This window comes from Phalangium opilio, unplaced genomic scaffold (genome assembly GCF_054372755.1).
Source record: "Phalangium opilio isolate 3A_F unplaced genomic scaffold, DU_Popi_V2 ptg000021l_1, whole genome shotgun sequence".
NCBI lineage: Eukaryota > Metazoa > Arthropoda > Arachnida > Opiliones > Phalangiidae > Phalangium > Phalangium opilio.
In genome coordinates, this window is record NW_028324153.1 from 3,713,827 (window position 1) to 3,779,633 (window position 65,807).

The window sequence follows — 65,807 nt, forward strand, 5'->3', positions numbered from 1 at the left end:
TGAAACCATTATTTTTATACTTTTTGCTTTAATTCAGGCAAATGTAACGATATTCAATCAAAAAACTGTTAAAATTAAATTTTTCAATAAGAAATCGTTGTCACGGATTTTGTATCTTGAAGAAGAAAAACATGCGATTTTTTCGGTACACTTTTGAATGCATTTTTTTCTGGAGAAATGTTTGACCGAATTCAGCTTAATTCCCTATAAGACACTCATTGAAAGTGATTTCATCTCGATTGAACAATAATTAAAAATTTACCTCGATTTTTAATAACATTTTCAAAATCGACGTTTCACGGCCAAAGAAGCATATTTTGAGTAGTTCTTCACTATTTTCAAATATAACCACTGAAACCATTATATTTATACTTTTTGCTTTAATTCAAGCAAATGTAACGATATTCAATCAAAAAACTGTTAAAATTAAACTTTTCAATAAGAAATCGTTGTCACGGATTTTGTATCTTGAAGAAGAAAAACATGCGATTTTTTCGGTACTTTTTTGAATGCATTTTTTTCTGGAGAAATTTTTGACCGAATTCAGCTTAATTCCCAATAAAACACTCATTAAAAGTGATTTCATCTCGATTGAACAATAAATAAAAATGTACCTCGATTTTTAATAACATTTTCAAAATCGACGTTTCACGGCCAAAGAAGCATATTTTGAGTATTTCTTCACTATTTTCAAATATAACCACTGAAACCATTATTTTTTAACATTTTGCTTTAATTCAAGCAAATGTAACGATATTCATTCAAAAAACTGTTAAAATTCATTTTTTCAATAAGAAATCGTTGTCACGGATTTGGTATCTTGAAGAAGAAAAACAAGCGATTTTTTTGGTACACTTTTGAATGCATTTTTTTCAGGAGAAAGGTTTGACCGAATTCAGCTTAATTCCCTATAAAAAAACTCATTGAAACTGATTTCATCTCGATTGAACAATAATTAAAAATTTACCTCGATTTTTAATAACATTTTCAAAATCGACGTTTCACGGCCAAAGAAGCATACTTTGAGTATTTCTTCACTATTTTCAAATATGATCACTGTAACCATTATTTTTATACTTTTTGCTTTAATTCAAGCAATGTAACGATATTCATTCAAAAAACTGTTAAAATTCAATTTTCAATAAGAAATCGTATTCACGGATTTTGTGTCTTGAAGAAGAAAAACATGCGATTTTTTCGGTACTTTTTTGAATGCATTTTTTTCTGGAGAAATTTTTGACCGAATTCAGCTTAATTCCCTATGAAACACTCATTAAAAGTGATTTCATCTCGATTGAACAATAAATAAAAATGTACCTCGATTTTTAATAACATTTTCAAAATCGACGTAACTCGGCCTAAGAAAAACATTTTGAGCATTTGTTCACTATTTTCAAATATAACCACTGAAACCATTATTTTTGTAATTTTTGCGTTAATTCAAGCAAATGTAACGATATTCATTCAACAAACTGTTAAAATTCAATTTTAAATAAGAAATCGTTGTCACGGATTTTGTATCTTGAAGAGAAAAAACATGCGATTTTTTCGGTACACTTTTAAATGCATTTTTTTCTGGAGAAATGTTTGACCGAATTCAGCTTAATTCCCTATAAAACACTCATTAAAAGTGATTTCATCTCGATTGAACAATAATTAAAAATGTATCTCGATTTTTAATAACATTTTAAAAATCGACGTTTCACCGCCAACGAAGCATATTTTGAGTATTTCTTCACTATTTACAAATATATTCACTGAAACCATTATTTTTATACTTTTTACTTTAATTCAAGCAAATGTAACGATATTCAATCAAAAAACTGTTAAAATTAAATTTTTCAATAAGAAATCGTTGTCACGGATTTTGTATCTAGAAGAAGAAAAACATGCGATTTTTTCGGTACTTTTTTGAATGCATTTTTTTCTGGAGAAATTTTTGACCGAATTCAGCTTAATTCCCTATAAAACACTCATTGAAAGTGATTTCATCTCGATTGAACAATAATTAAAAATTTACCTCGATTTTTAATAACATTTTCAAAATCGACGTTTCACGGCCAAAGAAGCATACTTTGAGTATTTCTTCACTATTTTCAAATATATTCATTGAAACCATTATTTTTATACTTTTTGCTTTAATTCAAGCAAATGTATCGATATTCAATCAAAAAACTGTTAAAATTAAATTTTCCTTAAGAAATCGTTGTCACGGATTTTGTATCTTGAAGATGAAAAACATGCGATTTTTTCGGTACTTTTTTGAATGCATTTTTTTCTGGAGAAATTTTTGACCGAATTCAGCTTAATTCCCTATAAAACACTCATTGAAAGTGATTTCATCTCGATTGAACAATAATTAAAAATTTACCTCGATTTTTAATAACATTATCAAAATCGACGTTTCACGGCCAAAGAAGCATACTTTGAGTATTTCTTCACTATTTTCAAATATATTCATTGAAACCATTATTTTTATACTTTTTGCTTTAATTCAAGCAAATGTAACGATATTCAATCAAAAAACTGTTAAAATTAAATTTTTCCTTAAGAAATCGTTGTCACGGATTTTGTATCTTGGAGAAGAAAAACATGCGATTTTTTCGGTACTTTTTTTAATGCATTTTTTCTGGAGAAATTTTTGACCGAATTCAGCTTAATTCCCTATAAAACACTCATTGAAAGTGATTTCATCTCGATTGAACAATAATTAAAAATTTACCTCGATTTTTAATAACATTTTCAAAATCGACGTTTCACGGCCAAAGAAGCATACTTTGAGTATTTCTTCACTATTTACAAATATATTCACTGAAACCATTAATTTTATACTTTTTACTTTAATTCAAGTAATGTAACGATATTCATTCAAAAAACTGTTAAAATTCAATTTTCAATAAGAAATCGTTGTCACGGATTTTGTGTCTTGAAGAAGAAAAACATGCGATTTTTTCGGTACTTTTTTGAATGCATTTTTTTCTGGAGAAATTTTTGACCGAATTCAGCTTAATTCCCTATAAGACACTCATTGAAAGTGATTTCATCTCGATTGAACAATAATTAAAAATTTACCTCGATTTTTAATAACATTTTCAAAATCGACGTTTCACGGCCAAAGAAGCATATTTTTAGTAGTTCTTCACTATTTTCAAATATAACCACTGAAACCATTATATTTATACTTTTTGCTTTAATTCAAGCAAATGTAACGATATTCAATCAAAAAACTGTTAAAATTAAACTTTTCAATAAGAAATCGTTGTCACGGATTTTGTATCTTGAAGAAGAAAAACATGCGATTTTTTCGGTACTTTTTTGAATGCATTTTTTTCTGGAGAAATTTTTGACCGAATTCAGCTTAATTCCCTATGAAACACTCATTGAAAGTGATTTCATCTCGATTGAACAATAAATAAAAATGTACCTCGATTTTTAATAACATTTTCAAAATCGACGTAACTCGGCCTAAGAAAAACATTTTGATCATTTGTTCACTATTTTCAAATATAACCACTGAAACCATTATTTTTGTAATTTTTGCGTTAATTCAAGCAAATGTAACGATATTCATTCAACAAACTGTTAAAATTCAATTTTAAATAAGAAATCGTTGTCACGGATTTTGTATCTTGGAGAAGAAAAACATGCGATTTTTTCGGTACTTTTTTTAATGCATTTTTTCTGGAGAAATTTTTGACCGAATTCAGCTTAATTCCCTATAAAACACTCATTGAAAGTGATTTCATCTCGATTGAACAATAATTAAAAATTTACCTCGATTTTTAATAACATTTTCAAAATCGACGTTTCACGGCCAAAGAAGCATACTTTGAGTATTTCTTCACTATTTTCAAATATGTTCACTGAAACCATTATTTTTATACTTTTTGCTTTAATTCAAGCAAATGTAACGATATTCAATCAAAAAACTGTTAAAATTAAATTTTTCAATAAGAAATCGTTGTCACGGATTTTGTATCTTGAAGAAGAAAAACATGCGATTTTTTCGGTACTTTTTTGAATGCATTTTTTTCTGGAGAAATTTTTGACCGAATTCAGCTTAATTCCCAATAAAACACTCATTAAAAGTGATTTCATCTCGATTGAACAATAAATAAAAATGTACCTCGATTTTTAATAACATTTTCAAAATCGACGTTTCACGGCCAAAGAAGCATATTTTGAGTAGTTCTTCTCTATTTTCAAATATATTCATTGAAACCATAATTTTTGTACTTTTTGCTTTAATTCAAGCAATGTAACGATATTCATTCAAAAAACTGTTAAAATTCAATTTTCAATAAGAAATCGTATTCACGGATTTTGTGTCTTGAAGAAGAAAAACATGCGATTTTTTCGGTACTTTTTTGAATGCATTTTTTTCTGGAGAAATTTTTGACCGAATTCAGCTTAATTCCCTATGAAACACTCATTAAAAGTGATTTCATCTCGATTGAACAATAAATAAAAATGTACCTCGATTTTTAATAACATTTTCAAAATCGACGTAACTCGGCCTAAGAAAAACATTTTGAGCATTTGTTCACTATTTTCAAATATAACCACTGAAACCATTATTTTTGTAATTTTTGCGTTAATTCAAGCAAATGTAACGATATTCATTCAACAAACTGTTAAAATTCAATTTTAAATAAGAAATCGTTGTCACGGATTTTGTATCTTGAAGAGAAAAAACATGCGATTTTTTCGGTACACTTTTAAATGCATTTTTTTCTGGAGAAATGTTTGACCGAATTCAGCTTAATTCCCTATAAAACACTCATTAAAAGTGATTTCATCTCGATTGAACAATAATTAAAAATGTATCTCGATTTTTAATAACATTTTAAAAATCGACGTTTCACCGCCAACGAAGCATATTTTGAGTATTTCTTCACTATTTACAAATATATTCACTGAAACCATTATTTTTATACTTTTTACTTTAATTCAAGCAAATGTAACGATATTCAATCAAAAAACTGTTAAAATTAAATTTTTCAATAAGAAATCGTTGTCACGGATTTTGTATCTAGAAGAAGAAAAACATGCGATTTTTTCGGTACTTTTTTGAATGCATTTTTTTCTGGAGAAATTTTTGACCGAATTCAGCTTAATTCCCTATAAAACACTCATTGAAAGTGATTTCATCTCGATTGAACAATAATTAAAAATTTACCTCGATTTTTAATAACATTTTCAAAATCGATGTTTCACGGCCAAAGAAGCATACTTTGAGTATTTCTTCACTATTTTCAAATATATTCATTGAAACCATTATTTTTATACTTTTTGCTTTAATTCAAGCAAATGTAACGATATTCAATCAAAAAACTGTTAAAATTAAATTTTCCTTAAGAAATCGTTGTCACGGATTTTGTATCTTGAAGAAGAAAAACATACGATTTTTTCGGTACTTTTTTGAATGCATTTTTTTCTGGAGAAATTTTTGACCGAATTCAGCTTAATTCCCAATAAAACACTCATTAAAAGTGATTTCATCTCGATTGAACAATAAATAAAAATGTACCTCGATTTTTAATAACATTTTCAAAATCGACGTTTCACGGCCAAAGAAGCATATATAGAGTATTTCTTCACTATTTTCAAATATAACCACTGAAACCATTATTTTTATACATTTTGCTTTAATTCAAGCAAATGTAACGATATTCATTCAAAAAACTGTTAAAATTCATTTTTTCAATAAGAAATCGTTGTCACGGATTTGGTATCTTGAAGAAGAAAAACAAGCGATTTTTTTGGTACACTTTTGAATGCATTTTTTTCAGGAGAAAGGTTTGACCGAATTCAGCTTAATTCCCTATAAAAAACTCATTGAAACTGATTTCATCTCGATTGAACAATAATTAAAAATTTACCTCGATTTTTAATAACATTTTCAAAATCGACGTTTCACGGCCAAAGAAGCATACTTTGAGTATTTCTTCACTATTTTCAAATATGATCACTGTAACCATTATTTTTATACTTTTTGCTTTAATTCAAGCAATGTAACGATATTCATTCAAAAAACTGTTAAAATTCAATTTTCAATAAGAAATCGTATTCACGGATTTTGTGTCTTGAAGAAGAAAAACATGCGATTTTTTCGGTACTTTTTTGAATGCATTTTTTTCTGGAGAAATTTTTGACCGAATTCAGCTTAATTCCCTATGAAACACTCATTAAAAGTGATTTCATCTCGATTGAACAATAAATAAAAATGTACCTCGATTTTTAATAACATTTTCAAAATCGACGTAACTCGGCCTAAGAAAAACATTTTGAGCATTTGTTCACTATTTTCAAATATAACCACTGAAACCATTATTTTTGTAATTTTTGCGTTAATTCAAGCAAATGTAACGATATTCATTCAACAAACTGTTAAAATTCAATTTTAAATAAGAAATCGTTGTCACGGATTTTGTATCTTGAAGAGAAAAAACATGCGATTTTTTCGGTACACTTTTAAATGCATTTTTTTCTGGAGAAATGTTTGACCGAATTCAGCTTAATTCCCTATAAAACACTCATTAAAAGTGATTTCATCTCGATTGAACAATAATTAAAAATGTATCTCGATTTTTAATAACATTTTAAAAATCGACGTTTCACCGCCAACGAAGCATATTTTGAGTATTTCTTCACTATTTACAAATATATTCACTGAAACCATTATTTTTATACTTTTTACTTTAATTCAAGCAAATGTAACGATATTCAATCAAAAAACTGTTAAAATTAAATTTTTCAATAAGAAATCGTTGTCACGGATTTTGTATCTAGAAGAAGAAAAACATGCGATTTTTTCGGTACTTTTTTGAATGCATTTTTTTCTGGAGAAATTTTTGACCGAATTCAGCTTAATTCCCTATAAAACACTCATTGAAAGTGATTTCATCTCGATTGAACAATAATTAAAAATTTACCTCGATTTTTAATAACATTTTCAAAATCGACGTTTCACGGCCAAAGAAGCATACTTTGAGTATTTCTTCACTATTTTCAAATATATTCATTGAAACCATTATTTTTATACTTTTTGCTTTAATTCAAGCAAATGTATCGATATTCAATCAAAAAACTGTTAAAATTAAATTTTCCTTAAGAAATCGTTGTCACGGATTTTGTATCTTGAAGATGAAAAACATGCGATTTTTTCGGTACTTTTTTGAATGCATTTTTTTCTGGAGAAATTTTTGACCGAATTCAGCTTAATTCCCTATAAAACACTCATTGAAAGTGATTTCATCTCGATTGAACAATAATTAAAAATTCACCTCGATTTTTAATAACATTATCAAAATCGACGTTTCACGGCCAAAGAAGCATACTTTGAGTATTTCTTCACTATTTTCAAATATATTCATTGAAACCATTATTTTTATACTTTTTGCTTTAATTCAAGCAAATGTAACGATATTCAATCAAAAAACTGTTAAAATTAAATTTTTCCTTAAGAAATCGTTGTCACGGATTTTGTATCTTGGAGAAGAAAAACATGCGATTTTTTCGGTACTTTTTTTAATGCATTTTTTCTGGAGAAATTTTTGACCGAATTCAGCTTAATTCCCTATAAAACACTCATTGAAAGTGATTTCATCTCGATTGAACAATAATTAAAAATTTACCTCGATTTTTAATAACATTTTCAAAATCGACGTTTCACGGCCAAAGAAGCATACTTTGAGTATTTCTTCACTATTTACAAATATATTCACTGAAACCATTAATTTTATACTTTTTACTTTAATTCAAGTAATGTAACGATATTCATTCAAAAAACTGTTAAAATTCAATTTTCAATAAGAAATCGTTGTCACGGATTTTGTGTCTTGAAGAAGAAAAACATGCGATTTTTTCGGTACTTTTTTGAATGCATTTTTTTCTGGAGAAATTTTTGACCGAATTCAGCTTAATTCCCTATGAAACACTCATTGAAAGTGATTTCATCTCGATTGAACAATAAATAAAAATGTACCTCGATTTTTAATAACATTTTCAAAATCGACGTAACTCGGCCTAAGAAAAACATTTTGATCATTTGTTCACTATTTTCAAATATAACCACTGAAACCATTATTTTTGTAATTTTTGCGTTAATTCAAGCAAATGTAACGATATTCATTCAACAAACTGTTAAAATTCAATTTTAAATAAGAAATCGTTGTCACGGATTTTGTATCTTGGAGAAGAAAAACATGCGATTTTTTCGGTACTTTTTTTAATGCATTTTTTCTGGAGAAATTTTTGACCGAATTCAGCTTAATTCCCTATAAAACACTCATTGAAAGTGATTTCATCTCGATTGAACAATAATTAAAAATTTACCTCGATTTTTAATAACATTTTCAAAATCGACGTTTCACGGCCAAAGAAGCATACTTTGAGTATTTCTTCACTATTTTCAAATATGTTCACTGAAACCATTATTTTTATACTTTTTGCTTTAATTCAAGCAAATGTAACGATATTCAATCAAAAAACTGTTAAAATTAAATTTTTCAATAAGAAATCGTTGTCACGGATTTTGTATCTTGAAGAAGAAAAACATGCGATTTTTTCGGTACTTTTTTGAATGCATTTTTTTCTGGAGAAATTTTTGACCGAATTCAGCTTAATTCCCAATAAAACACTCATTAAAAGTGATTTCATCTCGATTGAACAATAAATAAAAATGTACCTCGATTTTTAATAACATTTTCAAAATCGACGTTTCACGGCCAAAGAAGCATATTTTGAGTAGTTCTTCTCTATTTTCAAATATATTCATTGAAACCATAATTTTTGTACTTTTTGCTTTAATTCAAGCAATGTAACGATATTCATTCAAAAAACTGTTAAAATTCAATTTTCAATAAGAAATCGTATTCACGGATTTTGTGTCTTGAAGAAGAAAAACATGCGATTTTTTCGGTACTTTTTTGAATGCATTTTTTTCTGGAGAAATTTTTGACCGAATTCAGCTTAATTCCCTATGAAACACTCATTAAAAGTGATTTCATCTCGATTGAACAATAAATAAAAATGTACCTCGATTTTTAATAACATTTTCAAAATCGACGTAACTCGGCCTAAGAAAAACATTTTGAGCATTTGTTCACTATTTTCAAATATAACCACTGAAACCATTATTTTTGTAATTTTTGCGTTAATTCAAGCAAATGTAACGATATTCATTCAACAAACTGTTAAAATTCAATTTTAAATAAGAAATCGTTGTCACGGATTTTGTATCTTGAAGAGAAAAAACATGCGATTTTTTCGGTACACTTTTAAATGCATTTTTTTCTGGAGAAATGTTTGACCGAATTCAGCTTAATTCCCTATAAAACACTCATTAAAAGTGATTTCATCTCGATTGAACAATAATTAAAAATGTATCTCGATTTTTAATAACATTTTAAAAATCGACGTTTCACCGCCAACGAAGCATATTTTGAGTATTTCTTCACTATTTACAAATATATTCACTGAAACCATTATTTTTATACTTTTTACTTTAATTCAAGCAAATGTAACGATATTCAATCAAAAAACTGTTAAAATTAAATTTTTCAATAAGAAATCGTTGTCACGGATTTTGTATCTAGAAGAAGAAAAACATGCGATTTTTTCGGTACTTTTTTGAATGCATTTTTTTCTGGAGAAATTTTTGACCGAATTCAGCTTAATTCCCTATAAAACACTCATTGAAAGTGATTTCATCTCGATTGAACAATAATTAAAAATTTACCTCGATTTTTAATAACATTTTCAAAATCGATGTTTCACGGCCAAAGAAGCATACTTTGAGTATTTCTTCACTATTTTCAAATATATTCATTGAAACCATTATTTTTATACTTTTTGCTTTAATTCAAGCAAATGTAACGATATTCAATCAAAAAACTGTTAAAATTAAATTTTCCTTAAGAAATCGTTGTCACGGATTTTGTATCTTGAAGAAGAAAAACATACGATTTTTTCGGTACTTTTTTGAATGCATTTTTTTCTGGAGAAATTTTTGACCGAATTCAGCTTAATTCCCAATAAAACACTCATTAAAAGTGATTTCATCTCGATTGAACAATAATTAAAAATTTACCTCGATTTTTAATAACATTTTCAAAATCGACGTTTCACGGCCAAAGAAGCATACTTTGAGTATTTCTTCACTATTTACAAATATATTCACTGAAACCATTAATTTTATACTTTTTACTTTAATTCAAGTAATGTAACGATATTCATTCAAAAAACTGTTAAAATTCAATTTTCAATAAGAAATCGTTGTCACGGATTTTGTGTCTTGAAGAAGAAAAACATGCGATTTTTTCGGTACTTTTTTGAATGCATTTTTTTCTGGAGAAATTTTTGACCGAATTCAGCTTAATTCCCTATAAAACACTCATTGAAAGTGATTTCATCTCGATTGAACAATAATTAAAAATTTACCTCGATTTTTAATAACATTTTCAAAATCGACGTTTCACGGCCAAAGAAGCATACTTTGAGTATTTCTTCACTATTTTCAAATATGTTCACTGAAACCATTATTTTTATACTTTTTGCTTTAATTCAAGCAAATGTAACGATATTCAATCAAAAAACTGTTAAAATTAAATTTTTCAATAAGAAATCGTTGTCACGGATTTTGTATCTTGAAGAAGAAAAACATGCGATTTTTTCGGTACTTTTTTGAATGCATTTTTTTCTGGAGAAATTTTTGACCGAATTCAGCTTAATTCCCAATAAAACACTCATTAAAAGTGATTTCATCTCGATTGAACAATAAATAAAAATGTACCTCGATTTTTAATAACATTTTCAAAATCGACGTTTCACGGCCAAAGAAGCATATTTTGAGTAGTTCTTCTCTATTTTCAAATATATTCATTGAAACCATAATTTTTGTACTTTTTGCTTTAATTCAAGCAATGTAACGATATTCATTCAAAAAACTGTTAAAATTCAATTTTCAATAAGAAATCGTATTCACGGATTTTGTGTCTTGAAGAAGAAAAACATGCGATTTTTTCGGTACTTTTTTGAATGCATTTTTTTCTGGAGAAATTTTTGACCGAATTCAGCTTAATTCCCTATGAAACACTCATTAAAAGTGATTTCATCTCGATTGAACAATAAATAAAAATGTACCTCGATTTTTAATAACATTTTCAAAATCGACGTAACTCGGCCTAAGAAAAACATTTTGAGCATTTGTTCACTATTTTCAAATATAACCACTGAAACCATTATTTTTGTAATTTTTGCGTTAATTCAAGCAAATGTAACGATATTCATTCAACAAACTGTTAAAATTCAATTTTAAATAAGAAATCGTTGTCACGGATTTTGTATCTTGAAGAGAAAAAACATGCGATTTTTTCGGTACACTTTTAAATGCATTTTTTTCTGGAGAAATGTTTGACCGAATTCAGCTTAATTCCCTATAAAACACTCATTAAAAGTGATTTCATCTCGATTGAACAATAATTAAAAATGTATCTCGATTTTTAATAACATTTTAAAAATCGACGTTTCACCGCCAACGAAGCATATTTTGAGTATTTCTTCACTATTTACAAATATATTCACTGAAACCATTATTTTTATACTTTTTACTTTAATTCAAGCAAATGTAACGATATTCAATCAAAAAACTGTTAAAATTAAATTTTTCAATAAGAAATCGTTGTCACGGATTTTGTATCTAGAAGAAGAAAAACATGCGATTTTTTCGGTACTTTTTTGAATGCATTTTTTTCTGGAGAAATTTTTGACCGAATTCAGCTTAATTCCCTATAAAACACTCATTGAAAGTGATTTCATCTCGATTGAACAATAATTAAAAATTTACCTCGATTTTTAATAACATTTTCAAAATCGATGTTTCACGGCCAAAGAAGCATACTTTGAGTATTTCTTCACTATTTTCAAATATATTCATTGAAACCATTATTTTTATACTTTTTGCTTTAATTCAAGCAAATGTAACGATATTCAATCAAAAAACTGTTAAAATTAAATTTTCCTTAAGAAATCGTTGTCACGGATTTTGTATCTTGAAGAAGAAAAACATACGATTTTTTCGGTACTTTTTTGAATGCATTTTTTTCTGGAGAAATTTTTGACCGAATTCAGCTTAATTCCCAATAAAACACTCATTAAAAGTGATTTCATCTCGATTGAACAATAAATAAAAATGTACCTCGATTTTTAATAACATTTTCAAAATCGACGTTTCACGGCCAAAGAAGCATATTTTGAGTATTTCTTCACTATTTTCAAATATAACCACTGAAACCATTATTTTTATACATTTTGCTTTAATTCAAGCAAATGTAACGATATTCATTCAAAAAACTGTTAAAATTCATTTTTTCAATAAGAAATCGTTGTCACGGATTTGGTATCTTGAAGAAGAAAAACAAGCGATTTTTTTGGTACACTTTTGAATGCATTTTTTTCAGGAGAAAGGTTTGACCGAATTCAGCTTAATTCCCTATAAAAAACTCATTGAAACTGATTTCATCTCGATTGAACAATAATTAAAAATTTACCTCGATTTTTAATAACATTTTCAAAATCGACGTTTCACGGCCAAAGAAGCATACTTTGAGTATTTCTTCACTATTTTCAAATATATTCATTGAAACCATTATTTTTATACTTTTTGCTTTAATTCAAGCAAATGTATCGATATTCAATCAAAAAACTGTTAAAATTAAATTTTCCTTAAGAAATCGTTGTCACGGATTTTGTATCTTGAAGATGAAAAACATGCGATTTTTTCGGTACTTTTTTGAATGCATTTTTTTCTGGAGAAATTTTTGACCGAATTCAGCTTAATTCCCTATAAAACACTCATTGAAAGTGATTTCATCTCGATTGAACAATAATTAAAAATTTACCTCGATTTTTAATAACATTATCAAAATCGACGTTTCACGGCCAAAGAAGCATACTTTGAGTATTTCTTCACTATTTTCAAATATATTCATTGAAACCATTATTTTTATACTTTTTGCTTTAATTCAAGCAAATGTAACGATATTCAATCAAAAAACTGTTAAAATTAAATTTTTCCTTAAGAAATCGTTGTCACGGATTTTGTATCTTGGAGAAGAAAAACATGCGATTTTTTCGGTACTTTTTTTAATGCATTTTTTCTGGAGAAATTTTTGACCGAATTCAGCTTAATTCCCTATAAAACACTCATTGAAAGTGATTTCATCTCGATTGAACAATAATTAAAAATTTACCTCGATTTTTAATAACATTTTCAAAATCGACGTTTCACGGCCAAAGAAGCATACTTTGAGTATTTCTTCACTATTTACAAATATATTCACTGAAACCATTAATTTTATACTTTTTACTTTAATTCAAGTAATGTAACGATATTCATTCAAAAAACTGTTAAAATTCAATTTTCAATAAGAAATCGTTGTCACGGATTTTGTGTCTTGAAGAAGAAAAACATGCGATTTTTTCGGTACTTTTTTGAATGCATTTTTTTCTGGAGAAATTTTTGACCGAATTCAGCTTAATTCCCTATAAGACACTCATTGAAAGTGATTTCATCTCGATTGAACAATAATTAAAAATTTACCTCGATTTTTAATAACATTTTCAAAATCGACGTTTCACGGCCAAAGAAGCATATTTTGAGTAGTTCTTCACTATTTTCAAATATAACCACTGAAACCATTATATTTATACTTTTTGCTTTAATTCAAGCAAATGTAACGATATTCAATCAAAAAACTGTTAAAATTAAACTTTTCAATAAGAAATCGTTGTCACGGATTTTGTATCTTGAAGAAGAAAAACATGCGATTTTTTCGGTACTTTTTTGAATGCATTTTTTTCTGGAGAAATTTTTGACCGAATTCAGCTTAATTCCCTATGAAACACTCATTGAAAGTGATTTCATCTCGATTGAACAATAAATAAAAATGTACCTCGATTTTTAATAACATTTTCAAAATCGACGTAACTCGGCCTAAGAAAAACATTTTGATCATTTGTTCACTATTTTCAAATATAACCACTGAAACCATTATTTTTGTAATTTTTGCGTTAATTCAAGCAAATGTAACGATATTCATTCAACAAACTGTTAAAATTCAATTTTAAATAAGAAATCGTTGTCACGGATTTTGTATCTTGGAGAAGAAAAACATGCGATTTTTTCGGTACTTTTTTTAATGCATTTTTTCTGGAGAAATTTTTGACCGAATTCAGCTTAATTCCCTATAAAACACTCATTGAAAGTGATTTCATCTCGATTGAACAATAATTAAAAATTTACCTCGATTTTTAATAACATTTTCAAAATCGACGTTTCACGGCCAAAGAAGCATACTTTGAGTATTTCTTCACTATTTTCAAATATGTTCACTGAAACCATTATTTTTATACTTTTTGCTTTAATTCAAGCAAATGTAACGATATTCAATCAAAAAACTGTTAAAATTAAATTTTTCAATAAGAAATCGTTGTCACGGATTTTGTATCTTGAAGAAGAAAAACATGCGATTTTTTCGGTACTTTTTGAATGCATTTTTTTCTGGAGAAATTTTTGACCGAATTCAGCTTAATTCCCAATAAAACACTCATTAAAAGTGATTTCATCTCGATTGAACAATAAATAAAAATGTACCTCGATTTTTAATAACATTTTCAAAATCGACGTTTCACGGCCAAAGAAGCATATTTTGAGTAGTTCTTCTCTATTTTCAAATATATTCATTGAAACCATAATTTTTGTACTTTTTGCTTTAATTCAAGCAATGTAACGATATTCATTCAAAAAACTGTTAAAATTCAATTTTCAATAAGAAATCGTATTCACGGATTTTGTGTCTTGAAGAAGAAAAACATGCGATTTTTTCGGTACTTTTTTGAATGCATTTTTTTCTGGAGAAATTTTTGACCGAATTCAGCTTAATTCCCTATGAAACACTCATTAAAAGTGATTTCATCTCGATTGAACAATAAATAAAAATGTACCTCGATTTTTAATAACATTTTCAAAATCGACGTAACTCGGCCTAAGAAAAACATTTTGAGCATTTGTTCACTATTTTCAAATATAACCACTGAAACCATTATTTTTGTAATTTTTGCGTTAATTCAAGCAAATGTAACGATATTCATTCAACAAACTGTTAAAATTCAATTTTAAATAAGAAATCGTTGTCACGGATTTTGTATCTTGAAGAGAAAAAACATGCGATTTTTTCGGTACACTTTTAAATGCATTTTTTTCTGGAGAAATGTTTGACCGAATTCAGCTTAATTCCCTATAAAACACTCATTAAAAGTGATTTCATCTCGATTGAACAATAATTAAAAATGTATCTCGATTTTTAATAACATTTTAAAAATCGACGTTTCACCGCCAACGAAGCATATTTTGAGTATTTCTTCACTATTTACAAATATATTCACTGAAACCATTATTTTTATACTTTTTACTTTAATTCAAGCAAATGTAACGATATTCAATCAAAAAACTGTTAAAATTAAATTTTTCAATAAGAAATCGTTGTCACGGATTTTGTATCTAGAAGAAGAAAAACATGCGATTTTTTCGGTACTTTTTTGAATGCATTTTTTTCTGGAGAAATTTTTGACCGAATTCAGCTTAATTCCCTATAAAACACTCATTGAAAGTGATTTCATCTCGATTGAACAATAATTAAAAATTTACCTCGATTTTTAATAACATTTTCAAAATCGATGTTTCACGGCCAAAGAAGCATACTTTGAGTATTTCTTCACTATTTTCAAATATATTCATTGAAACCATTATTTTTATACTTTTTGCTTTAATTCAAGCAAATGTAACGATATTCAATCAAAAAACTGTTAAAATTAAATTTTCCTTAAGAAATCGTTGTCACGGATTTTGTATCTTGAAGAAGAAAAACATACGATTTTTTCGGTACTTTTTTGAATGCATTTTTTTCTGGAGAAATTTTTGACCGAATTCAGCTTAATTCCCTAAGCCCAAAAAGTCAAGCTTTTGCACAATAAATGACGACCATTTAATTTTTGGGCTTCCGTGGCGCAATGGTTAGCGCGTTCGGCTGTTAACCAATAGGTTGGTGGTTCGACCCCATCCGGGAGCGGTGTTGTGAGGTCTCAGATGTGACGTAAAAAGTCAAGGTTTTTACATAATACCTGACGAGCATTTAACTTTTGGGCTTCCGTGGCGCAATGGTTAGCGCGATCGGCTGTTAACCAATAGGTTGGTGGTTCGAGCCCATCCGGGAGCGGTGTTGTGAGGTCTCAGATGTGACGTAAAAAGTCAAGGTTTTTACACAATACCTGACGAGCATTTAACTTTTGGGCTTCCGTGGCGCAATGTTTAGCGCGTTCGGCTGTTAACCAATAGGTTGGTGGTTCGAGCCCATCCGGGAGCGGTGTTGTGAGGTCTCAGATGTGACGTAAAAAGTCAAGGTTTTTACACAATACCTGACGAGCATTTAATTTCTGAGCTTCCTTGGCTCAATGGTTAGCGCGTTCGGCTGTTAACCAATAGGTTGGTGGTTCGAGCCCATCCGGGAGCGGTGCTGTGTGATCTCAAATGTAACGTAGAAAGCCAAAGTTTTTCCACAATACCTGACGACCATTTAATTTTTGGGCTTCCGTGGCGCAATGGTTAGCACGTTCGGCTGTTAACCAATAGGTTGGTGGTTCGAGCCCATCCGGGAGCGGTGTTGTGAGGTCTCAGATGTGACGTAAAAAGTCAAGGTTTTCCACAATACCTGACAACCATATAATTTCTGAGCTTTCGTGGCTCAATGGTTAGCGCGTTCGGCTGTTAACCAATAGGTTGGTGGTTCGAGCCCATCCGGGAGCGGTGTTGTGAGGTCTCAGATGTGACGTAAAAAGTCAAGGTTTTTACACAATACCTGACGAGCATTTAACTTTTGGGCTTCCGTGGCGCAATGGTTAGCACGTTCGGCTGTTAACCAATAGGTTGGTGGTTCGAGCCCATCCGGGAGCGGTGTTGTGAGGTCTCAGATGTGACGTAAAAATTCAAGGTTTTTGCACAATACCTGACGAGCATTTAGCTTTTGGGCTTCCGTGGCACAATGGTTAGCGCGTTCGGCTGTTAACCAGTAGGTTGGTGGTTCGAGCCCACCCGGGAGCGGTGTTGTGTGATCTCAAATGTAACGTAGAAAGCCAAAGTTTTTCCACAATACCTGACGACCAATTAATTTTTGGGCTTCCGTGGCGCAATGGTTAGCACGTTCGGCTGTTAACCAATAGTTTGGTGGTTCGAGCCCATCCGGGAGCGGTGTTGTGAGGTCTCAGATGTGACGTAAAAAGTCAAAGTTTTTCCACAATACCTGACAACCATTTAATTTCTGAGCTTCCGTGGCGCAGTGGTTAGCGCGTTCGGCTGTTAACCAATAGGTTGGTGGTTCGAGCCCATCCGGGAGCGGTGTTGTGAGGTCTCAGATGTGACGAAAAAAGTCAAGGTTTTTACACAATACCTGACGAGCATTTAACTTTTGGGCTTCCGTGGCGCAATGTTTAGCGCGTTCGGCTGTTAACCAATAGGTTGGTGGTTCGAGCCCATCCGGGAGCGGTGTTGTGAGGTCTCAGATGTGACGTAAAAAGTCAAGGTTTTTACACAATACCTGACGAGCATTTAATTTTTGGGCTTCGGTGGCGCAATGGTTAGCGCGTTCAGCTGTTAATCGAAAGGTTGGTGGTTCGAGCCCACCCGGGAAAGGTGTTGTGGGGTCTCAAATGTAACGTAGAAAGCCAAAGTTTTTCCACAATACCTGACAACCATTTAAATTCTGAGCTTCCGTGGCTCAATGGTTAGCGCCTTCGGCTGTTAACCAATAGGTTGGTGGTTATAGCCCATCCGGGAGCGGTGTTGTGTGATCTCAAATGTAACGTAGAAAGCCAAAGTTTTTCCACAATACCTGACGACCATTTAATTTTTGGGCTTCCGTGGCGCAATGGTTAGCACGTTCGGCTGTTAACCAATAGGTTGGTGGTTCGAGCCCATCCGGGAGCGGTGTTGTGAGGTCTCAAATGTGACGTAAAAAGTCAAGGTTTTCCACAATACCTGACAACCCTTTAATTTCTGAGCTTCCGTGGCTCAATGGTTAGCGCGTTCGGCTGTTAACCAATAGGTTGGTGGTTCGAGCCCACCCGGGAGCCGTGTTGTGGGATCTGAAATGTAACGTAGAAAGCCAAAGTTTTTGCACAATAAATGACGACCATTTAATTTTTGGGCTTCCGTGGCGCAATGGTTAGCGCGTTCGGCTGTTAACCAATAGGTTGGTGGTTCGACCCCATCCGGGAGCGGTGTTGTGAGGTCTCAGATGTGACGTAAAAAGTCAAGGTTTTTACACAATACCTGACGAGCATTTAACTTTTGGGCTTCCGTGGCGCAATGTTTAGCGCGTTCGGCTGTTAACCAATAGGTTGGTGGTTCGAGCCCATCCGGGAGCGGTGTTGTGAGGTCTCAGATGTGACGTAAAAAGTCAAGGTTTTTACACAATACCTGACGAGCATTTAATTTTTGGGCTTCGGTGGCGCAATGGTTAGCGCGTTCAGCTGTTAATCGAAAGGTTGGTGGTTCGAGCCCATTCGGGAAAGGTGTTGTGGGGTCTCAAATGTAACGTAGAAAGCCAAAGTTTTTCCACAATACCTGACAACCATTTAAATTCTGAGCTTCCGTGGCTCAATGGTTAGCGCCTTCGGCTGTTAACCAATAGGTTGGTGGTTCGAGCCCATCCGGGAGCGGTGTTGTGTGATCTCAAATGTAACGTAGAAAGCCAAAGTTTTTCCACAATACCTGACGACCATTTAATTTTTGGGCTTCCGTGGCGCAATGGTTAGCACGTTCGGCTGTTAACCAATAGGTTGGTGGTTCGAGCCCATCCGGGAGCGGTGTTGTGAGGTCTCAAATGTGACGTAAAAAGTCAAGGTTTTCCACAATACCTGACAACCCTTTAATTTCTGAGCTTCCGTGGCTCAATGGTTAGCGCGTTCGGCTGTTAACCAATAGGTTGGTGGTTCGAGCCCACCCGGGAGCCGTGTTGTGGGATCTGAAATGTAACGTAGAAAGCCAAAGTTTTTGCACAATACCTGACGAGCATTTAACTTTTGTGCTTCCGTGGCGCAATGGTTAGCGCGTTCGGCTGTTAACCAATAGGTTGGTGGTTCGAGCCCATCCGGGAGCGGTGTTGTGAGGTCTCAGATGTGACGTAAAAAGTCAAGGTTTTCCACAATACCTGACAACCCTTTAATTTCTGAGCTTCCGTGGCTCAATGGTTAGCGCGTTCGGCTGTTAACCAATAGGTTGGTGGTTCGAGCCCACCCGGGAGCCGTGTTGTGGGATCTGAAATGTAACGTAGAAAGCCAAAGTTTTTGCACAATACCTGACGAGCATTTAATTTTTGGGCTTCCGTGGCGCAATGGTTAGCGCGTTCGGCTGTTAACCAATAGGTTGGTGGTTCGACCCCATCCGGGAGCGGTGTTGTGAGGTCTCAGATGTGACGTAAAAAGTCAAGGTTTTTACATAATACCTGACGAGCATTTAACTTTTGGGCTTCCGTGGCGCAATGGTTAGCGCGTTCGGCTGTTAACCAATAGGTTGGTGGTTCGAGCCCATCCGGGAGCGGTGTTGTGAGGTCTCAGATGTGACGTAAAAAGTCAAGGTTTTTACACAATACCTAACGAGCATTTAACTTTTGGGCTTCCGTGGCGCAATGGTTAGCGCGTTCGGCTGTTAACCAATAGGTTGGTGGTTCGAGCCCATCCGGGAGCGGTGTTGTGAGGTCTCAGATGTGACGTAAAAAGTCAAGGTTTTTGCACAATACCTGACGAGCATTTAGCTTTTGGGCTTCCGTGGCGCAATGTTTAGCGCGTTCGGCTGTTAACCAATAGGTTGGTGGTTCGAGCCCACCCGGGAGCGGTGTTGCGTGATCTCAAATGTAACGTAGAAAGCCAAAGTTTTTCCACAACACCTGACAACCATTTAATTTCTGAGCTTCCGTGGCTCAATGGTTAGCGCGTTCGGCTGTTAACCAATAGGTTGGTGGTTCGAGCCCATCCGGGAGCGGTGTTGTGAGGTCTCAGATGTGACGTAAAAAGTCAAGGTTTTCCACAATACCTGACAACCATTTAATTTCTGAGCTTCCGTGGCTCAATGGTTAGCGCGTTCGGCTGTTAACCAATAGGTTGGTGGTTCGAGCCCATCCGGGAGCGGTGTTGTGAGGTCTCAGATGTGACGTAAAAAGTCGAGGTTTTTACACAATACCTGACGAGCATTTAACTTTTGGGCTTTCATGGCGCAATGGTTAGCGCGTTCGGCTGTTAACCAATAGGTTGGTGGTTCGAGCCCATCCGGGAGCGGTGTTGTGAGGTCTCAGATGTGACGTAAAAAGTCAAGGTTTTTACACAATACCTGACGAGCATTTAACTTTTGGGCTTCCGTGGCGCAATGGTTAGCGCGTTCGGCGGTTAACCAATAGGTTGGTGGTTCGAGCCCATCCGGGATCGGTGTTGTGAGGTCTCAGATGTGACGTAAGAAGTCAAGGTTTTTACACAATACCTGACGAGTATTTAACTTTTGGTCTTCCGTGGCGCAATGGTTAGCGCGTTCGGCTGTTAACCAATAGGTTGGTGGTTCGAGCCCATCCGGGAGCGGTGTTGTGAGGTTTCAGATGTGACGTAAAAAGTCAAGGTTTTCCACAATACCTGACAACCATTTAATTTTTGGGCTTCCGTGGCGCAGTGGTTAGCGCGTTCGGCTGTTAACCAATAGGTTGGTGGTTCGAGCCCATCCGGGAGCGGTGTTGTGAGGTCTCAGATGTGACGTAAAAAGTCAAGGTTTTTACACAATACCTGACGAGCATTTAACTTTTGGGCTTCCGTGGCGCAATGTTTAGCGCGTTCGGCTGTTAACCAATAGGTTGGTGGTTCGAGCCCATCCGGGAGCGGTGTTGTGAGGTCTCAGATGTGACGTAAAAAGTCAAGGTTTTTGCACAATACCTGACGAGCATTTAGCTTTTGGGCTTCCGTGGCGCAATGGTTAGCGCGTTCGGCTGTTAACCAATAGGTTGGTGGTTCGAGCCCACCCGGGAGCGGTGTTGTGTGATCTCAAATGTAACGTAGAAAGCCAAAGTTTTTGCACAATAAATGACGACCATTTAATTTCTGAGCTTCCGTGGCTCAATGGTTAGCGCGTTCGGCTGTTAACCAATAGGTTGGTGGTTCGAGCCCATCCGGGAGCGGTGTTGTGAGGTCTCAGATGTGACGTAAAAAGTCAAGGTTTTTACACAATACGTGACGAGCATTTAACTTTTGGGCTTCCGTGGCGCAATGGTTAGCGCGTTCGGCTGTTAACCAATAGGTTGGTGGTTCGAGCCCATCCGGGAGCGGTGTTGTGTGATCTCAGATGTGACGTAAAAAGTCAAGGTTTTTACAATATACCTGACGAGCATTTAACTTTTGGGCTTCCGTGGCGCAATGGTTAGCGCGTTCGGCTGTTAACCAATAGGTTGGTGGTTCGAGCCCATCCGGGAGCGGTGTTGTGAGGTCTCAGATGTGACGTAAAAAGTCAAGGTTTTTGCACAATACCTGACGAGCATTTAGCTTTTGGGCTTCCGTGGCGCAATGGTTAGCGCGTTCGGCTGTTAACCAATAGGTTGGTGGTTCGAGCCCACCCGGGAGCGGTGTTGCGTGATCTCAAATGTAACGTAGAAAGCCAAAGTTTTTCCACAACACCTGACAACCATTTAATTTCTGAGCTTCCGTGGCTCAATGGTTAGCGCGTTCGGCTGTTAACCAATAGGTTGGTGGTTCGAGCCCATCCGGGAGCGGTGTTGTGAGGTCTCAGATGTGACGTAAAAAGTCAAGGTTTTTACACAATACCTGACGAGCATTTAACTTTTGGGCTTTCGTGGCGCAATGGTTAGCGCGTTCGGCTGTTAACCAATAGGTTGGTGGTTCGAGCCCATCCGGGAGCGGTGTTGTGAGGTCTCAGATGTGACGTAAAAAGTCAAGGTTTTTACACAATACCTGACGAGCATTTAACTTTTGGGCTTCCGTGGCGCAATGGTTAGCGCGTTCGGCGGTTAACCAATAGGTTGGTGGTTCGAGCCCATCCGGGATCGGTGTTGTGAGGTCTCAGATGTGACGTAAGAAGTCAAGGTTTTTACACAATACCTGACGAGTATTTAACTTTTGGTCTTCCGTGGCGCAATGGTTAGCGCGTTCGGCTGTTAACCAATAGGTTGGTGGTTCGAGCCCATCCGGGAGCGGTGTTGTGAGGTCTCAGATGTGACGTAAAAAGTCAAGGTTTTCCACAATACCTGACAACCATTTAATTTTTGGGCTTCCGTGGCGCAGTGGTTAGCGCGTTCGGCTGTTAACCAATAGGTTGGTGGTTCGAGCCCATCCGGGAGCGGTGTTGTGAGGTCTCAGATGTGACGTAAAAAGTCAAGGTTTTTACACAATACCTGACGAGCATTTAACTTTTGGGCTTCCGTGGCGCAATGTTTAGCGCGTTCGGCTGTTAACCAATAGGTTGGTGGTTCAAGCCCATCCGGGAGCGGTGTTGTGAGGTCTCAGATGTGACGTAAAAAGTCAAGGTTTTTGCACAATATCTGACGAGCATTTAGCTTTTGGGCTTCCGTGGCGCAATGGTTAGCGCGTTCGGCTGTTAACCAATAGGTTGGTGGTTCGAGCCCACCCGGGAGCGGTGTTGTGTGATCTCAAATGTAACGTAGAAAGCCAAAGTTTTTGCACAATAAATGACGACCATTTGATTTCTGAGCTTCCGTGGCTCATTGGTTAGCGCGTTCGGCTGTTAACCAATAGGTTGGTGGTTCGAGCCCATCCGGGAGCGGTGTTGTGAGGTCTCAGATGTGACGTAAAAAGTCAAGGTTTTTACACAATACGTGACGAGCATTTAACTTTTGGGCTTCCGTGGCGCAATGGTTAGCGCGTTCGGCTGTTAACCAATAGGTTGGTGGTTCGAGCCCATCCGGGAGCGGTGTTGTGTGATCTCAGATGTGACGTAAAAAGTCAAGGTTTTTACAATATACCTGACGAGCATTTAACTTTTGGGCTTCCGTGGCGCAATGGTTAGCGCGTTCGGCTGTTAACCAATAGGTTGGTGGTTCGAGCCCATCCGGGAGCGGTGTTGTGAGGTCTCAGATGTGACGTAAAAAGTCAAGGTTTTTGCACAATACCTGACGAGCATTTAGCTTTTGGGCTTCCGTGGCGCAATGGTTAGCGCGTTCGGCTGTTAACCAATAGGTTGGTGGTTCGAGCCCACCCGGGAGCGGTGTTGCGTGATCTCAAATGTAACGTAGAAAGCCAAAGTTTTTCCACAACACCTGACAACCATTTAATTTCTGAGCTTCCGTGGCTCAATGGTTAGCGCGTTCGGCTGTTAACCAATAGGTTGGTGGTTCGAGCCCATCCGGGAGCGGTGTTGTGAGGTCTCAGATGTGACGTAAAAAGTCAAGGTTTTTACACAATACCTGACGAGCATTTAACATTTGGGCTTCCGTGGCGCAATGGTTAGCGCGTTCGGCTGTTAACCAATAGGTTGGTGGTTCGAGCCCACCCGGGAGCGGTGTTGCGTGATCTCAAATGTAACGTAGAAAGCCAAAGTTTTTCCACAACACCTGACAACCATTTAATTTCTGAGCTTCCGTGGCTCAATGGTTAGCGCGTTCGGCTGTTAACCAATAGGTTGGTGGTTCGAGCCCATCCGGGAGCGGTGTTGTGAGGTCTCAGATGTGACGTAAAAAGTCAAGGTTTTTACACAATACCTGACGAGCATTTAACATTTGGGCTTCCGTGGCGCAATGGTTAGCGCGTTCGGCGGTTAACCAATAGGTTGGTGGTTCGAGCCCATCCGGGATCGGTGTTGTGAGGTCTCAGATGTGACGTAAGAAGTCAAGGTTTTTACACAATACCTGACGAGTATTTAACTTTTGGTCTTCCGTGGCGCAATGGTTAGCGCGTTCGGCTGTTAACCAATAGGTTGGTGGTTCGAGCCCATCCGGGAGCGGTGTTGTGAGGTCTCAGATGTGACGTAAAAAGTCAAGGTTTTCCACAATACCTGACAACCATTTAATTTCTGAGCTTCGGTGGCTCAATGGTTAGCGCGTTCGGCTGTTAACCAATAGGTTGGTGGTTCGAGCCCATCCGGGAGCGGTGTTGTGAGGTCTCAGATGTGACGTAAAAAGTCAAGTTTTTCCACAACACCTGACAACCATTTAATTTCTGAGCTTCCGTGGCTCAATGGTTAGCGCGTTCGGCTGTTAACCAATAGGTTGGTGGTTCGAGCCCATCCGGGAGCGGTGTTGTGAGGTCTCAGATGTGACGTAAAAAGTCAAGGTTTTTACACAATACCTGACGAGCATTTAACATTTGGGCTTCCGTGGCGCAATGGTTAGCGCGTTCGGCTGTTAACCAATAGGTTGGTGGTTCGAGCCCACCCGGGAGCGGTGTTGCGTGATCTCAAATGTAACGTAGAAAGCCAAAGTTTTTCCACAACACCTGACAACCATTTAATTTCTGAGCTTCCGTGGCTCAATGGTTAGCGCGTTCGGCTGTTAACCAATAGGTTGGTGGTTCGAGCCCATCCGGGAGCGGTGTTGTGAGGTCTCAGATGTGACGTAAAAAGTCAAGGTTTTTACACAATACCTGACGAGCATTTAACATTTGGGCTTCCGTGGCGCAATGGTTAGCGCGTTCGGCGGTTAACCAATAGGTTGGTGGTTCGAGCCCATCCGGGATCGGTGTTGTGAGGTCTCAGATGTGACGTAAGAAGTCAAGGTTTTTACACAATACCTGACGAGTATTTAACTTTTGGTCTTCCGTGGCGCAATGGTTAGCGCGTTCGGCTTTTAACCAATAGGTTGGTGGTTCGAGCCCATCCGGGAGCGGTGTTGTGAGGTCTCAGATGTGACGTAAAAAGTCAAGGTTTTTACACAATACCTGACGAGCATTTAACATTTGGGCTTCCGTGGCGCAATGGTTAGCGCGTTCGGCGGTTAACCAATAGGTTGGTGGTTCGAGCCCATCCGGGATCGGTGTTGTGAGGTCTCAGATGTGACGTAAGAAGTCAAGGTTTTTACACAATACCTGACGAGTATTTAACTTTTGGTCTTCCGTGGCGCAATGGTTAGCGCGTTCGGCTGTTAACCAATAGGTTGGTGGTTCGAGCCCATCCGGGAGCGGTGTTGTGAGGTCTCAGATGTGACGTAAAAAGTCAAGGTTTTCCACAATACCTGACAACCATTTAATTTCTGAGCTTCGGTGGCTCAATGGTTAGCGCGTTCGGCTGTTAACCAATAGGTTGGTGGTTCGAGCCCATCCGGGAGCGGTGTTGTGAGGTCTCAGATGTGACGTAAAAAGTCAAGTTTTTCCACAACACCTGACAACCATTTAATTTCTGAGCTTCCGTGGCTCAATGGTTAGCGCGTTCGGCTGTTAACCAATAGGTTGGTGGTTCGAGCCCATCCGGGAGCGGTGTTGTGAGGTCTCAGATGTGACGTAAAAAGTCAAGGTTTTTACACAATACCTGACGAGCATTTAACATTTGGGCTTCCGTGGCGCAATGGTTAGCGCGTTCGGCTGTTAACCAATAGGTTGGTGGTTCGAGCCCACCCGGGAGCGGTGTTGCGTGATCTCAAATGTAACGTAGAAAGCCAAAGTTTTTCCACAACACCTGACAACCATTTAATTTCTGAGCTTCCGTGGCTCAATGGTTAGCGCGTTCGGCTGTTAACCAATAGGTTGGTGGTTCGAGCCCATCCGGGAGCGGTGTTGTGAGGTCTCAGATGTGACGTAAAAAGTCAAGGTTTTTACACAATACCTGACGAGCATTTAACATTTGGGCTTCCGTGGCGCAATGGTTAGCGCGTTCGGCGGTTAACCAATAGGTTGGTGGTTCGAGCCCATCCGGGATCGGTGTTGTGAGGTCTCAGATGTGACGTAAGAAGTCAAGGTTTTTACACAATACCTGACGAGTATTTAACTTTTGGTCTTCCGTGGCGCAATGGTTAGCGCGTTCGGCTGTTAACCAATAGGTTGGTGGTTCGAGCCCATCCGGGAGCGGTGTTGTGAGGTCTCAGATGTGACGTAAAAAGTCAAGGTTTTCCACAATACCTGACAACCATTTAATTTCTGAGCTTCGGTGGCTCAATGGTTAGCGCGTTCGGCTGTTAACCAATAGGTTGGTGGTTCGAGCCCACCCGGGAGCGGTGTTGTGGGATCTGAAATGTAACTTAGAAAGCCAAAGTTTTTGCACAATAAATGACGACCATTTAATTTTTGGGCTTCCGTGGCGCAGTGGTTAGCGCGTTCGGCTGTTAACCAATAGGTTGGTGGTTCGAGCCCATCCGGGAGCGGTGTTGTGAGGTCTCAGATGTGACGTAAAAAGTCAAGGTTTTTACACAATACCTGACGAGCATTTAACTTTTGGGCTTCCGTGGCGCAATGTTTAGCGCGTTAGGCTGTTAACCAATAGGTTGGTGGTTCGAGCCCATCCGGGAGCGGTGTTGTGAGGTCTCAGATGTGACGTAAAAAGTCAAGGTTTTTGCACAATACCTGACGAGCATTTAGCTTTTGGGCTTCCGTGGCGCAATGGTTAGCGCGTTCGGCTGTTAACCAATAGGTTGGTGGTTCGAGCCCACCCGGGAGCGGTGTTGTGTGATCTCAAATGTAACGTAGAAAGCCAAAGTTTTTGCACAATAAATGACGACCATTTAATTTCTGAGCTTCCGTGGCTCAATGGTTAGCGCGTTCGGCTGTTAACCAATAGGTTGGTGGTTCGAGCCCATCCGGGAGCGGTGTTGTGAGGTCTCAGATGTGACGTAAAAAGTCAAGGTTTTTACACAATACGTGACGAGCATTTAACTTTTGGGCTTCCGTGGCGCAATGGTTAGCGCGTTCGGCTGTTAACCAATAGGTTGGTGGTTCGAGCCCATCCGGGAGCGGTGTTGTGAGGTCTCAGATGTGACGTAAAAAGTCAAGGTTTTTGCACAATACCTGACGAGCATTTAGCTTTTGGGCTTCCGTGGCGCAATGGTTAGCGCGTTCGGCTGTTAACCAATAGGTTGGTGGTTCGAGCCCACCCGGGAGCGGTGTTGCGTGATCTCAAATGTAACGTAGAAAGCCAAAGTTTTTCCACAATACCTGACAACCATTTAATTTCTGAGCTTCCGTGGCGCAATGGTTATCGCGTTCGGCAGTTAACCAATAGGTTGGTGGTTCGAGCCCACCCGGGAGCGGTGTTGTGGGATCTCAATTGTAACGTAGAAAGCCAAAGTTTTTGCACAATAAATGACGACCATTTAATTTTTGGGCTTCCGTGGCGCAGTGGTTAGCGCGTTCGGCTGTTAACCAATAGGTTGGTGGTTCGAGCCCATCCGGGAGCGGTGTTGTGAGGTCTCAGATGTGACGTAAGAAGTCAAGGTTTTTACACAATACCTGACGAGTATTTAACTTTTGGGCTTCCGTGGCGCAATGGTTAGCGCGTTCGGCTGTTAACCAATAGGTTGGTGGTTCGAGCCCATCCGGGATCGGTGTTGTGAGGTCTCAGATGTGACGTAAGAAGTCAAGGTTTTTACACAATACCTGACGAGTATTTAACTTTTGGTCTTCCGTGGCGCAATGGTTAGCGCGTTCGGCTGTTAACCAATAGGTTGGTGGTTCGAGCCCATCCGGGAGCGGTGTTGTGAGGTCTCTGATGTGACGTAAAAAGTCAAGGTTTTCCACAATACCTGACAACCATTTAATTTTTGGGCTTCGGTGGCTCAATGGTTAGCGCGTTCGGCTGTTAACCAATAGGTTGGTGGTTCGAGCCCACCCGGGAGCGGTGTTGTGGGATCTGAAATGTAACTTAGAAAGCCAAAGTTTTTGCACAATAAATGACGACCATTTAATTTTTGGGCTTCCGTGGCGCAGTGGTTAGCGCGTTCGGCTGTTAACCAATAGGTTGGTGGTTCGAGCCCATCCGGGAGCGGTGTTGTGAGGTCTCAGATGTGACGTAAAAAGTCAAGGTTTTTACACAATACCTGACGAGCATTTAACTTTTGGGCTTCCGTGGCGCAATGTTTAGCGCGTTAGGCTGTTAACCAATAGGTTGGTGGTTCGAGCCCATCCGGGAGCGGTGTTGTGAGGTCTCAGATGTGACGTAAAAAGTCAAGGTTTTTGCACAATACCTGACGAGCATTTAGCTTTTGGGCTTCCGTGGCGCAATGGTTAGCGCGTTCGGCTGTTAACCAATAGGTTGGTGGTTCGAGCCCACCCGGGAGCGGTGTTGTGTGATCTCAAATGTAACGTAGAAAGCCAAAGTTTTTGCACAATAAATGACGACCATTTAATTTCTGAGCTTCCGTGGCTCAATGGTTAGCGCGTTCGGCTGTTAACCAATAGGTTGGTGGTTCGAGCCCATCCGGGAGCGGTGTTGTGAGGTCTCAGATGTGACGTAAAAAGTCAAGGTTTTTACACAATACGTGACGAGCATTTAACTTTTGGGCTTCCGTGGCGCAATGGTTAGCGCGTTCGGCTGTTAACCAATAGGTTGGTGGTTCGAGCCCATCCGGGAGCGGTGTTGTGAGGTCTCAGATGTGACGTAAAAAGTCAAGGTTTTTGCACAATACCTGACGAGCATTTAGCTTTTGGGCTTCCGTGGCGCAATGGTTAGCGCGTTCGGCTGTTAACCAATAGGTTGGTGGTTCGAGCCCACCCGGGAGCGGTGTTGCGTGATCTCAAATGTAACGTAGAAAGCCAAAGTTTTTCCACAATACCTGACAACCATTTAATTTCTGAGCTTCCGTGGCGCAATGGTTATCGCGTTCGGCAGTTAACCAATAGGTTGGTGGTTCGAGCCCACCCGGGAGCGGTGTTGTGGGATCTCAATTGTAACGTAGAAAGCCAAAGTTTTTGCACAATAAATGACGACCATTTAATTTTTGGGCTTCCGTGGCGCAGTGGTTAGCGCGTTCGGCTGTTAACCAATAGGTTGGTGGTTCGAGCCCATCCGGGAGCGGTGTTGTGAGGTCTCAGATGTGACGTAAGAAGTCAAGGTTTTTACACAATACCTGACGAGTATTTAACTTTTGGGCTTCCGTGGCGCAATGGTTAGCGCGTTCGGCTGTTAACCAATAGGTTGGTGGTTCGAGCCCATCCGGGATCGGTGTTGTGAGGTCTCAGATGTGACGTAAGAAGTCAAGGTTTTTACACAATACCTGACGAGTATTTAACTTTTGGTCTTCCGTGGCGCAATGGTTAGCGCGTTCGGCTGTTAACCAATAGGTTGGTGGTTCGAGCCCATCCGGGAGCGGTGTTGTGAGGTCTCTGATGTGACGTAAAAAGTCAAGGTTTTCCACAATACCTGACAACCATTTAATTTTTGGGCTTCCGTGGCGCAGTGGTTAGCGCGTTCGGCTGTTAACCAATAGGTTGGTGGTTCGAGCCCATCCGGGAGCGGTGTTGTGAGGTCTCAGATGTGACGTAAAAAGTCAAGGTTTTTACACAATACCTGACGAGCATTTAACTTTTGGGCTTCCGTGGCGCAATGTTTAGCGCGTTCGGCTGTTAACCAATAGGTTGGTGGTTCAAGCCCATCCGGGAGCGGTGTTGTGAGGTCTCAGATGTGACGTAAAAAGTCAAGGTTTTTGCACAATATCTGACGAGCATTTAGCTTTTGGGCTTCCGTGGCGCAATGGTTAGCGCGTTCGGCTGTTAACCAATAGGTTGGTGGTTCGAGCCCACCCGGGAGCGGTGTTGTGTGATCTCAAATGTAACGTAGAAAGCCAAAGTTTTTGCACAATAAATGACGACCATTTGATTTCTGAGCTTCCGTGGCTCAATGGTTAGCGCGTTCGGCTGTTAACCAATAGGTTGGTGGTTCGAGCCCATCCGGGAGCGGTGTTGTGAGGTCTCAGATGTGACGTAAAAAGTCAAGGTTTTTACACAATACGTGACGAGCATTTAACTTTTGGGCTTCCGTGGCGCAATGGTTAGCGCGTTCGGCTGTTAACCAATAGGTTGGTGGTTCGAGCCCATCCGCGAGCGGTGTTGTGTGATCTCAGATGTGACGTAAAAAGTCAAGGTTTTTACAATATACCTGACGAGCATTTAACTTTTGGGCTTCCGTGGCGCAATGGTTAGCGCGTTCGGCTGTTAACCAATAGGTTGGTGGTTCGAGCCCATCCGGGAGCGGTGTTGTGAGGTCTCAGATGTGACGTAAAAAGTCAAGGTTTTTGCACAATACCTGACGAGCATTTAGCTTTTGGGCTTCCGTGGCGCAATGGTTAGCGCGTTCGGCTGTTAACCAATAGGTTGGTGGTTCGAGCCCACCCGGGAGCGGTGTTGCGTGATCTCAAATGTAACGTAGAAAGCCAAAGTTTTTCCACAACACCTGACAACCATTTAATTTCTGAGCTTCCGTGGCTCAATGGTTAGCGCGTTCGGCTGTTAACCAATAGGTTGGTGGTTCGAGCCCATCCGGGAGCGGTGTTGTGAGGTCTCAGATGTGACGTAAAAAGTCAAGGTTTTTACACAATACCTGACGAGCATTTAACATTTGGGCTTCCGTGGCGCAATGGTTAGCGCGTTCGGCTGTTAACCAATAGGTTGGTGGTTCGAGCCCACCCGGGAGCGGTGTTGCGTGATCTCAAATGTAACGTAGAAAGCCAAAGTTTTTCCACAACACCTGACAACCATTTAATTTCTGAGCTTCCGTGGCTCAATGGTTAGCGCGTTCGGCTGTTAACCAATAGGTTGGTGGTTCGAGCCCATCCGGGAGCGGTGTTGTGAGGTCTCAGATGTGACGTAAAAAGTCAAGGTTTTTACACAATACCTGACGAGCATTTAACATTTGGGCTTCCGTGGCGCAATGGTTAGCGCGTTCGGCGGTTAACCAATAGGTTGGTGGTTCGAGCCCATCCGGGATCGGTGTTGTGAGGTCTCAGATGTGACGTAAGAAGTCAAGGTTTTTACACAATACCTGACGAGTATTTAACTTTTGGTCTTCCGTGGCGCAATGGTTAGCGCGTTCGGCTGTTAACCAATAGGTTGGTGGTTCGAGCCCATCCGGGAGCGGTGTTGTGAGGTCTCAGATGTGACGTAAAAAGTCAAGGTTTTCCACAATACCTGACAACCATTTAATTTCTGAGCTTCGGTGGCTCAATGGTTAGCGCGTTCGGCTGTTAACCAATAGGTTGGTGGTTCGAGCCCATCCGGGAGCGGTGTTGTGAGGTCTCAGATGTGACGTAAAAAGTCAAGTTTTTCCACAACACCTGACAACCATTTAATTTCTGAGCTTCCGTGGCTCAATGGTTAGCGCGTTCGGCTGTTAACCAATAGGTTGGTGGTTCGAGCCCATCCGGGAGCGGTGTTGTGAGGTCTCAGATGTGACGTAAAAAGTCAAGGTTTTTACACAATACCTGACGAGCATTTAACATTTGGGCTTCCGTGGCGCAATGGTTAGCGCGTTCGGCTGTTAACCAATAGGTTGGTGGTTCGAGCCCACCCGGGAGCGGTGTTGCGTGATCTCAAATGTAACGTAGAAAGCCAAAGTTTTTCCACAACACCTGACAACCATTTAATTTCTGAGCTTCCGTGGCTCAATGGTTAGCGCGTTCGGCTGTTAACCAATAGGTTGGTGGTTCGAGCCCATCCGGGAGCGGTGTTGTGAGGTCTCAGATGTGACGTAAAAAGTCAAGGTTTTTACACAATACCTGACGAGCATTTAACATTTGGGCTTCCGTGGCGCAATGGTTAGCGCGTTCGGCGGTTAACCAATAGGTTGGTGGTTCGAGCCCATCCGGGATCGGTGTTGTGAGGTCTCAGATGTGACGTAAGAAGTCAAGGTTTTTACACAATACCTGACGAGTATTTAACTTTTGGTCTTCCGTGGCGCAATGGTTAGCGCGTTCGGCTGTTAACCAATAGGTTGGTGGTTCGAGCCCATCCGGGAGCGGTGTTGTGAGGTCTCAGATGTGACGTAAAAAGTCAAGGTTTTCCACAATACCTGACAACCATTTAATTTCTGAGCTTCGGTGGCTCAATGGTTAGCGCGTTCGGCTGTTAACCAATAGGTTGGTGGTTCGAGCCCACCCGGGAGCGGTGTTGTGGGATCTGAAATGTAACTTAGAAAGCCAAAGTTTTTGCACAATAAATGACGACCATTTAATTTTTGGGCTTCCGTGGCGCAGTGGTTAGCGCGTTCGGCTGTTAACCAATAGGTTGGTGGTTCGAGCCCATCCGGGAGCGGTGTTGTGAGGTCTCAGATGTGACGTAAAAAGTCAAGGTTTTTACACAATACCTGACGAGCATTTAACTTTTGGGCTTCCGTGGCGCAATGTTTAGCGCGTTAGGCTGTTAACCAATAGGTTGGTGGTTCGAGCCCATCCGGGAGCGGTGTTGTGAGGTCTCAGATGTGACGTAAAAAGTCAAGGTTTTTGCACAATACCTGACGAGCATTTAGCTTTTGGGCTTCCGTGGCGCAATGGTTAGCGCGTTCGGCTGTTAACCAATAGGTTGGTGGTTCGAGCCCACCCGGGAGCGGTGTTGTGTGATCTCAAATGTAACGTAGAAAGCCAAAGTTTTTGCACAATAAATGACGACCATTTAATTTCTGAGCTTCCGTGGCTCAATGGTTAGCGCGTTCGGCTGTTAACCAATAGGTTGGTGGTTCGAGCCCATCCGGGAGCGGTGTTGTGAGGTCTCAGATGTGACGTAAAAAGTCAAGGTTTTTACACAATACGTGACGAGCATTTAACTTTTGGGCTTCCGTGGCGCAATGGTTAGCGCGTTCGGCTGTTAACCAATAGGTTGGTGGTTCGAGCCCATCCGGGAGCGGTGTTGTGAGGTCTCAGATGTGACGTAAAAAGTCAAGGTTTTTGCACAATACCTGACGACCATTTAGCTTTTGGGCTTCCGTGGCGCAATGGTTAGCGCGTTCGGCTGTTAACCAATAGGTTGGTGGTTCGAGCCCACCCGGGAGCGGTGTTGCGTGATCTCAAATGTAACGTAGAAAGCCAAAGTTTTTCCACAATACCTGACAACCATTTAATTTCTGAGCTTCCGTGGCGCAATGGTTATCGCGTTCGGCAGTTAACCAATAGGTTGGTGGTTCGAGCCCACCCGGGAGCGGTGTTGTGGGATCTCAATTGTAACGTAGAAAGCCAAAGTTTTTGCACAATAAATGACGACCATTTAATTTTTGGGCTTCCGTGGCGCAGTGGTTAGCGCGTTCGGCTGTTAACCAATAGGTTGGTGGTTCGAGCCCATCCGGGAGCGGTGTTGTGAGGTCTCAGATGTGACGTAAGAAGTCAAGGTTTTTACACAATACCTGACGAGTATTTAACTTTTGGGCTTCCGTGGCGCAATGGTTAGCGCGTTCGGCTGTTAACCAATAGGTTGGTGGTTCGAGCCCATCCGGGAGCGGTGTTGTGAGGTCTCAGATGTGACGTAAAAAGTCAAGTTTTTTGCACAATACCTGACGAGCATTTAGGTTTTGGGCTTCCGTGGCGCAATGGTTAGCGCGTTCGGCTGTTAAGCAATAGGTTGGTGGTTCGAGCCCATCCGGGAGCGGTGTTGTGAGGTCTCAGATGTGACGTAAAAAGTCAAGGTTTTTACACAATACCTGACGAGCATTTAAATTTTGGGCTTCCTTGGCGCAATGGTTAGCGCGTTCGGCTGTTAACCAATAGGTTGGTGGTTCGAGCCCACCCGGGAGCGGTGCTGTGTGATCTCAAATGTAACGTAGAAAGCCAAAGTTTTTCCACAATACCTGACGACCATTTAACTTTTGGGCTTCCGTGGCGCAATGGTTAGCACGTTCGGCTGTTGACCAATAGGTTGGTGGTTCGAGCCCATCAATCGAGATGAAATCACTTTTAATGAGTGTTTTATAGGGAATTAAGCTGAATTCGGTCAAACATTTCTCCAGAAAAAAATGCATTCAAAAAAGTACCGAAAAAATCGCATGTTTTTCTTCTTCAAGACACAAAATCCGTGAATACGATTTCTTATTGAAAATTGAATTTTAACAGTTTTTTGAATGAATATCGTTACATTGCTTGAAATAAAGCAAAAAGTATAAAAATAATGGTTTCAATGAATATATTTGAAAATAGAGAAGAACTACTCAAAATATGCTTCTTTGGCCGTGAAACGTCGATTTTGAAAATGTTATTAAAAATCGAGGTACATTTTTATTTATTGTTCAATCGAGATGAAATCACTTTTAATGAGTGTTTTATTGGGAATTAAGCTGAATTCGGTCAAAAATTTCTCCAGAAAAAAATGCATTCAAAAAAGTACCGAAAAAATCGCATGTTTTTCTTCTTCAAGATACAAAATCCGTGACAACGATTTCTTATTGAAAAATTTAATTTTAACAGTTTTTTGATTGAATATCGTTACATTTGCTTGAATTAAAGCAAAAAGTATAAAAATAATGGTTTCAATGAATATATTTGAAAATAGTGAAGAAATACTCAAAGTATGCTTCTTTGGCCGTGAAACGTCGATTTTGAAAATGTTATTAAAAATCGAGGTAAATTTTTAATTATTGTTCAATCGAGATGAAATCACTTTCAATGAGTGTTTTATAGGGAATTAAGCTGAATTCGGTCAAAAATTTCTCCAGAAAAAATGCATTCAAAAAAGTACCGAAAAAATCGCATGGTTTTCTTCTTCAAGATACAAAATCCGTGACAACGATTTCTTATTGAAAAATTTAATTTTAACAGTTTTTTGATTGAATATCGTTACATTTGCTTGAATTAAAGCAAAAAGTATAAAAATAATGGTTTCAGTGAATATATTTGTAAATAGTGAAGAAATACTCAAAATATGCTTCGTTGGCGGTGAAACGTCGATTTTTAAAATGTTATTAAAAATCGAGGTACATTTTTAATTATTGTTCAATCGAGATGAAATCACTTTTAATGAGTGTTTTATAGGGAATTAAGCTGAATTCGGTCAAACATTTCTCCAGAAAAAAATGCATTTAAAAGTGTACCGAAAAAATCGCATGTTTTTTCTCTTCAAGATACAAAATCCGTGACAACGATTTCTTATTTAAAATTGAATTTTAACAGTTTGTTGAATGAATATCGTTACATTTGCTTGAATTAACGCAAAAATTACAAAAATAATGGTTTCAGTGGTTATATTTGAAAATAGTGAACAAATGCTCAAAATGTTTTTCTTAGGCCGAGTTACGTCGATTTTGAAAATGTTATTAAAAATCGAGGTACATTTTTATTTAATGTTCAATCGAGATGAAATCACTTTTAATGAGTGTTTTATAGGGAATTAAGCTGAATTCGGTCAAAAATTTCTATAGAAAAAAATGCATTCAAAAAAGTACCGAAAAAATCGCATGTTTTTCTTCTTCAAGACACAAAATCCGTGAATACGATTTCTTATTGAAAATTGAATTTTAACAGTTTTTTGAATGAATATCGTTACATTGCTTGAATTAAAGCAAAAAGTATAAAAATAATGGTTTCAATGAATATATTTGAAAATAGAGAAGAACTACTCAAAATATGCTTCTTTGGCCGTGAAACGTCGATTTTGAAAATGTTATTAAAAATCGAGGTAAATTTTTAATTATGTTCAATCGAGATGAAATCACTTTTAATGGGTGTTTTATAGGGAATTAAGCTGAATTCGGTCAAACATTTCTCCAGAAAAAAATGCATTCAAAAGTGTACCGAAAAAATCGCATGTTTTTCTTCTTCAAGATACAAAATCCGTGACAACGATTTCTTATTGAAAAATTTAATTTTAACAGTTTTTTGAATGAATATCGTTACATTTGCTTGAATTAAAGCAAAAGGTATAAAAATAATGGATTCAGTGGTTATATTTGAAAATAGTGAAGAAATACTCAAAATATGCTTCTTTGCCCGTGAAACGTCGATTTTGAAAATGTTATTAAAAATCGAGGTACATTTTTATTTATTGTTCAATCGAGATGAAATCACTTTTAATGAGTGTTTTATTGGGAATTAAGCTGAATTCGGTCAAAAATTTCTCCAGAAAAAAATGCATTAAAAAAAGTACCGAAAAAATCGCATGTTTTTCTTCTTCAAGATACAAAATCCGTGACAACGATTTCTTATTGAAAAATTTAATTTTAACAGTTTTTTGATTGAATATCGTTACATTTGCTTGAATTAAAGCAAAAAGTATAAAAATAATGGTTTCAGTGAACATATTTGAAAATAGTGAAGAAATACTCAAAGTATGCTTCTTTGGCCGTGAAACGTCGATTTTGAAAATGTTATTAAAAATCGAGGTAAATTTTTTATTATTGTTCAATCGAGATGAAATCACTTTCAATGAGTGTTTTATAGGGAATTAAGCTGAATTTGGTCAAACATTTCTCCAGAAAAAAATGCATTCAAAAGTGTACCGAAAAAATCGCATGTTTTTCTTCTTCAAGATACAAAATCCGTGACAACGATTTCTTATTGAAAAATTTAATTTTAACAGTTTTTTGATTGAATATCGTTACATTTGCTTGAATTAAAGCAAAAAGTATAAAAATAATGGTTTCAGTGATCATATTTGAAAATAGTGAAGAAATACTCAAAGTGGTCTCCCTCCATAGTACTGACAGCGCTCGACGCTTCTTAACTTCGGTTATCGGACGAGAACCGGTGTATTCAGCGTGTTATGGCCGTTTCTCGAGAGTGCTAGTTAATAATTTGAATTAAATTAACTTTCATCTTTATAAAACAATAACAAAAAGAAGATATGTTTGTTTTTTCAAATTTGGTGGAATTTTAAAGAGGAAACAAAAGTGAAAAAGCCGACGGCACGCAGTATTCCCAAGTACTGTATGCGCTCGACGCTGCTTAACTTCGGTTATCGGACGAGAACCGGTGTATTCAGCGTGATATGGCCGTTGCCGAGAGTGCTAGGTAATAATTCGAATTTAAATTAAGTGAGACAAATTAACCATCATCTTTTTAAAACAATAACAAAAAGAAAATAAGTTTGCTTTTTTCAAATCTATTGGAATTTAAAAGAGGAAAAAAAAGTGAGAAAGCCAACGGCACGCAGTGTTCCTAAGTGGTCTCCCTCCCAAGTAGTGACTGCGCTCGACGCTGCTTAACTTCGGTTATCGGACGAGAACCGGTGTATTCAGCATGTTATGGCCGTTGACGATAGTGCTAGTTAATAATTTGAATTAAATTAACTTTCATCTTTATAAAACAATAACAAAATGAAAACATGTTTGCTTTTTTCATATCTATTAAAATTTAAAAGAGGAAAAAAAAGTGAAAAAGCCAACGGCACGCAGTGTTCTTAAGTGGTCTCCCTCCCAAGTAGTGACTGCGCTCGACGCTGCTAACGTCGGCGATCGGACGAGAACCGGTGTTCTCAGCGTGATATGGCCGTTGCCGAGAGTGCTAGTTAAAAATTCGAATTTAAATTAAGTGAGACAAATTAACCTTCATCTTTATAAAACAATAACAAAAAGAAGATATGTTTGCTTTTTTCATATCGGGTGGAATTTAAAAGAGGAAACAAAAGTGAAAAAGCCAACGGCTCGCAGTATTCCCAAGTACTGACTGCGCTCGACGCTGCTAACGTCGGCGATCGGACGAGAACCGGTGTTCTCAGCGTGATATGGCCGTTGCCGAGAGTGCTAGATAATAATTCGAATTTAAATTAAGTGAGACAAATTAACCTTCATCTTTTTAAAACAAGAACAAAAAGAAAATATGTTTGCTTTTTTCATATCTATTGGAATTTAAAAGAGGAAAAAAAAAGTGAAAAAGCTAACGGCACGCAGTGTTCCTAAGTGGTCGCCCTCCCAAATACTGACTGCGCTCGACGCTACTTAACTTCAGTTATCGGACGAGAACCGGTGTATTCAGCGTGATATGGCCGTTGCCGAGAGTGCTAGTTAAAAATTCGAATTTAAATTAAGTGAGACAAATTAACCTTCATCTTTATAAAACAATAACAAAAAGATATGTTTGCTTTTTTCATATCGGGTGGAATTTAAAAGAGGGAACAAAAGTGAAAAAGCCAACGGCACGCAGTATTCCCAAGTACTGACTGCGCTCGACGCTGCTAACGTCGGCGATCGGACGAGAACCGGTATTCTCAGCGTGATATGGCCGTTGCCGAGAGTGCTAGTTAATAATTCGAATTTAAATTAAGTGAGACAAATTAACCGTCATAATTTTAAAACAATAACAAAAAAAACCTGTTTGCTTTTTTCATATCTATTAAAATTTAAAAGAGGAAAAAAAGTGAAAAACCCAACGGCACGCAGTGTTCCTAAGTGGTCTCCCTCCCAAGTACTGACTGCGCTCGACGCTGCTTAACTTCGGTGATCGGACGAGAACCGGTGCATTCAGCGTGTTATGGCCGTTGCCGAGAGTGCTAGTTAATAATTTGAATTAAATCAACTTTCATCTTTATAAAACAATAACAAAAAGAAGATATGTTTGCTTTTTTCATATCTGGTGGAATTTGAAAGAGGAAACAAAAGTGAAAAAGCCAACGGCACGCAGTATTCCCAAGTACTGTATGCGCTCGACGCTGCTTAACTTCGGTGATCGGACGAGAACCGGTGTTCTCAGCGTGATATGGCCGTTGCCGAGAGTGCTAGATAATAATTCGAATTTAAATTAAGTGAGACAAATTAACCTTCATCTTTTTAAAACAATAACAAAAAGAAAACATGTTTGCTTTTTTATATCTATTGGAATTTAAAAGAGGAAAAAAAAGTGAAAAAGCTACCGGCACGCAGTGTTCCTAAGTGGTCACCCTCCCAAGTACTGACTGCGCTCGACGCTGCTTAACTTCGGTGATCGGACGAGAACCGGTGTATTCAGCGTGATATGGCCGTTGCCGAGAGTGCTAGTTAATAATTTGAACTTAATTAACCTTCACCTTTATAAAAAATAACAATAAGAAGATATGTTTGTTTTTTCATATCTGGTGGAATTTAAGAGGAAACAAAAGTGAAAAAGCCATCGGCATGCAGTGTTCCCAAGTACTGACTGTGCTCGACGCTGCTTAACTTCGGTTATCGGACGAGAACCGGTGTATTCAGCGTGATATGGCCGTTGCCGAGAGTGCTAGTTAATAATTTGAATTTAATTAACTTTCATCTTTATAAAACAATAACAAAAAGAAGATATGTTTGCTTCTTTCATATCGGGTGGAATTTAAAAGAGGAAACAAAAGTGAAAAACCAACGGAACGCAGTATTCCCAAGTACTGTATGCGCTCGACGCTGCTTAACTTCGGTGATCGGACGAAAACCGGTGTTTTCAGCGTGATATGGCCGTTGCCGAGAGTGCTTGTTAATAATTCGAACTTAAATTAAGTGAGACAAATTAACCTTCATCATTTTAAAACAATAACAAAAAAAACATGTTTGCTTTTTTCATATCTATTAAAATTTATAAGAGGAAAAAAGGCACGCAGTGTTCCTAAGTGGTCTCCCTCCCAAGTACTGACTGCGCTCGACAATGCTTAACTTCGGTTATCGGACGAGAACCGGTGTATTCAGCGTGATATGGCCGTTGCCGAGAGTGCTAGTTGATAATTTGAATTTAATTAACTTTCATCTTTATAAAACAATAACAAAAATGAAGATATGTTTGCTTTTTTCATATCTATTAAAATTTAAAAGAGGAAAAAAAAGTGAAAAAGCCAACGGCACGCAGTGTTCCTAAGTGGTCTCCCTCCCAAGTAGTGACTGCGCTCGACGCTGCTTAACTTCAGTTATCGGACGAGAACCGGTGTATTCAGCGTGATATGGCCGTTGCCGAGAGTGCTAGTTAATAATCTTAATTTAATTAACTTTCATCTTTATAAAACAATAACAAAAAGAAGATATGTTTGCTTTTTTCATATCGGGTGGAATTTAAAAGAGGAAACAAAAGTGAAAAAGCCAACGGCACGCAGTATTCCCAAGTACTGACTGCGCTCGACGCTGCTAACGTCGGCGATCGGACGAGAACCGGTGTTCTCAGCGTGATATGGCCGTTGCCGAGAGTGCTAGATAATAATTCGAATTTAAATTAAGTGAGACAAATTAACCTTCATCTTTTTAAAACAATAACAAAAAGAAAATATGTTTGCTTTTTTATATCTATTGGAATTTAAAAGAGGAAAAAAAAAGTGAAAAAGCTAACGGCACGCAGTGTTCCTAAGTGGTCGCCCTCCCAAGTACTGACTGCGCTCGACGCTGCTTAACTTCGGTGATCGGACGAGAACCGGTGTATTCAGCGTGATATGGCCGTTGCCGAGAGTGCTAGTTGATAATTTGAATTTAATTAACTTTCATCTTTATAAAACAATAACAAAAAAGAAGATATGTTTGCTTTTTTCATATCTATTAAAATTTAAAAGAGGAAAAAAAAGTGAAAAAGCCAACGGCACGCAGTGTTCCTAAGTGGTCTCCATCCCAAGTACTGACTGCGCTCGACGCTGCTTAACTTCGGTGATCGGATGAGAACCGATGTATTCAGCGTGATATGGTCGTTGCCGAGAGTGCTAGTTAACAATTCGAATTTAAATTAAGTGAGACAAATTAACCTTCATCATTTTAAAACAATAACAAAATGAAAACATGTTTGCTTTCTTCATATCTATTAAAATTTAAAAGAGGAAAAAAAAGTGAAAAAGCCAACGGCACGCAGTGTTCTTAAGTGGTCTCCCTCCCAAGTAGTGACTGCGCTCGACGCTGCTTAACTTCAGTTATCGGACGAGAACCGGTGTATTCAGCGTGATATGGCCGTTGCCGAGAGTGCTAGTTAACAATTCGAATTTAAATTAAGTGAGACAAATTAACCTTCATCATTTTAAAACAATAACAAAATGAAAACATGTTTGCTTTTTTCATATCTATTAAAATTTAAAAGAGGAAAAAAAACTGAAAAAGCCAACGGCACGCAGTGTTCTTAAGTGGTCTCCCTCCCAAGTAGTGACTGCGCTCGACGCTGCTTAACTTCAGTTATCGGACGAGAACCGGTGTATTCAGCGTGATATGGCCGTTGCCGAGAGTGCTAGTTAATAGTTTTAATTTAATTAACTTTCATCTTTATAAAACAATAACAAAAAGAAGATATGTTTGTTTTTTCATATCTGGTGGAATTTAAGAGGAAACAAAAGTGAAAAAGCCATCGGCATGCAGTGTTCCCAAGTACTGACTGCGCTCGACGCTGCTTAACTTCGGTTATCGGACGAGAACCGGTGTATTCAGCGTGATATGGCCGTTGCCGAGAGTGCTAGTTTATAATTTGAATTTAATTAACTTTCATCTTTATAAAACAATAACATAAAGAAGATATGTTTGCTTCTTTCATATCGGGTGGAATTTAAAAGAGGAAACAAAAGTGAAAAACCAACGGAACGCAGTATTCCCAAGTATTGTATGCGCTCGACGCTGCTTAACTTCGGTGATCGGACGAAAACCGGTGTTTTCAGCGTGATATGGCCGTTGCCGAGAGTGCTTGTTAATAATTCGAATTTAAATTAAGTGAGACAAATTAACCTTCATCATTTTAAAACAATAACAAAAAAACATGTTTGCTTTTTTCATATCTATTAAAATTTATAAGAGGAAAAAAAAGTGAAAAAATCAACGGCACGCAGTGTTCCTAAGTGGTCTCCCTCCCAAGTACTGGCTGCGCTCGACGCTGCTTAACTTCGGTTATCGGACGAGAACCGGTGTATTCAGCGTGATATGGCCGTTGCCGAGAGTGCTAGTTAATAATTTGAATTTAATTAACTTTCATCTTTATAAAACAATAACAAAAAAGAAGATATGTTTGCTTTTTTCATATCTATTAAAATTTAAAAGAGGAAAAAAAAGTGAAAAAGCCAACGGCACGCAGTGTTCCTAAGTGGTCTCCATCCCAAGTACTGACTGCGCTCGACGCTGCTTAACTTCGGCGATCGGACGAGAACCGGTGTTCTCAGCGTGATATGGCCGTTGCCGAGAGTGCTAGTTAAAAATTCGAATTTAAATTAAGTGAGACAAATTAAAATTCATCTTTATAACCTTGACTTTTTACGTCACATCTGAGACCTCACAACACCGCTCCTGGATGGGGTCGAACCACCAACCTATTGGTTAACAGCCGAACGCGCTAACCATTGCGCCACGGAAGCCCAAAAACTAAATGGTCGTCATTTATTGTGCAAAAACTTTGGCTTTCTACGTTACATTTCAGATCCCACAACACCGCTCCCGGGTGGGCTCGAACCACCAACCTATTGGTTAACAGCCGAACGCGCTAACCATTGAGCCACGGAAGCTCAGAAATTAAATGGTTGTCAGGTATTGTGGAAAACCTTGACATTTTACGTCACATCTGAGACCTCACAACACCGCTCCCGGATGGGATCGAACCACCAACCTATTGGTTAACAGCCGAACGTGCTAACCATTGCGCCACGGAAGCCCAAAAATTAAATGGTCGTCAGGTATTGTGGAAAAACTTTGGCTTTCTACGTTATATTTGAGATCACACAACACCGCTCCCGGGTGGGCTCGAACCACCAACCTATTGGTTAACAGCCGAACGCGCTAACCATTGCGCCAAGGAAGCCCAAAATTTTAATGCTCGTCAGGTATTGTTTAAAAACCTTGACTTTTTACGTCACATCTGAGACCTCACAACACCGCTCCCGGATGGGCTCGAACCACCAACCTATTGCTTAACAGCCGGACGCGCTAACCATTGCGCCACGGAAGCCCAAAAGCTAAATGCTCACAACACCGCTCCCGGATGGGCTCGAACCACCAACCTATTGGTTAACAGCCGAACGCGCTAACCATTGCGCCAAGGAAGCCAAAATTTTAATACTCGTCAGGTATTGTGTAAAAACCTTGACTTTTTACGTCACATCTGAGACCTCACAACACCGCTCCCGGATGGGCTCGAACCACCAACCTATTGCTTAACAGCCGAACGCGCTAACCATTGCGCCACGGAAGCCCAAAAGCTAAATGCTTGTCAGGTATTGTGCAAAAAACTTGACTTTTTACGTCACATCTGAGACCTCACAACACCGCTCCCGGATGGGCTCGAACCACCAACCTATTGGTTAACAGCCGAACGCGCTAACCATTGCGCCACGGAAGCCCAAAAGTTAAATACTCGTCAGGTATTGTGTAAAAACCTTGACTTCGTACGTCACATCTGAGACCTCACAACACCGCTCCCGGATGGGCTCGAACCACCAACCTATTGGTTAACCGCCGAACGCGCTAACCATTGCGCCACGGAAGCCCAAAAGTTAAATGCTCGTCAGGTATTGTGTAAAAACCTTCACTTTTTACGTCACATCTGAGACCTCACAACACCGCTCCCGGATGGGCTCGAACCACCAACCTATTGGTTAACAGCCGAACGCGCTAACCATTGCGCCACGGAAGCCCAAAAGTTAAATGCTTGTCAGGTGTTGTGTAAAAACCTTGACTTTTTACGTCACATCTGAGACCTCACAACACCGCTCCCGGATGGGCTCGAACCACCAACCTATTGGTTAACAGCCGAACGCGCTAACCATTGCGCCACGGAAGCCCAAAAGTTAAATGCTCGTTAGGTATTGTGTAAAAACCTTGACTTTTTACGTCACATCTGAGACCTCACAACACGGCTCCCGGATGGGGTCGAACCACCAACCTATTGGTTAACAGCCGAACGCGCTAACCACTGCGCCACGGAAGCCCAAAAATTAAATGGTCGTCATTTATTGTGCAAAAACTTTGTCTTTCTACGTTATATTTGAGATCCCACAACACCGCTCCCGGGTGGGCTCGAACCACCAACCTATTGGTTAACAGCCGAACGCGCTAACCATTGCGCCACGGAAGCCCAAAAATTAAATGGTCGTCAGGTATTGTGGAAAAACTTTGACTTTTTACGTCACATCTGAGACCTCACAACACCGCTCCCGGATGGGCTCGAACCACCAACCTATTGGTTAACAGCCGAACGTGCTAACCATTGCGCCACGGAAGCCCAAAAACTAAATGGTCGTCATTTATTGTGCAAAAACTTTGGCTTTCTACGTTACATTTCAGATCCCACAACACCGCTCCCGGGTGGGCTCGAACCACCAACCTATTGGTTAACAGCCGAACGCGCTAACCATTGAGCCACGGAAGCTCAGAAATTAAATGGTTGTCAGGTATTGTGGAAAACCTTGACATTTTACGTCACATCTGAGACCTCACAACACCGCTCCCAGATGGGATCGAACCACCAACCTATTGGTTAACAGCCGAACGTGCTAACCATTGCGCCACGGAAGCCCAAAAATTAAATGGTCGTCAGGTATTGTGGAAAAACTTTGGCTTTCTACGTTATATTTGAGATCACACAACACCGCTCCCGGGTGGGCTCGAACCACCAACCTATTGGTTAACAGCCGAACGCGCTAACCATTGCGCCAAGGAAGCCCAAAACTTTAATGCTCGTCAGGTATTGTGTAAAAAACTTGACTTTTTACGTCACATCTGAGACCTCACAACACCGCTCCCGGATGGGCTCGAACCACCAACCTATTGCTTAACAGCCGGACGCGCTAACCATTGCGCCACGGAAGCCCAAAAGCTAAATGCTCACAACACCGCTCCCGGATGGGCTCGAACCACCAACCTATTGGTTAACAGCCGAACGCGCTAACCATTGCGCCAAGGAAGCCAAAATTTTAATACTCGTCAGGTATTGTGTAAAAACCTTGACTTTTTACGTCACATCTGAGACCTCACAACACCGCTCCCGGATGGGCTCGAACCACCAACCTATTGCTTAACAGCCGAACGCGCTAACCATTGCGCCACGGAAGCCCAAAAGCTAAATGCTTGTCAGGTATTGTGCAAAAAACTTGACTTTTTACGTCACATCTGAGACCTCACAACACCGCTCCCGGATGGGCTCGAACCACCAACCTATTGGTTAACAGCCGAACGCGCTAACCATTGAGCCACGGAAGCTCAGAAATTAAATGGTTGTCAGGTGTTGTGGAAAAACTTTGGCTTTCTACGTTATATTTGAGATCACACAACACCGCTCCCGGGTGGGCTCGAACCACCAACCTATTGGTTAACAGCCGAACGCGCTAACCATTGCGCCAAGGAAGCCCAAAATTTTAATGCTCGTCAGGTATTGTGTAAAAACCTTGACTTTTTACGTCACATCTGAGACCTCACAACACCGCTCCCGGATGGGCTCGAACCACCAACCTATTGCTTAACAGCCGGACGCGCTAACCATTGCGCCACGGAAGCCCAAAAGCTAAATGCTCACAACACCGCTCCCGGATGGGCTCGAACCACCAACCTATTGGTTAACAGCCGAACGCGCTAACCATTGAGCCACGGAAGCTCAGAAATTAAATGGTTGTCAGGTGTTGTGGAAAAACTTTGGCTTTCTACGTTACATTTGAGACCCCACAACACCTCTCCCGGGTGGGCTCGAACCACCAACCTTTCGATTAACAGCTGAACGCGCTAACCATTGCGCCACGGAATCCCAAAAATTAAATGCTCGTCAGGTATTGTGTAAAAACCTTGACTTTTTACGTCACATCTGAGACCTCACAACACCGCTCCCGGATGGGCTCGAACCACCAACCTATTGGTTAACAGCCGAACGCGCTAACCATTGCGCCACGGAAGCCCAAAAGTTAAATACTCGTCAGGTATTGTGTAAAAACCTTGACTTCTTACGTCACATCTGAGACCTCACAACACGGCTCCCGGATGGGGTCGAACCGCCAACCTATTGGTTAACAGCCGAACGCGCTAACCACTGCGCCACGGAAGCCCAAAAATTAAATGGTCGTCATTTATTGTGCAAAAACTTTGTCTTTCTACGTTATATTTGAGATCCCACAACACCGCTCCCGGGTGGGCTCGAACCACCAACCTATTGGTTAACAGCCGAACGCGCTAACCATTGCGCCACGGAAGCCCAAAAATTAAATGGTCGTCAGGTATTGTGGAAAACCTTGACATTTTACGTCACATCTGAGACCTCACAACACCGCTCCCGGATGGGATCGAACCACCAACCTATTGGTTAACAGCCGAACGTGCTAACCATTGCGCCACGGAAGCCCAAAAATTAAATGGTCGTCAGGTATTGTGGAAAAACTTTGGCTTTCTACGTTATATTTGAGATCACACAACACCGCTCCCGAGTGGGCTCGAACCACCAACCTATTGTTTAACAGCCGAACGCGCTAACCATTGCGCCAAGGAAGCCCAAAATTTTAATGCTCGTCAGGTATTGTGTAAAAACCTTGACTTTTTACGTCACCACTGAGACCTCACAACACCGCTCCCGGATGGGCTCGAACCACCAACCTATTGCTTAACAGCCGGACGCGCTAACCATTGCGCCACGGAAGCCCAAAAGCTAAATGCTCACAACACCGCTCCCGGATGGGCTCGAACCACCAACCTATTGGTTAACAGCCGAACGCGCTAACCATTGCGCCAAGGAAGCCAAAATTTTAATACTCGTCAGGTATTGTGTAAAAACCTTGACTTTTTACGTCACATCTGAGACCTCACAACACCGCTCCCGGATGGGCTCGAACCACCAACCTATTGCTTAACAGCCGAACGCGCTAACCATTGCGCCACGGAAGCCCAAAAGCTAAATGCTTGTCAGGTATTGTGCAAAAAACTTGACTTTTTACGTCACATCTGAGACCTCACAACACCGCTCCCGGATGGGCTCGAACCACCAACCTATTGGTTAACAGCCGATAGCGCTAACCATTGCGCCACGGAAGCCCAAAAGTTAAATACTCGTCAGGTATTGTGTAAAAACCTTGACTTCGTACGTCACATCTGAGACCTCACAACACCGCTCCCGGATGGGCTCGAACCACCAACCTATTGGTTAACCGCCGAACGCGCTAACCATTGCGCCACGGAAGCCCAAAAGTTAAATGCTCGTCAGGTATTGTGTAAAAACCTTCACTTTTTACGTCACATCTGAGACCTCACAACACCGCTCCCGGATGGGCTCGAACCACCAACCTATTGGTTAACAGCCGAACGCGCTAACCATTGAGCCACGGAAGCTCAGAAATTAAATGGTTGTCAGGTGTTGTGGAAAAACTTTGGCTTTCTACGTTACATTTGAGACCCCACAACACCTCTCCCGGGTGGGCTCGAACCACCAACCTTTCGATTAACAGCTGAACGCGCTAACCATTGCGCCACGGAATCCCAAAAATTAAATGCTCGTCAGGTATTGTGTAAAAACCTTGACTTTTTACGTCACATCTGAGACCTCACAACACCGCTCCCGGATGGGCTCGAACCACCAACCTATTGGTTAACAGCCGAACGCGCTAACCATTGCGCCACGGAAGCCCAAAAGTTAAATACTCGTCAGGTATTGTGTAAAAACCTTGACTTCTTACGTCACATCTGAGACCTCACAACACGGCTCCCGGATGGGGTCGAACCACCAACCTATTGGTTAACAGCCGAACGCGCTAACCACTGCGCCACGGAAGCCCAAAAATTAAATGGTCGTCATTTATTGTGCAAAAACTTTGTCTTTCTACGTTATATTTGAGATCCCACAACACCGCTCCCGGGTGGGCTCGAACCACCAACCTATTGGTTAACAGCCGAACGCGCTAACCATTGCGCCACGGAAGCCCAAAAGTTAAATACTCGTCAGGTATTGTGTAAAAACCTTGACTTCTTACGTCACATCTGAGACCTCACAACACGGCTCCCGGATGGGGTCGAACCGCCAACCTATTGGTTAACAGCCGAACGCGCTAACCACTGCGCCACGGAAGCCCAAAAATTAAATGGTCGTCATTTATTGTGCAAAAACTTTGTCTTTCTACGTTATATTTGAGATCCCACAACACCGCTCCCGGGTGGGCTCGAACCACCAACCTATTGGTTAACAGCCGAACGCGCTAACCATTGCGCCACGGAAGCCCAAAAATTAAATGGTCGTCAGGTATTGTGGAAAAACTTTGACTTTTTACGTCACATCTGAGACCTCACAACACCGCTCCCGGATGGGCTCGAACCACCAACCTATTGGTTAACAGCCGAACGTGCTAACCATTGCACCACGGAAGCCCAAAAACTAAATGGTCGTCATTTATTGTGCAAAAACTTTGGCTTTCTACGTTACATTTCAGATCCCACAACACCGCTCCCGGGTGGGCTCGAACCACCAAACTATTGGTTAACAGCCGAACGCGCTAACCATTGAGCCACGGAAGCTCAGAAATTAAATGGTTGTCAGGTATTGTGGAAAACCTTGACATTTTACGTCACATCTGAGACCTCACAACACCGCTCCCGGATGGGATCGAACCACCAACCTATTGGTTAACAGCCGAACGTGCTAACCATTGCGCCACGGAAGCCCAAAAATTAAATGGTCGTCAGGTATTGTGGAAAAACTTTGGCTTTCTACGTTATATTTGAGATCACACAACACCGCTCCCGAGTGGGCTCGAACCACCAACCTATTGTTTAACAGCCGAACGCGCTAACCATTGCGCCAAGGAAGCCAAAATTTTAATACTCGTCAGGTATTGTGTAAAAACCTTGACTTTTTACGTCACATCTGAGACCTCACAACACCGCTCCCGGATGGGCTCAAACCACCAACCTATTGCTTAACAGCCGAACGCGCTAACCATTGCGCCACGGAAGCCCAAAAGCTAAATGCTTGTCAGGTATTGTGCAAAAAACTTGACTTTTTACGTCACATCTGAGACCTCACAACACCGCTCCCGGATGGGCTCGAACCACCAACCTATTGGTTAACAGCCGAACGCGCTAACCATTGCGCCACGGAAGCCCAAAAGTTAAATACTCGTCAGGTATTGTGTAAAAACCTTGACTTCGTACGTCACATCTGAGACCTCACAACACCGCTCCCGGATGGGCTCGAACCACCAACCTATTGGTTAACCGCCGAACGCGCTAACCATTGCGCCACGGAAGCCCAAAAGTTAAATGCTCGTCAGGTATTGTGTAAAAACCTTCACTTTTTACGTCACATCTGAGACCTCACAACACCGCTCCCGGATGGGCTCGAACCACCAACCTATTGGTTAACAGCCGAACGCGCTAACCATTGAGCCACGGAAGCTCAGAAATTAAATGGTTGTCAGGTGTTGTGGAAAAACTTTGGCTTTCTACGTTACATTTGAGACCCCACAACACCTCTCCCGGGTGGGCTCGAACCACCAACCTTTCGATTAACAGCTGAACGCGCTAACCATTGCGCCACGGAATCCCAAAAATTAAATGCTCGTCAGGTATTGTGTAAAAACCTTGACTTTTTACGTCACATCTGAGACCTCACAACACCGTTCCCGGATGGGCTCGAACCACCAACCTATTGGTTAACAGCCGAACGCGCTAACCATTGCGCCACGGAAGCCCAAAAGTTAAATACTCGTCAGGTATTGTGTAAAAACCTTGACTTCTTACGTCACATCTGAGACCTCACAACACGGCTCCCGGATGGGGTCGAACCACCAACCTATTGGTTAACAGCCGAACGCGCTAACCACTGCGCCACGGAAGCCCAAAAATTAAATGGTCGTCATTTATTGTGCAAAAACTTTGTCTTTCTACGTTATATTTGAGATCCCACAACACCGCTCCCGGGTGGGCTCGAACCACCAACCTATTGGTTAACAGCCGAACGCGCTAACCATTGCGCCACGGAAGCCCAAAAATTAAATGGTCGTCAGGTATTGTGGAAAAACTTTGACTTTTTACGTCACATCTGAGACCTCACAACACCGCTCCCGGATGGGCTCGAACCACCAACCTATTGGTTAACAGCCGAACGTGCTAACCATTGCACCACGGAAGCCCAAAAACTAAATGGTCGTCATTTATTGTGCAAAAACTTTGGCTTTCTACGTTACATTTCAGATCCCACAACACCGCTCCCGGGTGGGCTCGAACCACCAAACTATTGGTTAACAGCCGAACGCGCTAACCATTGAGCCACGGAAGCTCAGAAATTAAATGGTTGTCAGGTATTGTGGAAAACCTTGACATTTTACGTCACATCTGAGACCTCACAACACCGCTCCCGGATGGGATCGAACCACCAACCTATTGGTTAACAGCCGAACGCGCTAACCATTGCGCCACGGAAGCCCAAAAGTTAAATACTCGTCAGGTATTGTGTAAAAACCTTGACTTCTTACGTCACATCTGAGACCTCACAACACGGCTCCCGGATGGGGTCGAACCGCCAACCTATTGGTTAACAGCCGAACGCGCTAACCACTGCGCCACGGAAGCCCAAAAATTAAATGGTCGTCATTTATTGTGCAAAAACTTTGTCTTTCTACGTTATATTTGAGATCCCACAACACCGCTCCCGGGTGGGCTCGAACCACCAACCTATTGGTTAACAGCCGAACGCGCTAACCATTGCGCCACGGAAGCCCAAAAATTAAATGGTCGTCAGGTATTGTGGAAAAACTTTGACTTTTTACGTCACATCTGAGACCTCACAACACCGCTCCCGGATGGGCTCGAACCACCAACCTATTGGTTAACAGCCGAACGTGCTAACCATTGCACCACGGAAGCCCAAAAACTAAATGGTCGTCATTTATTGTGCAAAAACTTTGGCTTTCTACGTTACATTTCAGATCCCACAACACCGCTCCCGGGTGGGCTCGAACCACCAAACTATTGGTTAACAGCCGAACGCGCTAACCATTGAGCCACGGAAGCTCAGAAATTAAATGGTTGTCAGGTATTGTGGAAAACCTTGACATTTTACGTCACATCTGAGACCTCACAACACCGCTCCCGGATGGGATCGAACCACCAACCTATTGGTTAACAGCCGAACGTGCTAACCATTGCGCCACGGAAGCCCAAAAATTAAATGGTCGTCAGGTATTGTGGAAAAACTTTGGCTTTCTACGTTATATTTGAGATCACACAACACCGCTCCCGAGTGGGCTCGAACCACCAACCTATTGTTTAACAGCCGAACGCGCTAACCATTGCGCCAAGGAAGCCAAAATTTTAATACTCGTCAGGTATTGTGTAAAAACCTTGACTTTTTACGTCACATCTGAGACCTCACAACACCGCTCCCGGATGGGCTCAAACCACCAACCTATTGCTTAACAGCCGAACGCGCTAACCATTGCGCCACGGAAGCCCAAAAGCTAAATGCTTGTCAGGTATTGTGCAAAAAACTTGACTTTTTACGTCACATCTGAGACCTCACAACACCGCTCCCGGATGGGCTCGAACCACCAACCTATTGGTTAACAGCCGAACGCGCTAACCATTGCGCCACGGAAGCCCAAAAGTTAAATACTCGTCAGGTATTGTGTAAAAACCTTGACTTCGTACGTCACATCTGAGACCTCACAACACCGCTCCCGGATGGGCTCGAACCACCAACCTATTGGTTAACCGCCGAACGCGCTAACCATTGCGCCACGGAAGCCCAAAAGTTAAATGCTCGTCAGGTATTGTGTAAAAACCTTCACTTTTTACGTCACATCTGAGACCTCACAACACCGCTCCCGGATGGGCTCGAACCACCAACCTATTGGTTAACAGCCGAACGCGCTAACCATTGAGCCACGGAAGCTCAGAAATTAAATGGTTGTCAGGTGTTGTGGAAAAACTTTGGCTTTCTACGTTACATTTGAGACCCCACAACACCTCTCCCGGGTGGGCTCGAACCACCAACCTTTCGATTAACAGCTGAACGCGCTAACCATTGCGCCACGGAATCCCAAAAATTAAATGCTCGTCAGGTATTGTGTAAAAACCTTGACTTTTTACGTCACATCTGAGACCTCACAACACCGTTCCCGGATGGGCTCGAACCACCAACCTATTGGTTAACAGCCGAACGCGCTAACCATTGCGCCACGGAAGCCCAAAAGTTAAATACTCGTCAGGTATTGTGTAAAAACCTTGACTTCTTACGTCACATCTGAGACCTCACAACACGGCTCCCGGATGGGGTCGAACCACCAACCTATTGGTTAACAGCCGAACGCGCTAACCACTGCGCCACGGAAGCCCAAAAATTAAATGGTCGTCATTTATTGTGCAAAAACTTTGTCTTTCTACGTTATATTTGAGATCCCACAACACCGCTCCCGGGTGGGCTCGAACCACCAACCTATTGGTTAACAGCCGAACGCGCTAACCATTGCGCCACGGAAGCCCAAAAATTAAATGGTCGTCAGGTATTGTGGAAAAACTTTGACTTTTTACGTCACATCTGAGACCTCACAACACCGCTCCCGGATGGGCTCGAACCACCAACCTATTGGTTAACAGCCGAACGTGCTAACCATTGCACCACGGAAGCCCAAAAACTAAATGGTCGTCATTTATTGTGCAAAAACTTTGGCTTTCTACGTTACATTTCAGATCCCACAACACCGCTCCCGGGTGGGCTCGAACCACCAAACTATTGGTTAACAGCCGAACGCGCTAACCATTGAGCCACGGAAGCTCAGAAATTAAATGGTTGTCAGGTATTGTGGAAAACCTTGACATTTTACGTCACATCTGAGACCTCACAACACCGCTCCCGGATGGGATCGAACCACCAACCTATTGGTTAACAGCCGAACGTGCTAACCATTGCGCCACGGAAGCCCAAAAATTAAATGGTCGTCAGGTATTGTGGAAAAACTTTGGCTTTCTACGTTATATTTGAGATCACACAACACCGCTCCCGAGTGGGCTCGAACCACCAACCTATTGTTTAACAGCCGAACGCGCTAACCATTGCGCCAAGGAAGCCCAAAATTTTAATGCTCGTCAGGTATTGTGTAAAAACCTTGACTTTTTACGTCACCACTGAGACCTCACAACACCGCTCCCGGATGGGCTCGAACCACCAACCTATTGCTTAACAGCCGGACGCGCTAACCATTGCGCCACGGAAGCCCAAAAGCTAAATGCTCACAACACCGCTCCCGGATGGGCTCGAACCACCAACCTATTGGTTAACAGCCGAACGCGCTAACCATTGCGCCAAGGAAGCCAAAATTTTAATACTCGTCAGGTATTGTGTAAAAACCTTCACTTTTTACGTCACATCTGAGACCTCACAACACCGCTCCCGGATGGGCTCGAACCACCAACCTATTGCTTAACAGCCGAACGCGCTAACCATTGCGCCACGGAAGCCCAAAAGCTAAATGCTTGTCAGGTATTGTGCAAAAAACTTGACTTTTTACGTCACATCTGAGACCTCACAACACCGCTCCCGGATGGGCTCGAACCACCAACCTATTGGTTAACAGCCGAACGCGCTAACCATTGCGCCACGGAAGCCCAAAAGTTAACTACTCGTCAGGTATTGTGTAAAAACCTTGACTTCTTACGTCACATCTGAGACCTCACAACACCGCTCCCGGATGGGCTCGAACCACCAACCTATTGGTTAACCGCCGAACGCGCTAACCATTGCGCCACGGAAGCCCAAAAGTTAAATGCTCGTCAGGTATTGTGTAAAAACCTTCACTTTTTACGTCACATCTGAGACCTCACAACACCGCTCCCGGATGGGCTCGAACCACCAACCTATTGGTTAAAAGCCGAACGCGCTAACCATTGAGCCACGGAAGCTCAGAAACTAAATGGTTGTCAGGTGTTGTGGAAAAACTTTGGCTTTCTACGTTACATTTGAGACCCCACAACACCTCTCCCGGGTGGGCTCGAACCACCAACCTTTCGATTAACAGCTGAACGCGCTAACCATTGCGCCACGGAATCCCAAAAATTAAATGCTCGTCAGGTATTGTGTAAAAACCTTGACTTTTTACGTCACATCTGAGACCTCACAACACCGCTCCCGGATGGGCTCGAACCACCAACCTATTGGTTAACAGCCGAACGCGCTAACCATTGCGCCACGGAAGCCCAAAAGTTAAATACTCGTCAGGTATTGTGTAAAAACCTTGACTTCTTACGTCACATCTGAGACCTCACAACACCGCTCCCGGATGGGCTCGAACCACCAACCTATTGGTTAACAGCCGAACGCGCTAACCATTGCGCCACGGAAGCCCAAAAGTTAAATGCTTGTCAGGTATTGTGTAAAAACCTTGACTTTTTACGTCACATCTGAGACCTCACAACACCGCTCCCGGATGGGCTCGAACCACCAACCTATTGGTTAACAGCCGAACGCGCTAACCATTGCGCCACGGAAGCCCAAAAGTTAAATGCTCGTTAGGTATTGTGTAAAAACCTTGACTTTTTACGTCACATCTGAGACCTCACAACACGGCTCCCGGATGGGCTCGAACCACCAACCTATTGGTTAACAGCCGAACGCGCTAACCATTGCGCCACGGAAGCCCAAAAGTTAAATGCTCGTTAGGTATTGTGTAAAAACCTTGACTTTTTACGTCACATCTGAGACCTCACAACACGGCTCCCGGATGGGGTCGAACCACCAACCTATTGGTTAACAGCCGAACGCGCTAACCACTTCGCCACGGAAGCCCAAAAATTAAATGGTTGTCAGGTATTGTGGAAAACCTTGACTTTTTACGTCACATCTGAGACCTCACAACACCGATCCCGGATGGGCTCGAACCACCAACCTATTGGTTAACAGCCAAACGTGCTAACCATTGCGCCACGGAAGCCCAAAAATTAAATGGTCGTCAGGTATTGTGGAAAAACTTTGGCTTTCTACGTTACATTTGAGATCACACAACACCGCTCCCGGGTGTCCTCGAACCACCAACCTATTGGTTAACAGCCGAACGCGCTAACCATTGAGCCACGGAAGCTCAGAAATTAAATGATTGTCAGGTATTGTGGAAAAACTTTGGCTTTCTACGTTACATTTGAGACCCCACAACACCTTTCCCGGGTGGGCTCGAACCACCAACCTTTCGATTAACAGCTGAACGCGCTAACCATTGCGCCACGGAAGCCCAAAAATTAAATGCTCGTCAGGTATTGTGTAAAAACCTTGACTTTTTACGTCACATCTGAGACCTCACAACACCGCTCCCGGATGGGCTCGAACCACCAACTTATTGGTTAACAGCCGAACGCGCTAAACATTGCGCCACGGAAGCCCAAAAGTTAAATGCTCGTCAGGTATTGTGTAAAAACTTTGACTTTTTACGTCACATCTGAGACCTCACAACACCGCTCCCGGGAGGGCTCGAACCACCAACCTATTGGTTAACAGCCGAACGCGCTAACCATTGCGCCACGGAAGCCCAAAAGTTAAATGCTCGTCAGGTATTGTGTAAAAACCTTGACTTTTTACGTCAAATCTGAGACCTCACAACACCGCTCCCGGATGGGGTCGAACCACCAACCTATTGGTTAACAGCCGAACGCGCTAACCACTGCGCCACGGACGCCCAAAAATTAAATGGTTGCCAGGTATTGTTGAAAAGTTACGACTTTTCACGCTACTTCTGAGACCCCACAAATCCTCTCTCGTTTGGGCTCGAACCACCAACCTTTCGGTTAACAGCTGAACGCGCTAACCATTGCGCCACTGAGGCCCAAAAATTAAATGGTCGTCAGGTATTGTGGAAAAACTTTGGCTATTTACGTTACATTTGAGATCCCAAAACACCGCTCCCCGGTGGGCTCGAACCACCAACCTATTGGTTAACAGCCGAACGCGCTAACCATTGAGCCACGGAAGCTCAGTAAATAAATGGTTATCACGTATTATGGAAAAAGTTTAACTTTTCACGCTACATCTGAGACCTCACAACACCGCTCCCGGATGGGCTCGAAACACCAACCTTTCGATTAACAGCTGAACGCGCTAACCATTGAGCCACGGAAGCTCAGAAATTAAATGGTTGTCACGTATTGTGGAAAAGTTTTGACTTTTTACGCTACATCTGAGACCACACAATACCTCTTCCGGGCGGGCTCGAACCACCAACCTTTCGATTAACAGCTGAACGCGCTAACCATTGCGCCACGGAAGCCCAAAAGTTAAATGTTCGTCAGGTGTTGTGGAAAAACTCTGACATTTTACGTTACATCTGAGACGTCACAACACCGCTCCCGGGAGGGCTCGAACCACCAACCTTTCGATTAACAGCCGAACGCGCTAACCATTGAGCCACGGAAGCTCAGAAATTAAATGGTTGTCACGTATTGTGGAAAAGTTTTGACTTTTTACGCTACATCTGAGACCACACAATACCTCTTCCGGGCGGGCTCGAACCACCAACCTTTCGATTAACAGCTGAACGCGCTAACCATTGCGCCACGGAAGCCCAAAAGTTAAATGTTCGTCAGGTGTTGTGGAAAAACTCTGACATTTTACGTTACATCTGAGACGTCACAACACCGCTCCCGGGAGGGCTCGAACCACCAACCTTTCGGTTAACAGCTGAACGCGCTGACCATTGCGCCACTGAAGCCCAAAAATTAAATTTTCGTCAGGTATTGAGGTAAAACCTTGACTTTTTACTTCACATCTGAGACCTCACAACACCGCTCCCGGATGGGCTCGAACCACCAACCTTTCGGTTAACAGCCGAACGCGCTAACCATTCGCCACGGACGCCCAAAAATTAAATGGTCGTCAGGTATTGTGGAAAAACTTTGGCTATTTACGTTACATTTGAGATCCAAAAACACCGCTCCCGGGTGGGCTCGAACCACCAACCTATTGGTTAACAGCCGAACGCGCTAACCATTGAGCCACGGAAGATCAGAAATTAAATGGTTGTCACGTATTGTGGAAAAGTTTTGACTTTTAACGCTACATCTGAGACCCCACAACACCTCTTCCGGGTGGTCTCGAACCACCAACCTTTCGATTAAGAGCTGGACGCGCTAATTACTGCGCCACGGAAGCCCAAAAATTAAATGTTCGTCAGGTATTGTGGAAAAACTCTGACATTTTACGTAACATCTGAGACGTCACAACACCGCTCCCGGATGGGCTCGAACCACCAACCTTTCGGTTAACAGCCGAACGCGCTAGCCATTGCGCCACGGACGCCCAAAAATTAAATGGTCGTCAGGTGTTGTGGAAAAACTCTGACTTTTCACGCTACATCTGAGACCTCACAACACCTCTCCCGGGTGGGCTCGAACCACCAACCTTTCGATTAACAGCTGAACGCGCTAACCATTGCGTCACGGAAGCCCAAAAATTAAATGTTCGTCAGGTATTGTGGAAAAACTCTGACATTTTACGTAACATCTGAGACGTCACAACACCGCTCCCGGATGGGCTCGAACCACCAACCTTTCGGTTAACAGCCGAACGCGCTAGCCATTGCGCCACGGACGCCCAAAAATTAAATGGTCGTCAGGTGTTGTGGAAAAACTCTGACTTTTCACGCTACATCTGAGACCTCACAACACCTCTCCCGGATGGGCTCGAACCACCAACCTATGGGTTAATAGCCGAACGCGCTAAACATTGAGCCACAGAAGCTAAGAAATTGAATGGTTGTTAGGTTTTGTGGATAAGTTATGACTTTTTACGTTACATCTGAGACCCTACAACACCTCTCCCAGGTGGGCTCGAACCACCACCCTTTCGGTTAACAGCCGAACGCGCTAACCATTGCGCCACGGACGCCCAAAAAAAAATGGTCGTCAGGTATTGTGGAAAAACTTTGGCTTTTTACTTCACATCTGAGCACTCACAACACCGCTCCCGGCTGGGCTCGAACCACCAACCTTTCGGTTAACAGCCGAACGCGCTAACCATTGCGCCACGGACACCCAAAAATTAAATGGTCGTCAGGTATTGTGGAAAAACTTTGGCTATTAACGTTACATTTGAGATCCCAAAACACCGCTCCCGGGTGGGCTCGAACCACCAACCTATTGCTTAAAAGCCGAACGTGCTAACCATTGAGCCACGGAAGCTCAGAAAATAAATGGTTATCACGTATTATGGAAAAAGTTTGACTTTTCACGCTACATCTGAGACCTCACAAGACCGCTCCCGGATGGGCTCGAACCACCAACCTTTCGATTAACAGCCGAACGCGCTAACATTGAGCCACGGAAGCCCAAAAATTAAATGTTCGTCAGGACAATAAATAAAAATGTACCTCGATTTTTAATAACATTTTCAAAATCGACGTAACTCGGCCTAAGAAAAACATTTTGAGTATTTGTTCACTATTTTCAAATATAACCACTGAAACCATTATTTGTGTAATTTTTGCGTTAATTCAAGCAAATGTAACGATATTCATTCAACAAACTGTTAAAATTCAATTTTAAATAAGAAATCGTTGTCACGGATTTTGTATCTTGAAGAAAAAAAACATGCGATTTTTTCTGTACACTTTTAAATGCATTTTTTTCTGGAGAAATGTTTGACCGAATTCAGCTTAATTCCCTATAAAACACTCATTAAAAGTGATTTCATCTCGATTGAACAATAATTAAAAATGTACCTCGATTTTAAATAACATTTTAAAAATCGACGTTTCACCGCCAACGAAGCATATTTTGAGTATTTCTTCACTATTTACAAATATATTCACTGAAACCATTATTTTTATACTTTTTGCTTTAATTCAAGCAAATGTAACGATATTCAATCAAAAAACTGTTAAAATTAAATTTTTCAATAAGAAATCGTTGTCACGGATTTTGTATCTTGAAGAAGCAAAACATGCGATTTTTTCGGTACTTTTTTGAATGCATTTTTTTCTGGTGAGATTTTTGACCGAATTCAGCTTAATTCCCTATAAAACACTCATTAAAAGTGATTTCATCTCGATTGAACAATAATTAAAAATTTACCTCGATTTTTAATAACATTTTCAAAATCGACGTTTCACGGTCAAAGAAGCATACTTTGAGTATTTCTTCACTATTTTCAAATATGTTCACTGAAACCATTATTTTTATACTTTTTGCTTTAATTCAAGCAAATGTAACGATATTCAATCAAAAAACTGTTAAAATTAAGTTTTTCAATAAGAAATCGTTGTCACGGATTTTGTATCTTGAAGAAGAAAGACATGCGATTTTTTCGGTACTTTTTTGAATGCATTTTTTTCTGGAGAAATTTTTGACCGAATTCAGCTTAATTCCCTATAAAACACTCATTAAAAGTGATTTCATCTCGAATGAACAATAAATAAAAATGTACCTCGATTTTTAATAACATTTTCAAAATCGACGTTTCACCGCCAACGAAGCATATTTGAGTACTTCTTCACTATTTACAAATATATTCACTGAAACCATTATTTTTATACTTTTTGCTTTAATTCAAGCAAATGTAACGATATTCAATCAAAAAACTGTTAAAATTAAATTTTTCAATAAGAAATCGTTGTCACGGATTTAAAATGTTATTAAAAATCGAGGTACATTTTTATTTATTGTTCAATCGAGATGAAATCACTTTTAATGAGTGTTTTATAGGGAATTAAGCTGAATTCGGTCAAAAATTTCTCCTGAAAAAAATGCATTCAAAAAAGTGCCGAAAAAATCGCATGTTTTTCTTCTTCAAGATACAAAATCCGTGACAACGATTTCTTATTGAAAAATTTAATTTTAACAGTTTTTTGATTGAATATCGTTAAATTTGCTTGAATTAAAGCAAAAAGTATAAATATAATGGTTTCAGTGAACATATTTGAAAATAGTGAAGAAATACTCAAAGTATGCTTCTTTGGCCGTGAAACGTCGATTTTGAAAATGTTATTAAAAATCGAGGTAAATTTTTAATTATTGTTCAATCGAGATGAAATCCATTTCAATGAGTGTTTTATAGGGAATTAAACTGAATTCGGTCAAACATTTCTCCAGAAAAAAATGCATTCAAAAGTGTACCGAAAAAATCGCATGTTTTTTTTCTTCAAGATACAAAATCCTTGACAACGATTTCTTATTTAAAATTGAATTTTAACAGTTTGTTGAATGAATATCGTTACATTTGCTTGAATTAACGCAAAAATTACAAAAATAATGGTTTCAGTGGTTATATTTGAAAACAGTGAACAAATACTCAAAATGTTTTTCTTAGGCCGAGTTACGTCGACTTTGAAAATGTTATTAAAAATCGAGGTACATTTTTATTTATTGTTCAATCGAGATGAAATCACTTTTAATGAGTGTTTTTATAGGGAATTAAACTGAATTCGGTCAAACATTTCTCCAGAAAAAAATGCATTCAAAAGTGTACCGAAAAAATCGCATGTTTTTTTCTTCAAGATACAAAATCCGTGACAACGATTTCTTATTTAAAATTGAATTTTAACAGTTTGTTGAATGAATATCGTTACATTTGCTTGAATTAACGCAAAAATTACAAAAATAATGGTTTCAGTGTTTATATTTGAAAACAGTGAACAAATACTCAAAATGTTTTTCTTAGGCCGAGTTACGTCGATTTTGAAAATGTTATTAAAAATCGAGGTACATTTTTATTTATTGTTCAATCGAGATGAAATCACTTTCAATGAGTGTTTTATAGGGAATTAAGCTGAATTCGGTCAAAAATTTCTCCAGAAAAAAATGCATTCAAAAAAGTACCGAAAAAATCGCATGTTTTTCTTCTTCAAGATACAAAATCCGTGACAACGATTTCTTATTGAAAAATTTAATTTTAACAGTTTTTTGATTGAATATCGTTACATTTGCTTGAATTAAAGCAAAAAGTATAAATATAATGGTTTCAGTGAACATATTTGAAAATAGTGAAGAAATACTCAAAGTATGCTTCTTTGGCCGTGAAACGTCGATTTTGAAAATGTTATTAAAAATCGAGGTAAATTTTTAATTATTGTTCAATCGAGATGAAATCCATTTCAATGAGTGTTTTATAGGGAATTAAGCTGAATTCGGTCAAACATTTCTCCAGAAAAAAATGCATTCAAAAGTGTACCGAAAAAATCGCATGTTTTTTTTCTTCAAGATACAAAATCCTTGACAACGATTTCTTATTTAAAATTGAATTTTAACAGTTTATTGAATGAATATCGTTACATTTGCTTGAATTAACGCAAAAATTACAAAAATAATGGTTTCAGTGGTTATATTTGAAAACAGTGAACAAATACTCAAAATGTTTTTCTTAGGCCGAGTTACGTCGACTTTGAAAATGTTATTAAAAATCGAGGTACATTTTTATTTATTGTTCAATCGAGATGAAATCACTTTTAATGAGTGTTTTTATAGGGAATTAAACTGAATTCGGTCAAACATTTCTCCAGAAAAAAATGCATTCAAAAGTGTACCGAAAAAATCGCATGTTTTTTTTCTTCAAGATACAAAATCCTTGACAACGATTTCTTATTTAAAATTGAATTTTAACAGTTTGTTGAATGAATATCGTTACATTTGCTTGAATTAACGCAAAAATTACAAAAATAATGGTTTCAGTGGTTATATTTGAAAACAGTGAACAAATACTCAAAATGTTTTTCTTAGGCCGAGTTACGTCGACTTTGAAAATGTTATTAAAAATCGAGGTACATTTTTATTTATTGTTCAATCGAGATGAAATCACTTTTAATGAGTGTTTTTATAGGGAATTAAACTGAATTCGGTCAAACATTTCTCCAGAAAAAAATGCATTCAAAAGTGTACCGAAAAAATCGCATGTTTTTTTCTTCAAGATACAAAATCCGTGACAACGATTTCTTATTTAAAATTGAATTTTAACAGTTTGTTGAATGAATATCGTTACATTTGCTTGAATTAACGCAAAAATTACAAAAATAATGGTTTCAGTGTTTATATTTGAAAACAGTGAACAAATACTCAAAATGTTTTTCTTAGGCCGAGTTACGTCGATTTTGAAAATGTTATTAAAAATCGAGGTACATTTTTATTTATTGTTCAATCGAGATGAAATCACTTTCAATGAGTGTTTTATAGGGAATTAAGCTGAATTCGGTCAAAAATTTCTCCAGAAAAAAATGCATTCAAAAAAGTACCGAAAAAATCGCATGTTTTTCTTCTTCAAGATACAAAATCCGTGACAACGATTTCTTATTGAAAAATTTAATTTTAACAGTTTTTTGATTGAATATCGTTACATTTGCTTGAATTAAAGCAAAAAGTATAAATATAATGGTTTCAGTGAACATATTTGAAAATAGTGAAGAAATACTCAAAGTATGCTTCTTTGGCCGTGAAACGTCGATTTTGAAAATGTTATTAAAAATCGAGGTAAATTTTTAATTATTGTTCAATCGAGATGAAATCCATTTCAATGAGTGTTTTATAGGGAATTAAGCTGAATTCGGTCAAACATTTCTCCAGAAAAAAATGCATTCAAAAGTGTACCGAAAAAATCGCATGTTTTTTTTCTTCAAGATACAAAATCCTTGACAACGATTTCTTATTTAAAATTGAATTTTAACAGTTTATTGAATGAATATCGTTACATTTGCTTGAATTAACGCAAAAATTACAAAAATAATGGTTTCAGTGGTTATATTTGAAAACAGTGAACAAATACTCAAAATGTTTTTCTTAGGCCGAGTTACGTCGACTTTGAAAATGTTATTAAAAATCGAGGTACATTTTTATTTATTGTTCAATCGAGATGAAATCACTTTTAATGAGTGTTTTTATAGGGAATTAAACTGAATTCGGTCAAACATTTCTCCAGAAAAAAATGCATTCAAAAGTGTACCGAAAAAATCGCATGTTTTTTTTCTTCAAGATACAAAATCCTTGACAACGATTTCTTATTTAAAATTGAATTTTAACAGTTTGTTGAATGAATATCGTTACATTTGCTTGAATTAACGCAAAAATTACAAAAATAATGGTTTCAGTGGTTATATTTGAAAACAGTGAACAAATACTCAAAATGTTTTTCTTAGGCCGAGTTACGTCGACTTTGAAAATGTTATTAAAAATCGAGGTACATTTTTATTTATTGTTCAATCGAGATGAAATCACTTTTAATGAGTGTTTTTATAGGGAATTAAACTGAATTCGGTCAAACATTTCTCCAGAAAAAAATGCATTCAAAAGTGTACCGAAAAAATCGCATGTTTTTTTCTTCAAGATACAAAATCCGTGACAACGATTTCTTATTTAAAATTGAATTTTAACAGTTTGTTGAATGAATATCGTTACATTTGCTTGAATTAACGCAAAAATTACAAAAATAATGGTTTCAGTGTTTATATTTGAAAACAGTGAACAAATACTCAAAATGTTTTTCTTAGGCCGAGTTACGTCGATTTTGAAAATGTTATTAAAAATCGAGGTACATTTTTATTTATTGTTCAATCGAGATGAAATCACTTTCAATGAGTGTTTTATAGGGAATTAAGCTGAATTCGGTCAAAAATTTCTCCAGAAAAAAATGCATTCAAAAAAGTACCGAAAAAATCGCATGTTTTTCTTCTTCAAGATACAAAATCCGTGACAACGATTTCTTATTGAAAAATTTAATTTTAACAGTTTTTTGATTGAATATCGTTACATTTGCTTGAATTAAAGCAAAAAGTATAAATATAATGGTTTCAGTGAACATATTTGAAAATAGTGAAGAAATACTCAAAGTATGCTTCTTTGGCTGTGAAACGTCGATTTTGAAAATGTTATTAAAAATCGAGGTAAATTTTTAATTATTGTTCAATCGAGATGAAATCCATTTCAATGAGTGTTTTATAGGGAATTAAGCTGAATTCGGTCAAACATTTCTCCAGAAAAAAATGCATTCAAAAGTGTACCGAAAAAATCGCATGTTTTTTTTCTTCAAGATACAAAATCCTTGACAACGATTTCTTATTTAAAATTGAATTTTAACAGTTTATTGAATGAATATCGTTACATTTGCTTGAATTAACGCAAAAATTACAAAAATAATGGTTTCAGTGGTTATATTTGAAAACAGTGAACAAATACTCAAAATGTTTTTCTTAGGCCGAGTTACGTCGACTTTGAAAATGTTATTAAAAATCGAGGTACATTTTTATTTATTGTTCAATCGAGATGAAATCACTTTTAATGAGTGTTTTTATAGGGAATTAAACTGAATTCGGTCAAACATTTCTCCAGAAAAAAATGCATTCAAAAGTGTACCGAAAAAATCGCATGTTTTTTTTCTTCAAGATACAAAATCCTTGACAACGATTTCTTATTTAAAATTGAATTTTAACAGTTTGTTGAATGAATATCGTTACATTTGCTTGAATTAACGCAAAAATTACAAAAATAATGGTTTCAGTGGTTATATTTGAAAACAGTGAACAAATACTCAAAATGTTTTTCTTAGGCCGAGTTACGTCGACTTTGAAAATGTTATTAAAAATCGAGGTACATTTTTATTTATTGTTCAATCGAGATGAAATCACTTTTAATGAGTGTTTTTATAGGGAATTAAACTGAATTCGGTCAAACATTTCTCCAGAAAAAAATGCATTCAAAAGTGTACCGAAAAAATCGCATGTTTTTTTCTTCAAGATACAAAATCCGTGACAACGATTTCTTATTTAAAATTGAATTTTAACAGTTTGTTGAATGAATATCGTTACATTTGCTTGAATTAACGCAAAAATTACAAAAATAATGGTTTCAGTGTTTATATTTGAAAACAGTGAACAAATACTCAAAATGTTTTTCTTAGGCCGAGTTACGTCGATTTTGAAAATGTTATTAAAAATCGAGGTACATTTTTATTTATTGTTCAATCGAGATGAAATCACTTTCAATGAGTGTTTTATAGGGAATTAAGCTGAATTCGGTCAAAAATTTCTCCAGAAAAAAATGCATTCAAAAAAGTACCGAAAAAATCGCATGTTTTTCTTCTTCAAGATACAAAATCCGTGACAACGATTTCTTATTGAAAAATTTAATTTTAACAGTTTTTTGATTGAATATCGTTACATTTGCTTGAATTAAAGCAAAAAGTATAAATATAATGGTTTCAGTGAACATATTTGAAAATAGTGAAGAAATACTCAAAGTATGCTTCTTTGGCCGTGAAACGTCGATTTTGAAAATGTTATTAAAAATCGAGGTAAATTTTTAATTATTGTTCAATCGAGATGAAATCCATTTCAATGAGTGTTTTATAGGGAATTAAGCTGAATTCGGTCAAACATTTCTCCAGAAAAAAATGCATTCAAAAGTGTACCGAAAAAATCGCATGTTTTTTTTCTTCAAGATACAAAATCCTTGACAACGATTTCTTATTTAAAATTGAATTTTAACAGTTTATTGAATGAATATCGTTACATTTGCTTGAATTAACGCAAAAATTACAAAAATAATGGTTTCAGTGGTTATATTTGAAAACAGTGAACAAATACTCAAAATGTTTTTCTTAGGCCGAGTTACGTCGACTTTGAAAATGTTATTAAAAATCGAGGTACATTTTTATTTATTGTTCAATCGAGATGAAATCACTTTTAATGAGTGTTTTTATAGGGAATTAAACTGAATTCGGTCAAACATTTCTCCAGAAAAAAATGCATTCAAAAGTGTACCGAAAAAATCGCATGTTTTTTTCTTCAAGATACAAAATCCGTGACAACGATTTCTTATTTAAAATTGAATTTTAACAGTTTGTTGAATGAATATCGTTACATTTGCTTGAATTAACGCAAAAATTACAAAAATAATGGTTTCAGTGTTTATATTTGAAAACAGTGAACAAATACTCAAAATGTTTTTCTTAGGCCGAGTTACGTCGATTTTGAAAATGTTATTAAAAATCGAGGTACATTTTTATTTATTGTTCAATCGAGATGAAATCACTTTCAATGAGTGTTTTATAGGGAATTAAGCTGAATTCGGTCAA

The 65,807-nt window shown here is 39.3% G+C and overlaps 1 non-coding gene and 13 pseudogenes across 1 annotated transcript; all 14 read right to left on the reverse strand.

Moving 5' to 3' along the window:
• Nucleotides 1–37,082: 37,082 nt before the first annotated feature.
• On the reverse strand, nt 37,083–37,201 carry LOC149696989 (5S ribosomal RNA; annotated as a pseudogene).
• Nucleotides 37,202–37,323: 122 nt separating this feature from the next.
• On the reverse strand, nt 37,324–37,441 carry LOC149696990 (5S ribosomal RNA; annotated as a pseudogene).
• A 377-nt stretch (nt 37,442–37,818) lies between these two features.
• Nucleotides 37,819–37,937, reverse strand: LOC149696991 (5S ribosomal RNA; annotated as a pseudogene).
• Nucleotides 37,938–38,307: 370 nt separating this feature from the next.
• LOC149696992 (5S ribosomal RNA) lies at nt 38,308–38,426 on the reverse strand (annotated as a pseudogene).
• A 122-nt stretch (nt 38,427–38,548) lies between these two features.
• Nucleotides 38,549–38,651, reverse strand: LOC149696993 (5S ribosomal RNA; annotated as a pseudogene).
• A 136-nt stretch (nt 38,652–38,787) lies between these two features.
• Nucleotides 38,788–38,906, reverse strand: LOC149696994 (5S ribosomal RNA; annotated as a pseudogene).
• Nucleotides 38,907–39,470: 564 nt separating this feature from the next.
• Nucleotides 39,471–39,589, reverse strand: LOC149696995 (5S ribosomal RNA; annotated as a pseudogene).
• A 123-nt stretch (nt 39,590–39,712) lies between these two features.
• LOC149696996 (5S ribosomal RNA) lies at nt 39,713–39,831 on the reverse strand (annotated as a pseudogene).
• A 361-nt stretch (nt 39,832–40,192) lies between these two features.
• LOC149696997 (5S ribosomal RNA) lies at nt 40,193–40,311 on the reverse strand. The gene has a single exon (XR_016382468.1). It is a non-coding gene; the product is annotated as a 5S ribosomal RNA (ribosomal RNA).
• Nucleotides 40,312–40,434: 123 nt separating this feature from the next.
• On the reverse strand, nt 40,435–40,553 carry LOC149696998 (5S ribosomal RNA; annotated as a pseudogene).
• A 137-nt stretch (nt 40,554–40,690) lies between these two features.
• Nucleotides 40,691–40,809, reverse strand: LOC149696999 (5S ribosomal RNA; annotated as a pseudogene).
• A 137-nt stretch (nt 40,810–40,946) lies between these two features.
• LOC149697000 (5S ribosomal RNA) lies at nt 40,947–41,065 on the reverse strand (annotated as a pseudogene).
• A 580-nt stretch (nt 41,066–41,645) lies between these two features.
• LOC149697001 (5S ribosomal RNA) lies at nt 41,646–41,764 on the reverse strand (annotated as a pseudogene).
• A 123-nt stretch (nt 41,765–41,887) lies between these two features.
• LOC149697002 (5S ribosomal RNA) lies at nt 41,888–42,006 on the reverse strand (annotated as a pseudogene).
• Between the last annotated feature and the right edge of the window lie 23,801 nt (nt 42,007–65,807).